The sequence below is a fragment of the Pieris napi genome, chromosome 18 (assembly GCF_905475465.1).
Source record: "Pieris napi chromosome 18, ilPieNapi1.2, whole genome shotgun sequence".
Lineage (NCBI taxonomy): Eukaryota > Metazoa > Arthropoda > Insecta > Lepidoptera > Pieridae > Pieris > Pieris napi.
The window spans coordinates 2,572,420-2,628,068 of record NC_062251.1 but is presented as its reverse complement, the minus strand read 5'-3'; the positions used below and the strand labels follow the sequence as shown (position 1 = coordinate 2,628,068).

Here is a 55,649-nt window from a genome sequence, read left to right as displayed (position 1 = left end):
CTGTCTTCTCCTCCTAATGAAATTATTAATTCGCGTTCTTCATGTTCATATAATCTGTCATTATGCCAAAACTTATCTCTTAAGCGATCAACATGGTTGCATTCTTTTTTCCAATCTTCCGGGGTTATACTTTGGATCGCTGCCTTTGTTAACCTTTCTATATCTTTTTCTGATTGGTCAATATTTTTGTCTGCCACCTTTTGTTTCATCAAATTCCAAACATACTCAATAGGGTTGAGATCACAGTGGTAGGCCCTTCTCCCATTACGATACTTGTAGGGTACGATACTCGAGTATAATACTAGTTGGATACATGTTCGCTACGCGACGCTCGCATATTATGCTACTGAAAAATTACTAAATTCATCATTTGTGCAAACTTGTTTTTTGTAGACGGACGTTATGTCGAGCGACTCCAGTGACGAAGAAGCTCTTGCAGTTTTTCTGTTTTATAGAAATAGAAGACGTCAACGCAAGAGTAGAAAATACTGGATTCATCCATATATTGAAAGAAACATAAATTGTAGAGTTTTTGTAGCCGCACAAGAACTACAACATGATGATAAGAAATTTTTATCTTTCTACCGAATGTCTAAAGAGACCTACTTGCATCTTGTTACATTATTAAAACCAGCTATACATCAACGAAATACTAAATTTAGAGAATGTGTCAGTGCGGAAGAAAGGATTCTGATAACCCTAAGGTAAATAATACTTAATTGTGACATATGTAGGTAATTAAATGTTTATTAAATTTTAATATGTAAGTACTTTATAATTATTACTTATTCTTCATCTTCCTGTGATAATAACATAGGTATTGATTCATAATAAAGACTGGCAGTATTTGATTGTACTACATTCAGACTTTCGTTTATGGTAATTGGCGTACTTATTACCTCGGCAGAACTCATCGGTGAAGGAGTAGAATAAAGTGTGATGGGACTATTCATATTTTCACTACTTTGGTCCATTATATCGTCTATCAATGCAAGCACTCTTCTCTTAAACAGTCTTCTTTGACTATCAGTCATTTTGTTCACGTCCGATAGTAAACTCAGTAAGAACATTTTGTTTGAATTTTCAGTACTGTCACAGTTTTCTAGAATTTTAGATTGTTTAAATTTAAAATAAGCTGAAATGTCTTGCTCGGCTTGAGTTTCTTCCAGCTTCTTCCGTTTTTTTTTATTATTTGTTGATGGTGGTGGTGGTGGTAATTGCTGTTGCGAGATTGGTTGAGTGCTTGTACTAGTAGAAGGAAGAGATGATTGCTGTTGCGAGATTGGTTGAGTGCTTGTACTAGTAGAAGGAAGAGATGATTGCTGTTGCGAGATTGGTTGAGTGTTTGTACTAGTAGAAGGAAGAGATGATTGCTGTTGCGAGATTGGTTGAGTGCTTGTAGGTACATTTTCTGTGAACTGTGTTTGTTCACGTAGTTCAATATCAGGTGTCTGTGGTTCTATCGTCTCTTTCAAATTTCCTGATGGTTTTCCTGCTGTTTTTATGAAGGGTACAGTAAATTGCATATAGTCTGCTAAGTAGTATGGTTTTTTTTGTGCAGTACCTGCTCCACTTTTGGCCGGTTTCAAGTGGCGAACAAAAACACTACGTAGATTTTTCCACTTTTCTTTAGCTTCTGATCCTGAAAATAACCTTAATATTAATTGTTTTTCAGATATTTGGGGTCAGGTTGTACGTTTGTAAGCCTAGGATTGTATTTTGCAAGAGGAGATAATACAATTTGCAAGGTCATAGCTGAAATGACAGTTATAATATGGGAGATATTAAATGGAGACTATATGCCATTACCAGATGTGCAACATTGGAAAGACATTGCTGCTCGTTTTGATCGCCTCTGGAATTTACCCAACTGCTTAGGGGCATGTGATGGTAAACACATCAGAATAGAAAAATTACCTGATTCAGGATCAAGTAATTTTAATTACAAATCCTACCATTCGATAGTATTAATGGCATGTTGTGATTCCGATGGATTATTAACTGTTATCGAGACTGGCTATGCGGGTAGGAACAGCGACGGTGGAATTTTCAGTGCTTCCAGGATCAAACGTTGGATAGAACATGGACGTCTTAATATTCCTTTACCTTCCAAACTTCCTAATGATCAATCTAACTATGAATTTCCATACTATTTTATTGGGGATGAGGCATTTCCCCTTCTATCTTACTTGATGAGACCATATCCCCAAAGAACCTTGAATGACTTGAGAAGGGTATTTAACTACAGACTAAGCCGAGGGAGGAATACAATTGAATGTGCTTTTGGGATGATGGCTGAAAAATTTCAAGTATTAAGTACTGCTATAAGATGTCATACAATAGAAAAAGTATCAAATATAATAAAAGCAGTGTGTATTTTACACAACTATGTTCGAAAACGTGAGGGTATTCTATATAGTCCAAGGGAGTTTATACAAAACAGATCGGTCACTATTCCCGTTACAACGACAATACAACCTCATAATATAGAAATAACGGCAAATATGTCACCACATAATCAACGAAACTATTTAGCAAACTACTTTATATCTGAGCAAGGTTCATTGCCTTGGCAATACCAATCCTGTTTGCAGAATACAATGTAACATTGATAATAATAAACTATGTATGTGTACAAAAAAAACCAACCTGTTATTTGAAATTTGTTCCCAATTTCTGCCCAAGTCTTGTCTATTATATTTTTTCGCATGTATTCAGGTAGTTTGTAGTTATATAAACAAGCATGTTTTTCAATTTCTTGTACAAACTTAATATTTGTTTCTTGCTCCGCCGCCATCTTGTCGAAACGCGCGAGACGCGACGCACAAGCGACCAACACGGCGGGTATCGCGAGACTAGTCGCGAACGCGAAGAATACCAGTATCGTAATGTGAGCGTGTCCATATAAATGTATGTGAGATACTTCGCGGCGACTAGTCTCCGAGACTAGAGTCGCGCGGGCGTATCGTAATGGGAGAAGGGCCGTAGGGTGGCAGACGTAATACCTCATGTCCATGAGCTCTAAATATTTCATCGATGAAATATACCTTCTCAGGTTTATTTCTTTGAATCAACATATACAGTTCTCTTTTAGTCATTTTGTCATCAAATTCGATGTTGTGTTCTTGCAGCCATGTTTGCATTTCGTTTTTACGTGCACTGAAATTTGGCGGCTTATTTGCCTGCTTACTGTGATAGGGCGCGTTGTCCATGACAATTATTCCGTTGGGTGGAAGGTTCGGTATCAATTTCTCTTTAATCCATTTGGTAAAATTGGACGCATCCATTTCGTCATGGTAATCACCGGTTGTTGATTTACACTTATATAGGAGCTCGGCTCCTTGTATGAAACCGTTCTCATTACCTGCGTGTACCACAATCCAGCGCTGACCAGGAGAGTGATTTATTCGGACACTGGAATCACTACTATTTTGCCAACATTTTGAGACAGTATAGTGTGAATGTATCCAGGTTTCGTCGATAAATGTAACTGGTTTTTTTTCGGCACCACGTTCGTCATTTTCTTTCAGTCGCCTTAAATATTTTGCTCTCCAGGCTGCTATTTCAGGTCTTTGCACCAAAAAATCGCGTTTTCGTTTACATTTTTTAAAGCTGTACCCCAAATCATTTATTAGTATGTTTCTTAGGGCGTCTTTTTGGCCGGGAAAGTTGAGCTCCCGTTTTGCTATTGTAAGAATCTTTTTTAAAGTAGGTATTTCTTTTCTTGTTGTATAAAAACTTTCAACCAAAGAGCGTATCGCGCATAAATCAAAATTATCTAGATCTATTTTCTTTTTGTATTTTTTACGCTTTTTCCCTGGTGTCGAGAGCTTGATAGTGTCCGTGGCAACTGAAGCTGAAGTACTAGGTTGTGGATGCTCACCATCTTCGAAGGACGTCATGTCTTCCTGAACATTCGCTGCTCGCGCTGTTTCTGTTTGTATTTTTTTTGCTTCACGTTTTATTGTCATTATTGTCGTTTTAGATAAACCAGTTGCAGCACAAGCCCTTTTTGTTGCTTGTTCAACCGGCACAGTGAAAGAGCCGTGTTTTTTTTCATTTTCAAAGAATTGGATTACTTTGAGCACTAAATTCCGCTCTGCACTATGTATAGTCCTACCCATCTTACATACAGCACTAAATAGGTAGTTTATGTAATATTTCACCAAACAGAGAAACAATAAACACTAAAATGCGATTACGAAAGCAAGAATAATACACGTGCGTCGGCGATTGCGTTGGCAACGGTACTGGATAGGCGAAAACGGGGCGGGGTGCGGGGAAGCGCCAGGGGAAGCGCATTCCAGCGAGGTTCGCAGATATTTCCGACGGCTTGTAATGCTGTCTATCTAGTTCCGTAAGAGCTTATATACATAGTAATAATAATAAATAATTAAAACTTTATTTATGACAAAAGGGTTTGTGACAGAATTCATATATCGCTAGTCCCCACAGTAGGGAGGCCCTGTAAATAGGCTTTGATGAACATGATTCTTGAGAATGAATAATTTCGTAGATAGTCCTTTTTGGTCTTCATCTGATGACGTAGTTTTTGCTCGCATATGTGCCACCTGTTGATCTTTCTGTCTCTATGTACACAAATTCTAAAATTTGTTGCTACGTATAGATAGGACGGAATAATTACCTGAGAATGTATATTAGGTACAGGACACAATCGATAAAGTTGGAATATTGAAGGTAAAGTAGGGAAAGCTAAGGACAACCACTATTTTTCTGTCTATATAATAACAGTTTTTCAACGGCTGCCAAAATTAACTTCTTTCCGATAGTATGCGGTTTTCCGGATTTTGCAAACCATCATTTCTTTGTGACGTCAAAGCGAACATTCTGTCCAGTGTAGGTCTCTTCTGAAATTTATCTTTGAGTGTTTGAAAGTATTTCAAATCTTTCTCTGTTTTATCAGGGTGGCATCTTCTCAGATGATCTTGCAGTTTAGATGGTTTCATAGCGTCATTGCCCATAACTTTGTTGCATAAAAGGCACATAGGCGATTGTTTGTCCGGCAATGATGGAATTGTCTACATTTCTTTTTAGATTCGGACATGGCATCAGTCATCTGTAAGCAAAATTAAATTATTTAAATAAGACAGAAAATCCAGCAGCTGTATATTAAAAATATTTTTTGATTTTTCCGAAAACATTCCATAATTCGAACATCTTCTTGCAACAATTACCCTGACTACCCTTATCTATTGATTAAAAATTTGGATTAATTGGCTCAAAAATTATTTCTAGATATCCACAGTCTATTTTGGCTTAACTATATTCCACAGGCATGGAAAACACAGTGTTCCAATACTAAAACCAGACAGCATAAGAACTTGCTAGCTCATATAGACCAATTTCCTTATCGTCGTGTCTTGGTAAATTTTTGAAACGATGTTCAAAGTCCGTCTTGACTAGTACGTCGCTTATCACATGAAGATTCCTATAAAACTTTTAAATACGTTTTTAAAGCAAGGCTATTGTATAAAGTGCGTTTAGCTTGAATGGTGGTCTATAATTTATCGTGAACTTCTATATATGTAACAATGGTACTTAATAAATTCTGGATAGGCTCATAAAATATAGTGGGCCATCTGATCCTTGACTTAATTGCGACAAATCCGTACAAAGGGTAGACTCATCTGAGGGCTGAGAAGCTTTTTATGCTATGCATCTTATGCCATTCCAATTTTGAGGGGCCCCGTTTGTTGAAAGGGTTCTGGCGGTGCCAGTTATTTTATTAATTATTCCTTTAATTAATGCTAAATTCGTAACATCGTTACCCGGATTTGGCTTGGCATAAGTGACTACTAAAGTGTCACTACTAAAGTGTAAATTTTAAAAAACTAGTTAAATTACATGCACTTCCATCGAAGTTAGGTACAAATTTTAACGCTCTTAAAATCTTATCCAGTAATGCATCTTGTGCAATTGTAATGTGCTCTAGAGAAGCTTCGATTTCCATTTTATCTTCTAAAGTATCTCCTAATCCATAGTCCAATGTGAGGTATCCGACCAAAACTGTTGGTCTCTGTTGTCTATTTCCTTTTATATCGGTGTTGCGTCAGAGGGGTACAGGTATTGGTTATGCGGGGCAAAGGGAGTGCAATGGATATGTAACAAACGCATAATTTTTTTTGAATATTGCTTGATCAACAACCGCCGCGTATTCAAAGCACTAATTCACAGTCTCCAACGCATTTAAAGCTTGCTTCATTGGAAATTCCAAATTGGAATGATCTTTATTTCTGTTTCCGCAATCTGTGCCTCGTCTTCACTGTCATTTCCAGCAATACAGGTGTTCACACAATTCTTAACGATATCGTGGTCGGTTTGTTCTCCAGCGGTAGTTACGTCGTCGTCAATTTGAACGAAGTCTTCGAAGCTCCACCGTCCAGCAGTCGTCATACCAGATTAAATAGATTACAAAGTAAAATTAATAATCTTCCAAAACCAATATTTGTAAGTGGTGACTTTAATGCTCACCATATGGCATTTGGTTGTTTATCTAGTAATAGTCGAGGTCACAGCTTATTTAATATTATTGATGACTTAGATTTATGCATTTTAAATAATGGTGGCTATTGATGTTACCTTCATCAGTGCTAGTATTGCATCTATGTACGTGACAATATAAATATCCTTTTTTACAATCTAATCGTAAAACACCACCTGGTATGGATGACTAGTGACTACCCTTATCTATTCATTAATGATTTGGATGAATCGGCTCAAAAATTATTTTCAGATATCCACATTCTATTTTGGCTTAACAAATATATTCCACAGGCATGGAAAATACAGTGTTCCAATACTCAAACCAAAAAAAACTTGCTAGTTCTTATCGACCAATCTTTAAAGACATATCGTGGCAAATTTTTTGAAACGATGTTCAAAGTCCGTCTTGACTGGTACGTTGAAGCTAATCACATCATTTCCAATGTCCAATATGGCTTTATTATTCATGGCTAGACTGAAGTCATTTTGGAGGAAATCAATTAGTGGACGAGCATCTTCCCGGGAAAAATTGACGTTGAAGTCTCCACTTAAAATTATCGGTAATTTATCTTCTCCTATACTAAGATATTCTCCTCCAGCTTTTGTATATGGCCATAATATTCTTTTCAGGAAATGTATGATGTCGTCCAATTTTTGATTTGGAGTAATGTAAATTACCATTAAAACAATTTTATTGCTATCTTCCATTTTGCATTCAGCTACACAAAACTCACAAACTGATGTCACTGTTGAATTTGTCAATTCCGTCTGTCTAACAGTCATATCAATATTTGGAGTAATAATAATATTGCTACTGTCGTGCATATTCTGATCTGGCAACTACTCCAGCTCGAACGTTCGATCGCTTATATTGTACTATGCAATTGAAATTTGGTATACTAATCGACTCTTCAATGGCTAACCAGGTCTCATATAAAAGTAAAACATTTGATTGTTGCATTATTTGATCAAGGAGATCAGTGGAATGCACCCGGAGACTGACAGTTAAATGTATATATTATTAACCCGCTCTTTTGATTAATAAATTCTAACAGATCATTGCTGATAGTTTGTAAGCGATTAAGAGTCTACGGAATTCTTCTTGAAGACTATTTATAGCAATGTATGCTCTCCGGCCATGATAGAAAGTTATATCATTGTTTTTTGTTGTAATGTATAAACCTTGGACGCTAGTCACCCGTGTCAATGCAACATACACTAATGATAGTTGATGAATTTTATCATATTCATAAACAATTTCAGGGTACGTACTACCCTGAGATTTGTGAATCGTAGTTGCGCAAGCGCAAACTAAAGGTAGATGCGATTGTTTAACATTTATCGTTTTGTTATTATTAAGTGGAATAGTTGCAGATCTTCCTATCGGTACAGCAGTTGGACTAATTTGATGAGAAGCTACATGTTCAGCGACTTTTTTCTTTGCCCTGTCCATGCAAAACTTTAAAAAAATATAATTCATATTATACACATCCTTCCTGGAAGGACAGTTTATATATTAGTCAGATCAAAATCCGTTCTGTAGTTTAGAAAAATTAATTGCACATGCTACATACCTGGATAGCAACGTTGTTTTATTGGGAAGTTATTATTACCCTATAATAACAAAAATATCCTTTTTTACTTTAACCCTTTACATGGTCAGAATTTACAATCAGTTTACAATCTAAACGTGATACACCAACTGGTATGGATGACTAGTGACTACCCTTATCTATTGATTAATGATTTGGATGAATCGGCTCAAAAAATATTTCTAGATATCCACAATCTATTTTGGCTTAACAACTATATTCCACAGGCATGGAAAATACAGTGTTCCAATACTCAAACCAGACAAAGCATAAGAACTTGCTAGTTCTTATCGACCAATCTTTAAAGTCCTATCGTGGCAAAATATTTGAAACGATGTTCAAAGTCCGTCTTGACTGGTACGTTGAAGTTAATCACATCATTCCCAATGTCCAGTATGGCTTTAGATGAGGGCGAAGCTGTGCTGACAGTTTCATCTCTTTAATTTCTGATCTGAAACATGGGAAGGAAAATAATTTACATATTGTTTGTATATTCCTTGATGTTCAAGGTGCCTTTTACAGTATAGATCCTGGTATGACAACTCTGCAAATAGATACTTCTTGAATGAAAGGACAGTGTATGTAAAACACAATAATGCATTAGTATATTAATAGTTGGTAGCATTGTGCCTTTCGAGGCAGATTTTGGACCATGTAACTATAACTAAATAAGTACATCCGCATAAGAAAAAACATAATTTTAAAGTATCTACCTACTCGTACTTTAATAGTTACTCTTTTAGAAACTTATATATTAAGCTTAGTAGTCTCTATTTCTATTTCCATAGCAACTTCTTTTGATGGTACGGTTAGTAATCGCTCATCTGTCATGTATCTATCGTCAAGCTGAAAGATGTTATTAATTTGTTAACAAAACTCCAGATTTTCACATAGACAAAAGACAAACATAGTGGTAAAATTTAACAGAACAAATTGCGGCCTTATAGATAGATAATAGTCTGTATTTGCACACCATAAACATACAAAATCATAAAAACAAAACAAAGGCCTTGTCATTTAAACCGATTCCTTCCATACAAATAAAAATATTTGTTGTACAGATGGATGGTTAAATTCTAAGCCACTTAGAGTAGCCACTAGATTGAATGTATGGAATGGAAGATGGAGTTGAGGGAATGGAATATTGATTGCTCGGATTAATTATTACTGAATGTCTACGAAGATTTCCTTCTTCACCTTCAATGAGTATTTCGTTGATGAACTTTTCTGCCAGTCGTCTTTGTTCTGCAGACATCCTATCCAGTTTAAAGGCCCAGTTTCTTTTTGACTTTGTTGTTTTCGCGCTTGAAACTCGTACGTAGAATATTAATTTTTTTCTTCACTTCTTCCTCCGTAATGTTCCGGCGACACATCTTCAGTAAATTTGTCATTTTTTTTATTGCTGTGCATCTCTTGTTCTTGTCCATATAATCTTTTGATTTTATTTTCGCACGCTCGAACATGCGCCTCGCCAGTTCGCCGATGAAGTCGTTTTAGGTCTCATTGAATGGTGGAATTTCTCACGTATCGCGGCACGTCGACGATGCGTCGCAGGGTGGTGCTCTGCACGGCGCGCAGCCGACGCCGATGCGTCTCGGCCGCGAGAGCATACCACGCGGGCGCCGCGTACGTGAGATGAGGTCGTATATATGTCTTGTAAAGCGCCAGTTTGCGCCTTACGGGTAGTGACGACTGCAGCACAGGGCGCAGTCTGGCGGCGACCGCCTTTGCGCGGCCTGCGGCTGCAGCGATGTGCGGGCGCATCGTGAGGCCTCGGTCCAGTGTGACGCCCAAATAGGTCGCTTGGGGTCGCCACTGGACCTCGACCCCTTGTAGGTTGAGAGGTGCCCCCAGCTGAAGACAATGGCCTGGATCTTGGCGGCATTGGCGGTCAAGCGCCGCTCTGCCAGCCAGGCGGGAAGGATGTCCAGCGACCTCTGCAACTTGATGGCTGCGTGGCGCGCGTTCAAGGAAGAGGCGATGTAGGCGGTGTCGACCGCAAACAGCGACACCGCACACCCCGCCGCAACTGGAACGTCATTAGTGTAGATTAGATAGAGCATTGGGGATAGGCAGCTGCCCTGAGGGACTCCCGCGGCGATCGGCCGGCACCTAGATTTCACGCCCTCGACGGAGACGTGGAAACGCCGGTCGAGAAGGAAGGAGCTAATATCGCCACCACGCGCCGCGGGATGTCGGAGTCGAAGAGCCTGTGCACCAGTCCCGCCAGACCCGGTCGAAGGCTTTCTCCACGTCGAGAAATACTGCAGCCGCCACCTCTTTCTTGTTTTGGGCGACAGCGATGTCGTGCAGTACTCTCGACAGCTGGAGGGTGGTGGAGTGTTCGCTACGGAATCCAAACTGCTCGGGCCTAGGAGTAAAGTGCCGCCTAAAAGCCGGCAGCAGCAATGATTGCGTGGCCAGCAAATTGGACGATAGCTCGCCGAATCCATGACGTTTTTGCCCTTCTTGGGCAACATGATAACTTTTGCCTCCTTTCAGGCTTCGGGGAAGTGTGCGGTCCGGAGAATCGCATTAAAAAGACGCATGAGCGTCACCACTACGTTTTCAAACAGAATTGACCATCTTTTACATGAAAACAATTTTCTGCAAAAATTAAATTTTATTATTTGTCGAATGGGGAGCGGCGCGTGCGCAGGTAAAATTCTTGCGTAGCCTATCGGATCGCAGCGACAGGCGGCCATTAGTGCAAGTGGGCGGAGTTACCTCGCGGCCCACAAAGATCACCCCATATGACGTAGCGGTGGCGTGATCCGATGCTGCGTTTGAACTTGGTATCTTACTCGCCACAAACAAATAAATAAAATTACATTAACTAGAAATAGAATTAAAAAAGTACGAAAGTATTAGCATTGCGGTAAAGCGAATACAATACTCGGACAAAGTGAATAATCATTTTCAATAACTCTGAAAACGAGAGTAACATAAAGAAACTTTTTTTTAAATAAACTGAAAAAAACAACTTGAACTTATATAATTAAAAAATTAAGATTGGCGATTATCACAAAAACACTCTTCCGTGCCATTGAATGCGGAACATTCTTCGTGACACCATTGTTGACAAATGCCACATCGAATCCAATTTTCAATAGGATTATCATCTTCAGTGTAAATTTCTCCGCAAAAAAGCATGAAATATCCTTAAATTCTTTTATTTTCTTTGGCTGTTTTGCTTTTTTCCTATTCTTGTCAGTTTTAGTTTTCTTAGGAACAGTCTTAACAAGAACTTTTGTTGATTTATCATCCAGTCTTTTATAAAACTTTATTTTTCTCAAATTTCTGCTTTGGCTCTTCCTTGATCGGCGTACTCGTTAATATTTCAGATTTATATAGTTTCTGTTTACAAATGGTCATTGGTTTGAAATGATTTGGTATAGATCTGAAAACCCAAGGACTACAGTGGGAGGTTCAGGATCTGGTGATAAGTCACGACTTGTATTTCGTTGAGTATTTTCTTCAGTCACTGGCAGCTTTGTGTCAATTTTGAGCATTTGTAGCTACATCCGGCTCAACAGCGGAGATTATTTGTGAACATCCCTGTTGTTCGGGGTTGGGATAAATTATTAAGATAATTAAAGGGATAATTATTTATTTAATTAGCAATGGACTAAACTAGTGGGGTGAGATGAGATAAAGAGTCGCGCCCGGTACGAGTTCTGAATGCCGACTAACTTAAGTGAATATAATAAGATATAATGGAAATGAACACACAAGCAAATCATTGTCATTTACATTGCAAATACCTGTACGGTTGTAAATCGTACACCTGTTCTGGTTCAGGTGTACACCTGAGTAGCGAGGTTGGATGTACCATAATCTTTTCAGGTGTTTTAAAAGAGTCTGTAATTGGCGCAACTAGGGCTTAAAGCTGAGAAGGGGTAGCTCTGTTTGGAGATGGAATTATTTCTACTAGAGGATCCACTGGATTTGGTGGAACAAATTCTTGAAAAAGTGAAGGCGAAGGGGTTGAAGAAGTTTCTGCCAAATTTCCTGGAATATCAATCCTTTCTGGTGAGTTTGTGCTTTCTGTGCCAATATTCATGTTAGATGTGCCTTCAATCACAGCGGCTGGTTCGTAATCTTCGTCACCAAAAGCATATTTATTCACTGGCCAAATACCAGGTTTTTCAAAACCATGAACGGCATTTATAGCTACTGCACAATTCAGAAAAGCCAATGACAGCAGTCTGGCCTGCTAATCAAAACATCGTTTTGATTTATAATGCGTCCAGGGTAAGATTTTTGGAAAGCATTTACCTCCCTTTCAAAATATGTTTTCAATGGGCCGGAAACGGCTACATCCATGGGCTGCATCTTATGAGTATTTTGTTAAAAAACTTAAATAAATACATTGAAATAAATAACTAACCTTAACATATAATAACTAAAATATATTATTAAAAGGAGTCCCTTTAGGCAAGGTTCCGAAGTTACTGGCAGCGTTCCCCCTTTGAATAGCTAGACTAATTCTTTGTCCGAGGTAGCTGCCAGATCTTCGGTCTCCTGTGATGTTGACTAACCTTTTTGATATTTCTTTAAAAAGCCTTTAAGCGCTAGGACCCCACGGACCAAGGGTCTCGACACCGAATGGGACAAAATCATATTCTAAGCCTAGACCCCTGTATTTGCATGCTTTAGCTTTTTCAGCCGCTTCACAAGCCGCACCAGCTCTGTTATTGGTTCCATGTAGATGGGAAGGGGCCAGCGTGTCTGAACAGGTTGCATCCCATACCAGTACCTCGAAAAGTCAATCTTTTTTCACTAAAACAAAATCTCCACTCTGCGGGCGGCTCCTGCCCGGCCTTCCCCTATATCTACGAGGAGAGGTCCAAAAGTTCGTGGAATGAAAGGGTTTTAGTAAAAATGAAACAGTAAATTTATTTTTCCTTTTCAATATAATCACCCTTAAGCTGAATACATTTATTAGATCTATGAATTAATTTTTCTAAACCATCGTAAAAATATTTTTTATCTTTTCCCTCAAAATGAGCCAAAATTGCCTCCTTTACCTCATTGTCGTCGGAAAATTTCCTTCCCCTTAAGTCTTTTTTTAAAATGGGGAACAAATAAAAATCACTTGGGGCCAGATCTGGACTATAGGGTGGGTGGACTAGTGATTCGAAGCCATGCGTGTGTAGAGCAGCCATTGCAACTTTGCTCTTGTGAACCGGCGCGTTGTCTTGCAAGAGCAACACACACTTGGTCAATTTTCCCCGACGTTTTTCTTTGATGGCATCCTTTAATTTTTCTAGTATTGTTGCGTAGTTTTCTCCGGTTATGGTCCTGCCCTTTTCTTTATAATCAATCAGTATTATCCCCTCACAATCCCAAAAAACAGTAGCCATCAACTTTCCAGCCGACTCCGACACTTTGAATTTCTTTGGCGGTGGTGTCCCCTTTTTATGCCATTGCATGGACTCTTGTTTGGACTCAGGCTCGAAGTGATGAACCCATGTTTCATCGCCGGTAACAATTCGCTCCAAAATCGATCCAGGATCGTCGCTACACTACTCCAAAAAATGTTTTGACGCTTCGACGCGCTGCTGTTTTTGAAGCGGCGTGAGCATTCTCGGTACCCATCTTGCACTGACTTCCGTCATACCCAGGTGGTCATGTAGGATTCGCAAAATTGTGGTATCTGATACTCCAACTAATGCAGATAACTGTTTTTTCTTCAAACGGGTGTCCTCCAGTACAATTTTTTCCACTTTTTCGACGATGTCTGATGTGGTGGCCTCAACTGGCCTTCCTGAGCGGGGGTCGTCTTCAATCGACTCCCGACCATGTTTAAAAAGACCATGCCATTTGTAAATCATTGATTTACTAGGGCACTGTTCCCCGTAAACAGTTTCCATTTCATTCAAAATGGTCTGAGCGTTCTTTCCTTGCTTGGTAAGGAATTTAATGACAGCACGGTGTTCAATTTTCTCCATAGTTTCAGTTTTCTTCCGGATTGACGTGTTTAGCAGGCGAGTGTTCGTAAACGAATGACGCAATAGGGCTGAAACTCCATTTATATACTAATTATGAGTCCCCAATTAGTATGACACTAAGCGAGCGCCCCTATCCCCACTCCATCCCCTCCATTCCACGAACTTTTGGACCTCCCCTCGTAACTTAGGCATTTTTTTAACGGTAGTCAATCATCTTTTCAGCTCCATGTTTAAAGGTTTGGTTGGAGCCAGACCTTGTTTTAGATCCATCTGTGTACATACGTAGCTCATTCAGGGTCGACCGATCATGTTCCTCTTTTCTTAATTGTATGTGATATTTCCTGTTAAATATTAGTTGGTAAGTGATTCTATCACAGGGCGCAGCTATAAGAGGTTGATACTCTATCGCCCTGTTAAGAATCGCTGTGTGTGCACTACAGTGATTTTTCCCCCATAGATCCAGAACCATAAGCCTGAGAGCAGCTAGGATTGCCTCCTGCTGTATGTGTAGGTCTAGAGGTAAGATTTGCAGTCCATTGCTGCAGTTGGTGTTGTTCTCATGCAACCGCTAGCAGCGGACAAGGCAAGCCTTTGGAAGCGTCCAGGTTTTGTAATTGCCGTTTAAAAGAAAAGCGTGGTGATGGTGATGACTGAATAGGTGAACCAGAAGCTTTACGTTTCAGTTGAAACTTTTTTGCCTTTTCTTTCAATAGATTAGCATCCTCTAAAATATTCCCATAACATAGAAGTCTCATCCCAAGTAAAACAATCGACATCTTTATCGCCAAATCTGTAGCACGTCAAATTGTAAACTGGCAGCTAACGGACATAAAATAATGGTCCAGCAGCACCTTTAGGTGTGTGGACAACAGCTTGAAGGTCGAAGTTGAAGGTCAAAACATTTTTATTATTATTTGCTGCTGCTTTGTCAGCGTCTCTACGCAGAAAGACATCATCACGTCTTTTGAGATGTTTGGAATTATTGGCATCTTCTGAGATTGTTGCATTACTTTTTATATCTTTGAAGGCTATACATTTTTATAATTATTTGCTGTTGCTTTGTCAGCTCTCTCTCTCTCTCTCTCTCTACGCAGAAAGGCATCATCACGTCTCTTGAGATGTTTGGAATTATTGGCATCTTCTGAGATTGTTGCATTACTTTTTAATCTTTGAAGGCTACACATTTTTATAATTATTTGCTGTTGCTTTGTCAGCTCTCTCTCTCTCTACACGCAGAAAAGCATCATCACGTCTCTTGAGATGGCATTATTGGCATCTTCTGAGATTGTTGCATTACTTTTTATATCTTTGAAGGCTACACATTTTTGGAACAAATCTTTTTTAGGCACATGAAACCTCAGTTTATATGATCTTAAAACTTTTCGATATGTTTCCATACCAGCTGGAATAGTAAATTATTTTCATATCCTTGTGATTGTTGTACTTTTAACAATAAGTCGTCAAGGTCTTCCGAAGGCTGTGAAGAATCTGCGTATGTGGTAAATCTGCTCGACCAGAACTATTGTTTAGAAAAGAACTTGTATAGTAGCCTCTGTCGAAATTTGTACTTGCGCTGCCGCTGTTTGAACCAACTGTATTGGCGCTGCAGCTGTATAAATTCATTTCAGCTTGGAATATAATATTATGAATTTGGTTTTGTACTGTCTAAATAGTAAATGGATCATGTAAATTGCGCAATCTACAAGCAATTTACTCCCTTTGTGCGTTGAATTTTATACAAGTTGCACAAACGTCGGTACGCGGAGTTTCAAATGAAAGGTTATATTTTGTATTGAATACATGCCTGAAATAAGACTTCACTTTCAGGTCATCATCAACTTTCAAATTATATTCTTTGTGTAACTTCAATTTCAATTTCAAAGCCTTTATTTCAACTAGTACAAGTTTACAAAAATATATGTCGAAGATTCAACGCGATTAATAATTACAAAGTTGGTATCACTACCGTCGCCCGACATTATTACTTTATATTTAAACAGTCAGTGCGCACGTCCGGCGCAGGCGCCGATCGGAAGGCAACTCAAGCTCTTCACGACCGATTCTACGCACTACTGACAGCTTGACTTTGACAATTGACACATTGACACTTTACAACCTGTAAGATGTCTATGATATTGCGTGGTGTTGCCATTGCGTGGTTTTGCCATTGCAATCAAACAAATTACACCGTGTTTTATTATAACCTAATCTCTGACATATACATATATGTTTATAAACACACATCGTTGCACATCTGTCCTCTTGTACAGCTTGCCATTGCGGCACAAAGGCCTCCTCCAGCTGTTTCCAGTGATTCCTATACCTGGCGAGTCTTTGCCACAGTTATTGTTGAAATATTGTTTGTCGAATAAACATTCGACTTCGTTGCTTTGGCTCATTAGGTTTTGGTAGGTTGGGTTTTAGCTAGTTCGATTGTTTGAATGTGAGTTTTTGAGATTTCTCTCGGGGGTTAGCTGGAGGGTTGCGGTCGTGTTTCCCCACGGACACCGCTGTCCGGCTTGGGGAAAGGTATTTTTGTTGGTTGTTTGTATATTTTTTTTATTTTTTGCACAAATTAGTTTATTTCACACCACTCCACTATTTCACTTTTGTGTTGTTCTTTGTTTATATGTTAAGCACTGGACAATTCCTGAACTTAAGGGTATTCTTTCGATTTTGGATATTACTAATGCTTTTGCAATGTTTCTGGTCGAAATAACATTTACATCTTTTTTATCTTGTGATATTTTACCACTTTTTGTACTTTTGAAACGATATTAATACTTGTATGATTTTAAAATACAAAGAATTTGGGACACGATACGAGTTGTTTCACGGTCTACCCGCAATTATGTAACTTATTTATTGATAATTCTGACGGCAAATACAACCTTTTAGTGTTTCCTCTACAGTAATGTGGTTCTTGGTAACGTGATGATAAAATTCATAATAGCTTCTCTTTTTGCCGCATATTTCGATCACCTCCTTTTCAGCTAATAGCTTTCCAATTTTATAATGGTCTTGCATTACAGATTGAACTAGGTACTTTGTGATTTGTAATACTGTTAAAAAATATCGTTGACACACTCACGTTTTTTTAGCATTTTGCTATAAATGTATAATATTCTTTGAAAATGTTTATTTGCATATTTTGATGTATTAGGACGGCGACGCGATACCTTGCAAGGTGTGCAATGTTTTAAAATATACGCATCCTGTTTTTGCTTGTCTTGTCATCATGTCCAAAACTCACGCTTTCATGTCCAAAAACTCCTCTCCAATAGTTCTCAATTCCACCAGCTCGGCCTGTATCGCACTCACGCTATCCACTCATGCTGGTAAAGCCTCCATTTGCGACGACAAACGCTTCGGCTCGACAACGATGGCTTTTTCTTATGGCAATTGCCGCGCGTGTTGGGCGGTCAGAGGGAAACTAATATAGGTGTAGTTTTTGTCATTGAGATTGGTTCTATTGGTATTGCTGGTACAGGGTTCGGTGATTAAAGCGAGGTCGGGTTACTGATTACAACTATAAACATGAAATTTGACTTTAATTGCAAAGCATTAAATTTCGGTAGTTTAGGTCGTAATAAGACGGAAAAAAATATATGGCATGAAAAACTTTGCTTTTGTGCTTAGAAGACTGATTGAACGAAATTTTTAAAAATCTCGGATTTTAATTTTTGATTGAAAATAAAACTATTGAAATAAAAATGTTTATTATTTTTATTAAGTTTTACTATCAAATTAGCTTACAGAAAAGTGGAAAATAACTTAAAAGTGCACACTTTTACTTTTTCTTTTATGTTCAAAGCTACTTTCTCTCAATAAACCCCAAATATAGTCGCCCATCATGTTTTCATTGTATTGGCCTTGATAGCGTTGTTCAAAATTCATGATGTCCTGATGGAAACGTTCTCCTTGCTCTTCGGAATAGGCTTCCATATTGTTTTTAAATTTATCCAAATGAGCATGCAGCATATGTACTTTTAATGACATCCTGCAGCCCATGGCCTTAAAATTTGTAAGCATATCCTCAACCAACTTTTCGTAGTTTTCAGCTTTATTATTTCCTAAAAATCCAGAAACGACTGCTTTAAAACTGTTCCAACTTGCTTTTTGAGTACGATTCAGCAACGTTGGAAATTTTTCATCGGCGAAAATCTGTCTTATTTGCGGACCAACAAAAACCCCAGCTTTAACCTTTGCTTCCGATAACTTCGGAATTTTTTTTTTAAGTATCCAAAAGCTTCTGAAGTTTCATCGAGTTTTTTAACAAATTGTTTCATCAACCCTAACTTAATGTGCAAAGGCGGCATTAACACTTTTTCCGCTTCAACAATCGGCTCAAATTTGACGTTCTGTTTTCCGACACACAATTCTGTTCTTACAGGCCATGACCGTTGAATATAGTGTTTAGAATCCGCTCTGCTATCCCACAAGCACAAATAACACGGATACTTTGTATATCCACCCTGTAGCCCCATTAAAAATCCCACCATTTTAAAATCTCCAATCAGCTCCCAGTTATACTCACGATACTTTACAGATTCAAGCAAAATTTTGACACTTTCATAATTTTCTTTAAGATACTGAGTGAGCAATTGGAAGAGACGGAAATTTATTTTCGTTGTGCAATAGAAATGCTTTTAAACGTTTTGTAGAGCTGTCAATGAATAAACGCCATTAGCCGCGTACTGACTGAGCGAGCAGCCTCGCGAAGCAGCCTCGGACGTTTGCTTCGCAACGTTTGCCGCGCGAGGCAGCCTCGGTCTGTAAGTTTTCTAATCCGAGGCTGCCTCGCGCGGCAAGTCCGAGCCATCGTGAGCATCGACGCTCAGTTTAACTTGAAGTCGAATAGAGACCGCGCGTGCCCGTATAGTTTGCCCGAGACCACCATGAGGCCGCACATTCGGAAAGCTGTCGCTACCACTGCCTTTTTAATAATTCTAAGCCTTGCAAAAAAAAGAAAACAGAAAACTAAACGTTTTTGGATTAAACTCTTATACAAAAATAGATTGTCCTCTATTTGTGTAATCAGGACATTGCGCATCCCAAAGTCGTCTATATTCACCATATAGTCGTATTAATTTAAGACACTGTTCTTTATCCATGACGCACAACTAACACGCAACGAATAAGCGAGGCAAAACACTACCGTCTTGAGTGAGCGCGGCAAACGTACTGAGGCGCCTTTGAACATCGACAAAAACCGACAACGTTCGGCTCGGGCCGCGGCACGCTCGGGCGAGGCAGCGCGTGCGTTTGCCTCGGGCGAGGCACGTCTTGACCGACCGAGGATTTGCCTCGCGAGGCAGCCTCGCGAGGCTGCTCGCTCAGTCAGTACGCGGCTATTCGCTAGGGACACAGGGTATGCCAATTCCTTCAAACATACCTTTAATGTCATTACAAAAACAAAGTCCATCTTCCTTCGTGAACAACGTTGCAAACATTTCATGCCTAGTCCGCTGATCCGTGATCTTAACATCATCAAGCAAATTTCACTGTTTTAACCGAGAGCCTAGAAGCTCTGCTTTATTTTTTGGCAAATTTAAATCTCTAATTAGATCGTTAAAATCTTCTGAAGTAATGAGATAGTGTTTTGGTTGTTCAGGTGTAGGCAAAAACTCCTTATCGGAATTACTTTTATAAGAACTAAAAGATGAGCTACTTTTCTGCGATAATTTTTTTGGTGGCTCAGGTACTGGTCGTGTCAGGTCGTGAGCAATTGGAGCAGAAGAAGATTCGAGGTCAGGATATTCAATAGGTTTTGCATTTTTACCTCTACGTCTTTTACTCGGATTCACCATACAAAAGTAGCAGTCAGTATTATGGTCTTTTGGTTCTCGCCAAATCCTTGTTATTGCAAATTTCATAGACCTTTTCTCACCTCGATACCAACCTAAAAATATAAAATTAAAAATGAATATGTCTATTATTTTGGATTCATCGCTTAATTAAATAAAAATTGCTTACCTTCCAAACACCTTTTACAATAACTACAAGCAACATGTGGAGCCCATGGCTTATCTTGATTCCGTACAGGACAGTCAAAATATGCTTCATAGGCTTCACAGAGAACGTGAGATGTCTTTAGTTCATATTTCACGTCTCGAACTTTAATAAATTGACCACATATAAAACAAAATGCATCAGCATCGTATTTGCACTTTCGTGACGACATTTTAAGTTATTCTGGGCTTGTAAATAACACCTGATGGTTGTATCACAACCATAACAAGACAGGTTGTAACACTATATCACTCGGGTGCCATCTAGCGGGGCACAGTGTAAACGTTAATAGAGCACTCTCACCGCGCGGTCTTTTTAAAAAAATTAAAATCAATTAAAATTTATGAAAAAATTGAAAAATTAGTATTATTATTATAACTATCACAAAAGCAAACTTTATACCGAAAAAAGGTATTTTCTTTTCGTTTTTGTGCATAACTAACTGGAAAATAATAGTATAAACTTTCGGACAAAGAATGAAATTTTTTTTGTAGAGTCGTGATTATTAATGTATAGGTTCAGTTCGTGTAGCGCGTTCCTGCTTCGTTCGAGGTTGATTTGTATGGAATTAATGGTGGAGTGTGTAGATGCGTTGTATGAGGTTTTGGGTTGGTGATTAGAATGATTACTGTGATCCATAATCGACTCTCATTCGGGTACGCGGTCGGTCATGAAACGTTTCCTCGTACAGAGGTCAGATGTTGAGCTGTGAGTTCTAATTTAGTGTTTGAGGTACATCAAATGAAAACCGAAATAGAATTCACTATCTTTATTGTCCTCTGACTTACATGGCGGTTATAGGGCGACTGATTGATCCACGTGCAAGTGGAATTATGAAATAATGATACGTTGACAATATTAAGGCCCATTTACATGATGCCATTTTCTTGCCTGTAGCATACAATTATGTCGACGCAATAAATGAGTTGCATGGTCTAAACAAAACGTAACATTCTTGATCAATGGGAAAAGTTTCCTTTCAAAACTATTATTGATGTAAACAGCACGTACAATAATTTATTACGCAATTATCTTTTCATTTGCAAACATGAGTGCAGTGAGTGAGGGTGTGTTGATCGTTGCTGCTCTTCTGAGGCAAGAAATATTGAGAAAACCTCGTAAAAAAAGGTGTTGGATCAAAAAATGGATAGAAAGAAGAGAGGTTCTCGGAGCATCTAACAATCTTTGTTTAGAGTTACAAACAGAAAATGAAGATGACTTTAAGGAGATGTTTCGTGTGAACAGAACCCAATTTTATTATTTATTTGATAAAGTTCGTTCTTCTATACAAAAGCAAAATACAACAATGCGTAATGCTATTCCTGCTCGAACTAAATTAGAAATAACTTTAAAATATTTGGCCACTGGAGATTCATTAGGTACACTGTCACAATTATTCAGAGTACCTAAGTGTACTATAAGTACTTTCTTGCTTGAAGTACTTGAAGCTATTTACTCAGCATTAGAAGATTTTATAAAGGTACGTACAAAAGGAAACTGTTTTTAGAATATAATCATGTATTTTCATCATAGCAAAGTAATAAGGCAAAAAGTAGTCAAAATACAAAATATTACACGTTCCACCACATGTCGTCACTGCCTTGTTTCGAATATGGTGATTCTGGAATTGGAGTAGATTTTTGTTGGTCATTTTCTTTAAGATCTCGCAGTTTATATTTGGATAATATTGCTTGTATTTCATCTTGTGCATGTATGCTATTTTTGGTGTTTATTGTGCGCAATGAAGACGCCACATATTTTCCAAAAATGTCCAAATCGTCGTCCTTTTTTTCCAGTCTCGCTCGTTTCTCAATATTATCCAGTTTAGTTAAGGCTGACTCTATGTAGCCAGATGTTTTTTTAGTTCTTTTCTTGGGCATTGGAGATGGAGATAGATCGTCAGGGCCTTCTAAAGTTGAATTTATTACGTTTTCTTTTTTTTCATTACTCTCAATATATTCAAAAACTATGTTTTCTGATGCGAGGGAAGTATCTTTCTGAAAACATAAATTTATTTCATTATTTTTCAGGTACCAAGTTCTGAAGAGGACTGGAATAAAATAAGAAGAGGTTTTTTTATGAGATGGAATTTTCCCAATTGCTTTGGTGCCATTGATGGGAAGCATATTAATGTAAAATGTCCCCCAGGCACAGGGTCAGACTTTTTTAATTATAAAAGTACATTTAGTATTGTGTTACTAGCTTGTGTTGATCACGATTATTGTTTCACATACATTGATGTGGGGGCAAAGGGTAGAAACTCTGATGGTGGAATATTTAGTAATTGTACTTTAAAGAAGGCTATTGAAGAGAATACCATACATGTGCCAAGTGATTCAGTACTTGTCGGAGATGAAGCGTTTCCCTTAAAACCTTATTTGATGAAACCGTATCCTCGCCGTAACGATTTAACAAGAGAACAAAAAATTTATAACTACAGATTGTGTAGATGCAGGAGAATCGTTGAAAATGCTTTCGGAGTTTTATCATCCCGATTTCGAATTTTCGAAAAGCCTATCACTATAAGTATAGATAAAGTAGACGTCATAGTGAAAACATCGTGCGCTTTACACAACTGGCTGAGAAAAACTTAACCTGCATCTTACACGCCACCAGGTTTTTTAGATGAAGAATGTCCGGCGAGTGGTCTTCGTCTTTTTACTTGGAGACAAAATGCTTCAGGTGGAGCTTTCGAAAATATAACTTCACAGAACAATAGAAATAGTACAAGAGAAGCTATAAGAATCCGTGATAATTATTGTTATTACTTTAATAATGATGGTGCTGTAACTTGGCAAGACCATGCTATTTTTTAATAATACAAAATTACTTCTTTTATTGTAACGTAAACGGCTACGAGATTTGCGCGCAAAACCACAGGATAAATCTACTATACATATTAATAACTTCAGAAAATTAAAATAAATACATACTCACCATATTTGATGTTGTTTCTCTTTGTTCAGAAGTCTTCCTTAAAAAGGAATCCATTAAGTCATACCAAGATAGTTTGGTTGTATAAACAGTAGCAGTAGCCACGCCAGTACCCATTGAATCTTGTATTTTTTTTCTTTCCCCATGATACTGCGTCCTTAAATTTTTTATTTTGTTTGTTATTTCCTTCGGGCCGAAACCGTCAACTTCAAATTCTTGTGAAAATGCTGCTAGTGCAGCATTACGTGCGTCGCGGTTCTTATAATTTACATTTTCGGTATCCCATAAACACTCATGATTGCGATAAATCTCAATGAACTTTATTATATCAGCAGAACTGAATTTAAACACCTTTTTACTCATATTCATACCTCTGTGTTGGATGGTTCTAATCTTTTAAGAAGACTGAGCTCTGGTGGTGAGAGTCTATTTTAAAAAACAACAATTTATGTTTATAAAGAGCCAAAGATGTTACACTATCTGCGTCTAGAATAGAAGTATGTACTAAAAACAAAAAACAGAAACTATCTTTTTATATAAAATTCAAACAGGTATTCTTTATATTCTAAACTAAAACTTTTTCTTTACATGTGACAAGTGTTACCTGCCTTTATTACATTAATATTTACATATTCAAACTCCAACACTCTTCTAAAATATTTAAGACTTGAATGAAAAATTTGTCAATGCAAATACGTGCAATACTTGCACGAAAGCGCCATTAAATGGTATACGCACGTACAAGCCTGTGTTTAGACAAGTCAAAACTTGAAAGCAATAATCTCCTTAAAATAGTTGCATTGGTGTAAACAAAAGGCATGTGCAATTATTTCCTTGTCAATACTTGAATACAATAATTGCATTCAAGTTTTCAAGTGTAAACAGTTGCATACAATTCTTGAACGGCAATTATTGCGCTTCATTTATTGCATTCAATTATTGCTCTGGTATGTACAAGAAAATGGCATCATGTAAATGGGCCTTTATAAATGGAATTACGAAATTTCTATATATAAACACAAAAAATAATTTAATTGACTACTGATAATTTTAAATACGAACTATGACAAAATGTAAATGCTATAACTATATACGTAGTATAAATGAATTCCATATTTTTCTTTTAAATCTAAATACAAATTGGTTTTGCAATTAGCTGAACAATCGCTGAATTTGCAATTCCCTACTTACTATGTTGCTTACAAATCAAAACATAAACCTAACGGGTTGCTTAACACTTCTACCACTACGCGTAATTTTTAAAGGTTCATTAACCTGCTTTTGCTGATCTAAGTTTCCGCTAACCTGGTTGCTATTAAACTCATCTAGTATGTACGCTGGCTTTACACGGTCTATTGAAACATAAGAAATTTTATCATTTATTGCGATCTTAAAAATCTTTTTATCTTTTTTGTCTGTTTTCTTATTGTAGATGCTGCAGTTGTAGCAGCAGAGTTTAGTCTTGTCGTTTTTGACGGGACAGTCGCGGTATTGGTGATCGGAAGCGGAGCAGAAGGAGTCGTTTGATTTGCAGTGCTTACGTGTGTGCCCGTATTTGAGGCACTTGAAGCACTGTAGTAAAGGCGTGTATTCCTCAACGTGTACGCGTAAATGGTCAACATTTAATTGATGCAAGTTAACAATGATGCGCGAGAGAAAAGGCTCGCATGTGAATATGGCGTAATATAAATTTTTATTTTTTTGTTGTTTGAATTTGAATATGATGTCATTGTTGGAGGAGTTCTGTGTCTATGGAGTTATCCACGCCCTTGAGTATAATCATAGGTTTAAGTTTTTTGCTAATTTCAGCCTGGATGGAGGGGTGTGAAGAGCCAATCTTTGGTATTGTGGCCTCTAGTAAGTGTTCCTGTTTGTCAAAGACGACTCGGGTTTTGTTGTTGGTGACGGGGTGGACTTCAGCAGGAGTAAAATTTGTGTCCCGAAAGGAGACTCCTCTCCACGAGGCGATGGTTTCCGCTGTTGTGGCGCCTTCCTTTTTAGATGTTACGATAATTGAGGGTTTGGAGTAGACTGGTTTTTTGTTGGTGGAGAGGGTGCGCTGCTTGAGCGTAGGTGGTTGAGCGATGGTTCGTGATTATCGAACTTTTGAAGTTGATCAGCTCGGCTTTGACCGCTTCGATGATCTCAGTTTTTAATGCAGAACTTTCGTTACTGCTGGATGATGTAATTGTCTTGTTAGTTAGTTTTGGTAGGAGCGCCGCTGCCCCTTTGATTATCTCGGAAGCGTTAGATATACAAGTCGTCGGAAATATCTGCGAACCTGGCTTAATGACGTCATACAAACTGGAGAGATAGCAAAAAAATTGAAGATGTAAAAATAAAAAATATTTTATTTGTGTACTTATTTTTATTGATACTCGTACCTACTTGAAATTTACAAATACTTATTATTTACATTATTTAAAATTCAAATTATTTACAAATTTACAAATAATACAAAGAAAAAGTAGAGAGGAAGAGAAAGTGGCGAAACTATTCTAGAAAAGCCTCGACACCAGACATGGTAGCGCTGTCGTTTTCGTCATCTTCTATATTATCACTCAAAATGTTGTCTTCGGTTTCGCTGTCACTGTCTTCTCCTCCTAATGAAATTATTAATTCGCGTTCTTCATGTTCATATAATCTGTCATTATGCCAAAACTTATATCTTAAGCGATCAACATGGTTGCATTCTTTTTTCCAATCTTCCGGGGTTATACTTTGGATCGCTGCCTTTGTTAACCTTTCTATATCTTTTTCTGATTGGTCAATATTTTTGTCTGCCACCCTTTGTTTCATCAAATTCCAAACATACTCAATAGGGTTGAGATCACAGTGGTAGGGTGGCAGACGTAATACCTCATGTCCATGAGCTCTAAATATTTCATCGATGAAATATACCTTCTCAGGTTTATTTCTTTGAATCAACATATACAGTTCTCTTTTAGTCATTTTGTCATCAAATTCGATGTTGTGTTCTTGCAGCCATGTTTGCATTTCGTTTTTACGTGCACTGAAATTTGGCGGCTTATTTGCCTGCTTACTGTGATAGGGCGCGTTGTCCATGACAATTATTCCGTTGGGTGGAAGGTTCGGTATCAATTTCTCTTTAATCCATTTGGTAAAATTGGACGCATCCATTTCGTCATGGTAATCACCGGTTGTTGATTTACACTTATATAGGAGCTCGGCTCCTTGTATGAAACCGTTCTCATTACCTGCGTGTACCACAATCCAGCGCTGACCAGGAGAGTGATTTATTCGGACACTGGAATCACTACTATTTTGCCAACATTTTGAGACAGTATAGTGTGAATGTATCCAGGTTTCGTCGATAAATGTAACTGGTTTTTTTTCGGCACCACGTTCGTCATTTTCTTTCAGTCGCCTTAAATATTTTGCTCTCCAGGCTGCTATTTCAGGTCTTTGCACCAAAAAATCGCGTTTTCGTTTACATTTTTTAAACCTGTACCCCAAATCATTTATTAGTATGTTTCTTAGGGCGTCTTTTTGGCCGGGAAAGTTGAGCTCCCGTTTTGCTATTGTAAGAATCTTTTTTAAAGTAGGTATTTCTTTTCTTGTGGTATAAAAACTTTCAACCAAAGACCGTATCGCGCATAAATCAAAATTATCTAGATCTATTTTCTTTTTGTATTTTTTACGCTTTTTCCCTGGTGTCGAGAGCTTGATAGTGTCCGTGGCAACTGAAGCTGAAGTACTAGGTTGTGGATGCTCACCATCTTCGAAGGACGTCATGTCTTCCTGAACATTCGCTGCTCGCGCTGTTTCTGTTTGTATTTTTTTTGCTTCACGTTTTATTGTCATTATTGTCGTTTTAGATAAACCAGTTGCAGCACAAGCCCTTTTTGTTGCTTGTTCAACCGGCACAGTGAACCGTGTTTTTTTTCATTTTCAAAGAATTGGATTACTTTGAGCACTAAATTCCGCTCTGCACTATGTATAGTCCTACCCATCTTACATACAGCACTAAATAGGTAGTTTATGTAATATTTCACCAAACAGAGAAACAATAAACACTAAAATGCGATTACGAAAGCAAGAATAATACACGTGCGTCGGCGATTGCGTTGGCAACGGTACTGGATAGGCAGTGTTGCCAGATCCAAATTTAATTTTCCGGGAGGTATATCTATAAAAATCCGGGAGTCTTATGGTAAAATTACAAAAATAATCGGGAGAGTTTTAATACATATTTTTATTAAGTTTCTGTAAAATTTGGTCTTTAATTTCGAAATTGAAGCAATTAGAATTTTTCAAAATGTTTTTTGTATGCAGGACTCCCGATATTACCGGGGTAGAGAGTTGGTTCCGTAACTTTGTTTTCGTTAAATTTATTTGCGAAAACAGCCTTTCCACAGATGCACTTGAGTGTGGCAAGCACATAAAACTCAAAACTGTCAAAGTTAAATTTGGAAACATTTTTCTGCCATCACCCAAATGCATCTGGGCTATCTTTTTCCAGAAAGCTCCTACTTCTAAATTTTCATCTTCAGTATTTAACTTCGTATTCCGAAGAAGCCGCCATTCGGTGTCAATCTGTTGAATAACATTTGAAGGTGCTATATTTGGGAACCTTCCCAATATGTCAGCGATGGATAGTATTTTGCCACTACAAACTATTTTTGGATCCATAAATTCTATTTTTTTCAAAATTTCCATATCGTCTTCAAATGGAAATCGCTGTAATAGTTGTTTAATTGCCTCAATGTAAAACTCTAAACAGCGGAACTTGAATTTTTTTATTTCTTCGGGACTGATTGTTAATGTTGGTGAAGATAATGTCGCCCCTACTTCAGCGCCTAAATACCAATCTTTTATATCCATGTACTTTCTGGGATTTTTATAGTCGATATTTTTGTGATCATTTCTTGAAATGTATTCTTCTTTCACATAACATCCCAAAATTGTGTAGATTACGGTCATCACCCTGTTGTAAATTATGTGTACATTTGTATTTTCTGATTGCATGGTTCTGTTTAGTTCGTTGAATATTCCTAAGGCATACGCCATAAATTGCAGATATAGCTTGTTCACTGGATTTTCTATCATTCTCAATATGTTTTCTGCAGCTTTAATACGGTCGCTGAAAATAGCGTCCCTAAAGTACAACTTTAAGGCTTCGTATTGTTCTAGCAACCTCTTTACTACTGCCTCTAAAGAGAGCCATCTTGTTTGAGAAGGTTGCAGCAATTTGTGTGGTTTTAATTCCAAAAATTCTTGGAATTCTTTCAACAAGCCGGTACGTTTTGGGCTACCATTCAAATAGTTATACACATCCCGTGCTAGATCTTCGGGTTCTCGAGGCAATTTTAAGCAAGCGTTTGACGCTACAAGATGTACAGAATGGCATACACATTTCATAACGAAAAGGTGTGGTATGTCTTGTTTGAACTTCGTTGCAAGAGAATTGTTCTTTCCCATCATTACGTTGGCACCATCTGCGGCCAGCCCTATCATATTTTTTTTATAAGGAATCCCCAATTCTGTCATTTTTTTTGTAATTACTTCATGCAATTTTTCGGCGTTACCTTCAAGAATTTCAAATAATTCAAAAAAAAAATCTTCCACCTGAAAAAGAATAGGGTTTAAAAAGTATACAAAAGTAACATATTTGAAATGTAAACTTTACATTATAAACAATAATATTTACCTTCAGATTATTTCGAGCAATCCTCACAATTACTGCCAAATGCTTTTTTGTACTTTTATCAGTACTTTCATCAGCTGTTAATGAAAATTTATTTGTCTGCATGGCTTCAACCATGATGTCAACGTCACTTCTTCCCAACACCTCCGAAATAATTTTTGTTGTTTTAGTACGTCCACAGGTAATCCTTTTTGCAACTTCAGAATCTGGGCATACTGCTCTTATTAAATCTGGGAAATGTTCCATCACATTGATCGGAATATTATGTTCAACTATGAATGCGGCGATTCTAATTTCTGATTGTTTTACTAGTTTTTCTAACGATGTAGATTTTTTTGTAAACATCTGGTCTAGACTCTGTTGACCTCGAATTTTCAGCTTATTGCTTTCGTGTTTTTTTGTCTCTTTATGTCTTTTAATATCATTTTTACCCCCTCTCGTTATATTTATATCGCAAGAGCACACTTTACAATAAGCGAAATCTGGACCTGAAAAGTATATTTTTTAATATAGCCTAAATATCGCAACAAAAATGCGTTAATTTCTCAAGACAAAAACTCCCGTACTTTAAGCATACTTTTTTAACCTGGCAACTTTTAATTGGCCGCCGTCAAGAAGCTAGCCGCCGCGTCATCGACTATGACATTGACGTTAAGCAGCGTGCGTGAGCGTTTTGCATCGTCTATGTTTGCATCCAATCCAATACACTACACGCACACACACAATTTTACATGTGTATGCACACAAATCCAGGAGTTTTCCTGATAACCGGATAATAACGAATGAATGGGTTTTTTGTATTCAAGTTTTTATCGGCGAGTAACTAAAAAAGGCTTTTATTATTTATCGCTTACCTTTATTACTTTTTGATAACCATCCCTCAAACAGATCATCTTTTTCCCAATCCGGCTTATAGCTGACACTGTACTTCTTTTTCTTTGGAGGTGTATTTTGCACCTCTTTATCACTCTCAGAACTAGACATTCTAAATTCTGATAAATTTTTACAGCTTTAAAACTTGTTTATAACACTTTAAAACGATATTTAGTCCGAGATAACAAAAACAAAGCGATTGCAAAATGCAAGCAAACAAAACTTTGCTCACTTCACTTCACAGACGCAATCTAATCTAATGCTGTTGATTTAAAATACCTTACTAATACTATTACTAAACTGAACTATGTCTCCGAATTTGGTCGTTTAATAATTAGAGAAACCGGTTTGTCTATGTTCTCTGAATTCCAAAGGTTTGCCGTTTTATATTCAACTTTATTCCATTCCATCAAGGCATACTTTACGCTACATACTTTACAAACTCATTACTTTTGTGATTCGTTCGGTGGTTCGGTGATTTGTTTCACGCAGTAGAGGCAGTGTTTTTAGTAACTTGAGTTGAATCTGTGGAACAGTAAATTAAAATCGGGAGGTTTAATTAAGGATCCGGGATATCGGGAGACATTTAGTAAAATCGGGAGAACTCCCGGAAAATCGGGAGACCTGGCAGCAGTGTGGATAGGCGAAAACGGGGCGGGGTGCGGGGAAGCGCCAGGGGAAGCGCATTCCAGCGAGGTTCGCAGATATTTCCGACGGCTTGTAAGTCGTTTGTTGGCAGCTGTTACGCTTTTGCCTTCATTTATGGCGGCGCAGATGGTATTTGCTAACTAGATTAACGTTTGTTGAAAGTTGGTAATGTCCTTAGTTTTTGTTAGATCGGTTACCCTTATGATCGTTTCACACAGAATGAACCAAAATTTGATCAGAATTTGGCTTCGATGCACCGTTTGGCCTCTAGAGCGCCGACAAACTTAACTGGTAATAGCGTCAGTGACCCTTTTTCGGGAGAAAATTCATGGAAATATGAAAAAGTAGTCGGAAAATTGTGTAATTTGGCTGGTAGAATCTTCTTGCTGCGCTTCTAGCTGTTCTGTTTAATGATGAGATGGTATGTAAAGGATCTTGTTGAAGTTATGAGGTGGCAAAGTAATAAAAGGTTTATAAATTACTGCAAATAGCTCTGTTCTCCGGTGTGGTCAGTTTTTCGGGGCTGTCCGATATGAGATGCTCTTCGAACGGCCGTTCGAATGGTGTATGGCACTACTGGTTGAAAAGTTGGCCACCACGTGGTCGCAACGTGTTTTAACTTAAAATGTGAAAAAAATATAGAAAACCTACTTTTAAAAATTAACACAAGTTTTTTGCACAGATGTACACTATAATATGTCACTCACTAAAATGAAACGAAAACACAATGTCATCGATCTTAAATTCGCACCGCTCGCGAAAAACCGAAGAAAACTATCTTAAAATGAGGTTATATTGAAGTTTTGTATGAGAATTTTCCGAATTTTTCACTGATCGCCGCGAGAGTTCTGTCGTTGGAATCGTGGCACTGAGCTGGTGAAGATGATATAGCACTTAGCGAAATTCGCGAAAAATCCCATTTTTAGGAATTTTAAAATGCGGAGCGGACCGTTTTCCGACCGTTTGGGGAAGGCGCGCGACTTCTCTCGGAGTGTTTGCACCATCCTCTTCTACTGAGAACTCACCATTATCTTCTAAAAAAAAATCTTATATCACTTTGGGAAACAGTACCTCAAAAGTGAGCTCTTTATTTCTTCCCAAAGAGTATAAAAATGTTCGTTAAAACATTGTTAAGTTACATTCTAGTTCAATCATTTTTAATAGAGAAGGGACATACATTATTTACGTATTTTAGAACTAATAATAATTACTAAGTTACATGTTTTTATAAGAATGGAAGACATTAATTTTTTAGAGTTTTCTAGAAATTTGTTACTTTCTATTTTGTACTAATTACATTAATTATTGTACTAATAGGTAAGTATAATGTTTGTCCTCAACACCTTTACTAAAACATGGACACCGTCTTATATCTTTGTACGGTGAACGTTTTCCTTTTGAATTTGCTGCATTTCTGTTTTATTAGGAACTGATAGTTGGCTAATTCTTGCTAGGAGTAGTTTGCGGCAAACGCACCGACAGAGTCGATGGTGGATCTGTATGACTTTATGTTTGAGTTGCTGTAGAGTGTCATTCCAAAAGGGAGGTTTGCTGGGTGCTCCACGACACCTGGGTAGGACCTTTTCTCATGCTCCCTGAATCGCAGCGGTGACTTCCTCGACGAGTGTGTCGAGTTGGCGAGGGTCAAGTTGGTCGATGCTATCAATAGGTGGTACTTGGTCCTTGATCAGGTGGGTGAATTCCTCCATGATGTCATCCCATCGGATGTGTGATGTATTATAACTGAATGTGGAGAGTTTTTTGGTGTGGTGCCTTCCTTTTTATTTTATTTTATTGAGGGTTTGGAGTAGACTGGTTTTTTGTTGGTGGAGGGATGGAGGGGGTGCGCTGATTGAGCGTAGGTGGTTGGGCGATGGTTCGTGATTATCGAACTTTTGAAGTTGATCAGCTCGGCTTTGACGGCTTCGATGATCTCAGTTTTTAATGCAGAACTTTCGTTACTGCTGGATGATGTAATTGTCTTGTTAGTTAGTTTTGGTAGGAGCGCCGCTGCCCCTTTGATTATCTCGGAAGCGTTAGATATGAGTCGTTTGTTGGCAGCTGTTACGCTTTTGCCTTAAGTTATGGCGGCGCAGATGGTATTTGTTAACTAGATTAACGTTTGTTGAAAGTTGGTAATGTCCTTAGTTTTTGTTAGATCGGTTACCCTTATGATCGTTTCACACAGAATGAACCAAAATTTGATCAGAATTTGGCTCCGATGCACCGTTTGGCCTCTAGAGCGCCGACAAACTTAACTGGTAATGGCGTCAGTGACCCTTTTTCGGGAGAAAATTCATGGAAATATGAAAAAGTTGTCGGAAAATTGTGTAATTTGGCTGGTAGAATCTTCTTGCTGCGCTTCTACCTGTTCTGTTTAATGATGAGATGGTATGTAAAGGATCTTGTTGAGAAGTTATGAGGTGGCAAAGTAATAAAAGGTTTATAAATTACTGCAAATAGCTCTGTTCTCCGGTGTGGTCAGTTTTTCGGGGCTGTCCGATATGAGATGCTCTTCGAACGGCCGTTCGAATGGTGTATGGCACTACTGGTTGAAAAGTTGGCCACCACGTGGTCGCAACGTGTTTTAACTTAAAATGTGAAAAAAATATAGAAAACCTACTTTTAAAAATCCACACAAGTTTTTTGCACAGATGTACACTATAATATGTCACTCACTAAAATGAAACGAAAACACAATGTCATCGATCTTAAATTCGCACCGCACGCGAAAAACCGAAGAAAACTATCCTAAAATGAGGTTATATTGAAGTTTTGTATGAGAATTTTCCGAATTTTTCACTAATCGCCGCGAGAGTTCTGTCGTTGGAATCGTGGCCTTGAGCTGGTGAAGATAGTATAGCACTTAGCGAAATTCGCGAAAAATCCCATTTTTAGGAATTTTAAAATGCGGAGCGGACCGTTTTCCGTTTTCCGACCGTTAGGGGAAGGCGCGCGACTTCTCTCGGAGTGTTTGCACCATCCTCTTCTACTGAGAACTCACCATTATCTTCTAAAAAAATTCTTATATCACTTTGGGAAACAGTACCTCAAAAGTGAGCTCTTTATTTCTTCCCAAAGAGAATAAAAAATGTTCGATAAAACATTGTTAAGTTACATTCTAGTTCAATCATTTTTAATAGAGAAGGGACATACATTATTTACGTATTTTATAACTAATAATAATTACTAAGTTACATGTTTTTATAAGAATGGAAGACATTAAATAAAGTAATTTCGTTCAAAAACCTTTCCACTTCATTCGATGATAATATTTTCGACTTTTTAGTTGTAAAACCGTCTGATTGTCGTTTTAAGAAAGCATTTAGTTTTGGGTATTCACTTATATCCACGTTGTTTATTTTCAGACTACTAAAACCTCGACCATAACGTAGAAGGTTTTAATTTTCCTGAGAGTTCGGAGAAGTATGCCAACATAACATTTTCTGAAAAACTATTAGATTTTTTCTCCTCTCTCCACGCAATAAATTCGTCGTAGATATGTAGCGACGTTTTGCGTCTTCCGGTAAAATGTTCTCCGAAGCATTTTGTGCAACTATACTGAGATCCGGTGGTGTTAATTCAAATACAATATCGTCGAAATTACTCATTTTGTTCAACAAACAACTAAACTCGCAAAGAATATTTTTGGAAAATAGCGCCATTCGTAAAAGAATATAAGCAGATTTTTTTTTCTTCACCCATTCTGGGTAGGCAAAGGAAACTATGCCAATACAAATATATCTACCTCATAAAATGACATTTAAGAGATGAAATGAAATGAAACCTAACCTAACTCATTCAATCAAATCATTCAATCTGATACTGAAACAAATTAGTAGCTTCTTTTAAGAAATATTTGCATGAATCATGAAAACTTCTATGTTTTTTTAGTAAAAACTTCGTGGTTGGTTTTTTCTTTTTTATAGACATTATTTTGAAAGTTGAAAAAGACTTAGCTTGAGTATCTTAAGGTGGGAACTACATTACACAGCGAGCATTCGTGCAGTCAGTACGTCGTGTTACGGGGAACCCAGCGAGCAACGAGCCGCTCGTTGCTCGTTACTTTTGGTCCAATTAAATTCACGAGTTGTTCAAAATCGATCGTACAAATTTATTATACTGTCCAGTAATCATTTGGTTTTTTAAAATTGCTATCAATGACAAACCACCACATACGCCTCTGTTTTTAAATAAGTTTGACGTCCAGTAACGTTTTTTCTTCTTCTTAATTTGGATGAAACAATAATTAAGTAGAATCAAAGATACCAACGCGTCCGCACTCCTCGCTGTCCGGCCATCTCGTGAACACTGCGAAAGCGGAGCACAGAGTTTGACGAGCATGTTACGCCGATTTTAAAACACAGCGTGACATACTCGATGCGAATGCTACATTACACCTCGTAACTTTGGTCAGTTCCCACCTTAATAGCTCACATCCCGAACGCTATACGTCCCTGTAATACGCCACTTTTTGAACTGTATTAAAAATATTTTCCATATATTTTAGGATTAAATTTCATAGTTTAAAACAACATCATACCAACTAAAAATTTAATTAACGATAGTGTTTTCTACAAAACTATCTTTCTTCATGTATGGCTGGTCTGATATACCAATTTAAGTGCAGTCTATACATCCCAATACACCAGGCACACAAAATTTTTGGCAGAATCTAAAATATTATTTTGTTAATATTCAAAGTTATGAATAATGTATTATTTGTAGTATGAATATAGAGTTACTTTAATTTGATTATTTCAAGAAAAGGAGGTGTTTTGCATATTGTTAAAAGTTGTTTAATTTCAATGTATTCTTTGTTCTAATTGTATTTCTTTCTGCAAAATTTTGAGGGAAACGGAAATATTTCATTCTTAATTGTGGAGAATCGATGCAAGCTGTGACCTCATTTATGACTCTGGACACAGTTTGCTGAGTAAGTAAGTGCGCACTAATGTCTCCAATTGGTCTTTGGTAAGAGGATCTTATATATGTTACCTTTTGCTCAGGCGACAAATCTGTAGACTTTTTTGGTTAACTTAGAAGGGGTCCTAATTCATCACACAAAGCTTGAGCTAACTCCTTTGAAAGTCGATACCGTTTTATAAATTCTGAATCATCTAGATCTAAAAAAGGATCACTTTGTCGTCATCCTTTCTCGGAGTTGTTTTTTTTTGTATTTCCTCATTTTCCAGTTCAATAAACTCAAAAAAAAGAGTGATATCTGTCATCTAAGAAATGATAATAGAAATTAATATTTTTATGAGTATTCCCTTTTTCTTCTTAAAATTTAAGATCCGGGCTCTTGTCTCTGGATTGATCGCCACTCAGTGCGGTTTTGCGTCAGTGTCTTGACCTCCTGGTATGTCAAGACCTCAGCTTTTTCCTTGATCTGGTGTATGTAAACTATTCTCGGTGTTCCTCGTCCTCTCCTGCCTTCTTTCTTCCCCACCAAGATGGTCTTAAAGAAGTTGTCGTGTCGCACCAGGTGTCCAATCATCTTCCCTCTCCGGTTTACTATGGTACTCAGCCGATTTCGTTTTTCTCCGACCATACGCAGCACCTCTTCATTGGTCTTCTTTTCAGTCCAGATTATCTTCATCATTCTCCTCCAAAACCACATTTCAAATGCTTCAAGTTTTTGTCTTTCTTATTGACTAAGGCTGACTTGTATAAGCAAATCATGTTAAAATTCTTATTTTGCCCGGCACACGAATCTGACCATTTAACCAGGTTGTCTTTTTTTGGTAACTATTATGGTTTTTTTTTTTTCGTCTGGAAATGCGTTACGCATACCCTCCCGCGGAAGGGTTATGTGGGACTCGCTGTTGTGCATACCCACTAAAACCCCACGGCGCCACCAGCAATCGCCCGGGGCAGAACACGGTAACAGCGTAGCCTTGTCCGCATCCAGCCACGTGATCAATCGTTAATATTACGGTCCTCTACGGCCACGAATGATGTGGAATGGACCTTGGCACAGCAAGGGCCTTTCACATCGGCCAATTCATCCTGTTATAGGTGCGAGAGAGGCGAGCACCATATAATAAGTTTCTAGGCTAGGCAATTAGTATTTTTACGCGCAATCAGTGTATTGCCGAGTGCAATTGAGTCCCTCATTAATTATTTTTAAATCCTTGAAGGTCAACGAATGTTCTATCCGATCCCCTAGCTCTTAACAATATGAATGGAACACTTGGAACTCACATGAAAACCTAACCAAGCAACACTTGACATTGTCACGCCGAGTTACTCAGTCACTATAACTATATATTAAAGAGGGTTACATACTTCATAATAATAAATCTATCACACAGTGATCAGTACGAGCAATTGATTACTAAACACATTATTGTAAGCATAGCGTTTGGTCTTTAATATTTACAATGCAGTCTAACCAACCACACAGTATCTTCCCATCACCTTCGAAGTTTACTGGAAAATAAAAAGAAATATCTTATAAGCGACTGATATGAAAACACTTGCAAACCATTTAAAAACGTTTGAATTTCCGTCAAATCTTTGCAACTATTGTGCGATTTTGTATTCACTATTTACACCTTAGTTGGACGCACTGACATAAGTATGTAATGGGTGTCCCAACTAGAACGCAATTTTTAAATTTTAAAGAAAACACAGATATTAAAAAAAACGTGAAACTTTATTATATCGTAAGACAGAATGAGGTTATGTATGGAACAAGATATCGTGCAGATGGCCGCCACGGCTGCTGGCACACACGCGATCTTTTAATGAAATTTTCAATGACCTTTTTGCATAAATGCTGCGGTATTTCATTAATGCAGCGTCCAATTTCCTCTTTTAAGGCTTGAGTCGTCGTCGGCTTATTCGCGTAAACCATCGACTTCAAAAAAATCTAAAGGTGTTAAATCGCACAACCTAGGCGGCCAATTCTGGTCTCCAAAACGCGAAATAACACGACCGGGAAATGACTGATGCAGCAATTGAATTGTTTCTCTGGCTCTATGACATGTGGCAGCCGAGCTGGCTGACACGCCGTCTTGTTGAAACGACATGCCCTCCACATTCATTTTTTAATTCTAGGCAAGAAAAAACTGGTTATCATTTCACGATACCGAATACCATTGACTGTTTGCGCTTGACCTGCCTCATTTTCATAAAAAAAGGTCGTAGTCATGTATACACGTCTTTAATAAAAAAAAAATCTAATTGTTAATCTAAACCGTTCCCGAATCCACTTGAACACACACAAACATTTAAAAAAAAATCGGTCCAGCAGGAGGAGTTTCATTAGAAACAGAAAAAAAAAAGATTTTTTTACTAAAGTCCTAGTGTAGTCCTGGTAAAAAAATCTTACAGTTTTAAATTATCCTTATAGTTGACAGGTTTTCGCACCCGCCTTGGCCTTCGGTACATCTTCGGTAGATCATCACTACATTCGCTGACAGTATCTGAACTATTATTCCGCTCAACAGTGCGGCTGTCGTGGTCGCCTGGCCCACGATTTCTGAAGTACTTGCATTAATTGTGTCCCCAACCTTAGAAATAAGCTCCTTGAGATTTTCATCTGGTAGTTTTTCGATGCCCACTATTTCTCTGGAATTTAGAGAAGCCTGCTCAAATTCATGTATCTTCTGTTCAAGCGCAACGTTGCACTTCTCTGAATAAACACACTTATTGTTAATATTTACAACTGTCTTGTCCAATCTACTAATCTTTTCCCGTGATTGCTGGTTTTCCGCAATAAATGTATCGTACTTATCTGATAACAAGCTCAGACTTTGCGTTATTTCATCAAGATGTGTTTTTAATTGCGGTATTGCACCTACTTTTTTCTGGATGTCCTTAAGTAGTTTTTCTTTAATTAAAGAGGCCAACTCTTTAGTTTCCACAAAAGTGATAATTCCATGTTTCTAAAATATTTATCTAAGTTTCAAAATGTTTAAAAAAACAAACAAGTCGCCCTTATTTTCCAGGCTCGTACATACTCCCCCAGGCAAAAGTGCAAGATGTACAGCCTTGGCTCGTACATACTCCCCCAGGCAAAAGAGCAAAATGTACAGCCTTGGCTCGTACAAAGCATTTTGAGGGACAACACACAAACGAATATAGATATAGAGCTATGAGTTTACAAGAAATTGCAAATTTGTGGGACATCCGTCAAAAATTCATATTGTTATTCATGTTAATGGACGAAACATAGTAAAAGCTGTTAGTGATGCAGAGTTAGCCACAGCACGTTGTTTCATTCATACTATTCAATTGATTGTCATTAGCCCCGTCCACACCGAACGAGCCATCGCGATCCGATCTCGCGCGGCATGAGCGCGATCCAAATGTGCAGGCGGTGTGGACGTGCCGCGCGCCGTCTTAAACGAGACTGGGGCCCTTGGGCACACAAGAATTTGGGGCCTTTTTGGAAAGTAAAAAGCTAATTATAATAAAAAAAGAAATTACTAGTCTGGGTAATGAAAGAAGATAACGAAAAAGCGCTGCAAATTAAAAAAAAATTGTATGGTATCCCTAAAAGTTTGATATATTTTGTGGATTAAACTTACTTGATACTTATTTTATTTTATTATTATCAGCACTCAACCAGGAGGAAAGCTGTTGTTTCAGATATATTCTCTATATTTTTCAAATTTGGGAACATGATACAGTCCCGGTTTCTGGTGTAATATTATTGGATTTTTAATTTTTTCTTTAATATCATCAATTTGGTATAAAATCAAATCCTCTTTATCGGGCCACTTCCAGTTTTTGAGTGACTGATGCTTGGAATTTATCAATGCTCCCTCTTGACAAATTGAATCGATTCTGCCAACAAAGAATGCACCTTCGTATACAAATATTACAAAATTCCCCACCTGAAAGCTTTTTGTTGCCTCTTCCTCGTCTTCTTTTTCAGTTTCTGTTTCTTTGTCCCTTAATAATTCTATCCTGTGTTCTAGTTCCTCTGCTATTGTTTAACTGGTATCACTGGTGTCGCTTCTAATGACTCTGACTCGTTTCTTTATTTTATTGGTTACTTGACAGGTTTTTATTGCTTTTTTTGTTATTTTAATTTGTTTGCTTTTCTTGACTTTGCTCTCTTCGCGTACACGTTTTCGGATTTCTATTTTTCTTTTCAGCCAAAAGGATATTTCTTGTAGAGTTAGAGGATTGCTGTTGAGCTGCCGGAGATGTTTTTGTTTTTGGAGGATAGCATTCAAAAAGCTATTCAAGTGACCGAGGCAAGACCCGATTACAAGATCGGGTTGGACATTCAGACTTCTTTAATTCATGTGGTGCCTTTGAGAGTGGAGTATAAGATCTGGTGGGAGATTCTTCCATTTCTGGAAAATATTGTACTATAGAAATCGTACTACTACATCTGGTACACAAAGAATGTACAAGAACGAATACAAAAAGCCATCACCAGCAGCAACCACCACCTATCTCACCAGTTAGAAAAGGCAAGGAGTCCAGCTAAAGATTACTACAGTATTCAAGGACAAAGCCTAACCATAAGTTAAATCCATAGCACCAGCCTGGTCAGCCTTTAGAAGTTTCTAGATAGTCGCATATAGGATTAAGCTTTTTTAAATCTATTGCCCAATTTAAGACTCATCAAAATCGGTCCAGCAGGAGTTTCATTTTTAGATTATCCTTATAGGTGACAGGTTTTCGTACCCGCCTTGTCCTTGTATTGGGTAAGTCATCACTATATTCGCTGACAGTATCTGTACTATTATTCCGCTCAACAGAGCGGCTGTCTCATTCATATTAAACCTTCGACATGACTTTTACTAGCTAACCCTCGGTTTGTCTATTCCAAATTCAAAAGTGGATAAAAATACCCATATGTACTTGTACATGCCATTAAGCTGCTTCTTCGTGTTCCACAGCAGGGTTCTAGTTACCTTGGTAAGTGCTTCGTTGATGTATATTTTGTTGATGGCCGATCCACCTGTGATTTTGTCACTCGTCATTTTACGGCGCCAACCAGGTGTCACGGGAGTAATCTCCTGAGACCTAGAATTTCATCACTATAGGTGCCTAGTATTTGCGCTAGTTTTCAGAGGGTGGTCGTGGTTCTCCTGGCCCACTCGATTTCTGAAGTCCTAACATTAATTGTGTTCCCAAGTTAGTAGTTTTTCGATGCCCACTATTTCTCTGCGATTTAGAGAAGCCCATGAAGAGCCCAGAATGCTCATATTCATGGATCTTCTGTTCAAGCGCAACGTTGCACTTCTCTAAATACACTTATTGTTTATAATAGGTTGGGGAAAAAGTTTCTTCATATTTTTCAAGAAAATTCACAACATTTTTTAATATAGTTTATTTACATTTAACTAAAGTATGTAGGTACCATTTTGTTCGATAACTTTTTGCCATCTTGTAGGTAGGGATTTGATCCTTGCTATAGAAATTTTGGGGCTTCTGATCAAAATACCGCGACAATCGGCTTTGGCAGTCCTCTCGTGATGTTAACCTGATACTGCCTAAAGAATTCTGAAAAGACCGAAACAGGTGGATGCATTAACACCTCCCAGCCAAGATCTCTTAATTTTTGCTGAGTGGCTAAAGATGTGTGAGGTCTAGCGTTATCTTGATGAAAAACCACTCCCCTTCTGTTGATTAATTCCAGCCGCTTTCTCTCAACTCCTTGCTTTAATCTCATCAGTGTTTCGCAGTAGAGTTTAGAATCGATGGTAAAAAAAAAATTGAAAAAGCTTAAACCAAATTTGTGCTACTCTCACAGACACTGCACTAGATCCATAAACATCGCAAATTTTTTTCGCGGCTTCCGTTGCATTTTTACCTTTTTTTTAGTAAAATTTTAAAATGTATCGAATTTCTTCATTAGATTCACTTATCTTGACGGTACGAAAAATAAATAAAATTCACACATTATCCTAATATGAATTTGGAATTATCTTCTTTAAAATCCTTTTGTTTCACCTTTATAATAGAAGATATAGCCAGAACATCTTATCGATACCTTAATTGGCAAACCAGCTAACTCCATACAAGCAAATTTTTCAGGAGACACTTAAAATGTTATAAATTTTTTTGTAGACTAACTGTTCGGGCTGCTGCCAAAACACTTTAATGATATTTAAATAAAAGATTGCTTTGCTCTTAAAAACTAATTTAATGAGTGATCGCGGTGATGGTTGATGATACACTGATGTTATAGAAAAGCGTCGCGCGCAGGCGGCGATCTAACTATATGTACTTATGCTATTTTACAAAGTGTTCGGTTACTTTCCGAACATGCTCCCGGGCGGGAAAAAAAACAAAATGCTTAAAATTATACATAATAATGATAGAAAAAAAAATTTACTGATAAAAAAAATGAGTGTTTATGTTACACGACACTATCTTCGATTATAGAGAATGCCTTTCGCGCACTAACACTTTCACTTTCATTGTGAACCACTGATTGTATTTCACTATTATCACTGCGTTGCGCGCCCGGTGAGAGCACCAGACGTCGCCGACGCAGACATGCTCTGTATTTGTTTATTAAAATCGTTTGTTGCCTTATCGAGAGAGTTTAACCGACTACTTATAATGTTATGCTGCCTTTCCATCGATGCTTCTGTTCTTTTTAGCAAGTTAATTTCTGACTCTACTATAGACGTTTGGTTACGCCATAGATTTACCAAGTGCTGTTGATTATTTGTAATCAGTTCAATGTCCTCAGTGTATTTATCTGCAAAATGCTGATCTAGCACACCAAACAATGTGTTCGCAAGGTAGCCTACGCCGTTGATAAGACCGCGACGCTGTCTGGAGTGCTCGGTAAGATGCTGTGTCAGTAAAAGTTGATTGTTGTGTTGTAATTCTGAGTAGTCGTGATTCATTTGTAGTAAAATCATATGGCATTGTTGATTATTCTCGATGTTAGTGCATAGTTTGTTCAAGTGATTTGATAATTTTTTGTATGCTAGTTCACCTTGCCAGTACGGGGCCATATCGTGGTACACAACTAAGGTCCATTTGTCTCTGATAAGTTGCATCTTTGTTATGGGGTCGAAATACAACGATTGGCTGGCGCTCATCTCAGTAATATTATACTCCGATGTAGACGTAGACATAATGCTCATGAATGAAAGAAGCGCTATCGCCATTGATATAAAGTCGAATTTCTTCTTAACTGGTCGTGTCTTCTTTCCGGCTGATGATTGACCTTTACATGATTCATTAGTTTGCTTGCTTGATGTTTTTTTTCTGTTTTGTTCTTGCTCTTGTTCTTGTTCTTGCTTGCTTTCAGACGACGTGTCGGCGAGAGGTAATGCTGACAATTTGATGATCGGTCTCCTTAATAAACCATGATAAGTTAGTTCATGTGCTTTTGCTATCAGTAGGGTCGTGAGACGCCCTTCGTGGGGTATGATTGCTGGGTGCTTCATCTCAGGATCTATGTTTGCTTTTGATAATCTTCCGCCAACTCTAAGGATTCCTGACTTGTCCAGGTGCGGTGTCAAAGGTAATAATTTGCTTTTACTTTGCACACGTTTATGTTCGCGATAATGCTCTATATCGCTTGCGAATGCGGATCTTTGCTCATTGATAATGATCAACCGACTTGCATTTTGTAGCTCGTGCGGCGTTAAATAGATAGGTTCCTCTAGTGAATTCCTCCATACAATTTTTTGAAGATTTTGATCGGTTTCATCTATCAAGATTTTCCGAAACATTTTTTCTATGTCGGCGCTGAAGTCGACTTTATATTGTATCCATGATAAAATAAGTGATTGCAAGTCTTTCTGTAAATTCGGACCTTTGTACATTAAATCATTAAGACTGAACCCAGACGACGTCTTTTCTAACCCACTGTAAACATAGCGTAGGAATTTGCTCGCGTCGGCACGCTGCACGCCGTGGTGCGGGAGATAACATTCCGGGGAAGCCCTTTCGTTAAATATACAAGGTGTCATATGACCTAAGTCTAGATATTCCTGCATAAATTGTTTGTAACTTGTTGCCAAATTAAGATCCTTTGCTAGTTTCTTTTCGATGTTACGAAATTGTGCTATTTCTATGTGTTTAGACTCTCCTAGTTTCTCTTCAAAATTTTCTGTCATTGGTAACCTGACCTGGTACCGTCCGTCTTCGAGTCTTTTTGTTGTTTGCTTGTAAAAGTCAATACAATGTTGATCATCTGTGGACATTGAATACTCCTCCGTTATACCCTCGATCTCCCGAAATTGTTTCAGGTCTTCGAAGTTGCTGAGTACAACGTTGCAGTGAAATGATTGGGGCATGTTTCCGCAGAGAATCCAGCCAAGGCGCGTTTGTTGTGCTATTGGTTGTGATTGATGTTCGCCCTTGACTATCCCGCTTAAGATTATAGATGCGTAGACATCCGCTCCGAATAGTAGATCGATTGGTCTACTCATATTATAATTAGGGTCCGCTAATTTTATGTTATCTAAATACGGTAGAAACGGTCTATCGAAGCTGTGATTCGGCAAGCTTTTGATTAAGTTGTTTATAATTAAAACTTCGGTTTCGAATGAGTAATCATCGTTGACAGACGCGCACTTGATAGTGAGCATGCCTTTGCAATTATTTTGCTTTTGACCGACTCCATAGATAGAGCCGTTGCATTTTTGCCGTTGTAAACCTAATGATTGAGCAGCCTTTTCCGAAATTAATGATATCTGGGATCCTTGGTCAATCAGGACCCTCATTATTTGCTGTGAACCATCGATTGCCGTGATTTTGACTTCTGCGGTCGCTAAGAGAACTTCGGTTGCCTTTCCCACGGCTGCATGGGGCGTAGTTGCTGCGTTGCTATTTGGTTGAACGTGAGACTTCGAAGTACTTGCGGTTGATATGGTTGGTTTTTGCTTGCTAAAGGCGTCATGTAACAGGCTGTTATGATTTTCATTACACGTACGACATCGTTTTATTGAATAACATTTATTATTTTTATGAGAATACAAACAGTTTGCACAGAGTTGTAACTTTTGCACGGTTTTTAGTTTCAATTCGCACGGCATTTGCAAGAAATTATTGCATTGGAATATGCCGTGTGCCTGGGAACATAATGGACATATGATACCCGTAGATACGTGAAGCGCTTTCATGATGGGACGCGGAGGGAAAATTTTGTTTGATGGTTGGTGTTCAAAATGCTGTTTTCGATTATGATAATAAGTTTGTTGAGTCCCTTGATTTGTCTTTTGAGTCGAAAAGTCTTGTTTTCTACGAGACGATTCTAGGGTAGTGAATTTCAATTCTAAGAAGTCGATAAACTCTCGTAAAATAGGCAATTCCCGGGGATTTTTAACTGATTCAATGTAATCTGCATGGGTCTCTGTGTCGAGTTTTAGTGATAAGATATGAACTATGATGGGGTCCCAGGTGCTTATGTTGACACCTAGGTTCTTTATAGCATTAAGTACTTCTACTGCTGTGTCATGCATCCTCTTGATCTGGATCAATGACTGCTGCTGCATGGTTGGGAGACTGAACAGAATATTCATGTGTGATGTGAATATTAATCTTTGATTATTATACCTATTATTTAGGATTTCCCAACATGTAGTGTAGTTTTCGGAACTGATTTGTAGGTGACGAATTAAATTTTCAGCTTCACCTTTTACCTTGCTCTTAAAAAACTGCATTTTTTGTGCATTTGATAAGGACGGGTTGCGGTCGATTGTTTCTAGGAAAAGGTCCTTGAATGAGGTCCAGTGCTGGTAGTTACCCGTAAAAACTGGAATATCCATTTTGGGCGTAGAATACTCGCGATGTGCAACGGACCATAATTTGCTGTTGATTGATTTGATGTACTCGTTGTATGTTCGTTCATGCTTAGAAAATACGCTTTGATATACCTCATCCTCACCTTCTTGGTACATGTCGACCTCCCAGTGAAGAGAGTCTATAGCTAACCAGCGCTGCTGTATTGATTTTAGGGTGTATTCAAACTCCCATCTTTCGGACATGCTACTTAAATCTATGTTGCTGACGGTTCTTTCGAACGCTTTGAAGTTCGACATCTGCTTTCTAAGGAGCTCCCGAAGTTTCCCGTTGGATTTCGGGGGTTCTACTTGCTGCGCTAATTCATCTGTGACATTAGACGATGTTTGCTGTTGACTAGGCTGAGGATTATCGAGATCCATGCTGGATTAAACAGTAATATGGAAAGATCTCACTTGATATGCTGTTACTGTTGTGCTGTTGCTCGAACCCGCGTGGTGCTGTCGATGCTGTATGCTGCTGCGTAGCAAGCCTGCCTGGCTCGCCCACAGGTAATGATGCTGTTGTGTGGTTAGCCTGCCTGGCCACCTCACGAATGCTGATGCTGATGCTATCCCTGGTAGCAAGCCTGCTAGCTTGCCGAACCAGAACTGATGTATGCTGTGATGTGTGCTGTGTGTCAGCTCACCGCACTTGATGATTTAATGTAATGGTGCTAGCACTTCGTACACACGAAACTTTCACGAAAACTCGCGTTCCAGGTCCCGCCTGTACGGAGGCTCGAAGGACCAAAAATGTTCGGGCTGCTGCCAAAACACTTTAATGATATTTAAATAAAAGATTGCTTTGCTCTTAAAAACTAATTTAATGAGTGATCGCGGTGATGGTTGATGATACACTGATGTTATAGAAAAGCGTCGCGCGCAGGCGGCGATCTAACTATATGTACTTATGCTATTTTACAAAGTGTTCGGTTACTTTCCGAACACTAACTTATGAAAAAATGTAAAGTACCGTTGGTAGATATTATCGTAAACTGTTATTCTCAATACTATAAAATCCTTTATACCGTTTCATTACAATACTACAGCGTTTTTAGGAGTTATCCGTTTTTCCTTTTCAGTAAAAGTATGTATGTGGTCTAGGAGTTAGCTGATTAAAATTAAAAGAAAGTATACTTAAAAATAATCATAGAATGATAAAGAGAAGATTAAAAGGAACACAATTTTAAGCTTCATGAGCAAGGTTGTCATAATAGTTTTGGTAATCTCTTGGCATTGAGTTTTTTAATTGCTGTAAATCTAAATATTTTTTTCTAGTAATTTTCCTGTGTTCGTTGTACAAGTCAGGTAAATTATGATAAGGAATGTTGTTAATTCGGGCATTCCTACGTTGATTGAGCAATTTATACTCTTCGGTTAATTTAAGCTTATAAAACATTTTATTTATTTATTTATTTACACTTCATTGCCATAATACACATAATTATACATATAGGAAAAATTTGTCCGCGACATATTCGTAAAGAACTGATAGACGTTTCCTATGGTCTTGTAATAACTTTTGCACTAGATTGTGTCCTCTATTATTTCATTACAGAACACGCGTCAAGTTCACTTATATCGTATTTAGCCAAACGATATATTTCAATAATAGTTGAATGAAATCTTTCCACAATGGCCATCGAGCTAGGATTATTCGGAGTTCCAATGTGGAATTCTATTTTGTACAACTTTAAAAGTTCCTTTATTAATTCATTATTAAATTCCGCACCAGAGTCACTATTTATTTTTTTGGTAATCCATACATGCTAAAGTATCTTATGCTCTAACTACTTCAGGAGTACTCCGATTTGGTATACTAATAGTTTGTCCTAATTTACTAAAAGCATCGACAATAATAAATGAAAAATAATAATAAATTAGTGTACGGTTCCTGGGTCATCGAGGGTTCGAAATAATATAATATTTTTAATTTACTCTATATTAATCACTCGCGTAATACAATAGAATATGAGCGAAATAATAATTATGTTAATTGCTATATAATTGTAACGTGTAGGTACTTTACACTTTTAAAATCTACCGAGGTTAGGTTAATAACAAGTCCGTTCCGCACGAAGTCTCGAAATAAATTGAGTCAACGATCGAGCTTTCTACCGCGCAATCACCCTAGGGTGGCGCTAGGTACCCCGTTACGCCCATGGGCTTGCGGGGGGTATCATTTCCGCGCCCCGCTCAACGGCGGTCGTTGTGGCCGGACATTACTCACCACCGAGCCGATACGCTGGACATCGTTGTCCACCAGGGAGTGACGTGCCAGATGACCCAGGACGTGATCGTCGACGAGTTCCTGTCCGATCACCTCCCTGTGGCGACCCGCAAGCTGCAGTTCCACACCCAGGGCAGAGCACTCGGTGACCGCCACGTCGGGCAGCAGTCGGTGTGGCCGATGCCGCTCTCCTAAAGAGCGGGGCTGGATCGTCTTCGGCTTGCACGGCCTGAAGTATGTTGGCGATGGCCGCCAGTGCCTCCTCCAATTGGGGTCGGCGCGCGCGGGACCTGGTGCGCGCGCGCGGAGCTGGTGCTGGTGCTGGTGCTGGCGCTGGTGCTGGCGCTGGGGCTGCGGCTGCGGCAGCGGCGCGGTTGGCAACGCTCGCAGAAACCGCATGAAGTGCGGCAGCGCGGCTCGCCTCCTGCGCGGCAAGCGACGGCGCGGCGGGGCCCCGATTGCGGCCGCCTCGTCTCGTGCGGCGTCGCACCGTGACGAAGCCCTCATCGTCGAGCGTGGGAGCGGCGGCAGACGTCGGAGGGGCGACCGAAGGCGGCGCGCCCATGGGCGGATGTTGGTCTCGGCTAGGCTCGTTGCGGCGTTGGCGAGGCGGCGCCGTTCGGGCGAACGTGCCCGCGCGTCGGTTCCGCTCCTCCTCCTTGCGCACCGGGCAAGTTGAATGGCATGCGGGGTGAGGCCCCCCGCAGTTGGCGCAGGTCGCCGGCACCTCCCTCGGTCTGGTGCAGTCAGCCGCGCGATGCTCCCCCGCGCAGCGAACGCACGCCATACGCCTATGGCAATTGACCGACGAGTGCCTAAACGATTGGCATCGATGGCATTGCGCGGGCCCCTGTTTCCCGCGCCAGGCTTCGATGGTGACCCCCGTCATATATAGCAGCTCGGTTATGCTATATATGGCAGGGGTGATGTCCGGGGTGCGCCGCAAGACCGCTAGGAAAATGCAGCCGGGACGGCCCTTCCTAGCCCGAATTGGGCGTATATATTCGGGCTCATACCCGCGGTCGCGCAGCGCCTGGGCCAGCTCCTCGGGGTCGGTGGTGACTGGGATACCCCGAATCGCCACCTTAAGATCCTGCTCTGCGGGCAATGAATAAGAGAACCAGGAGACCCGGCGGTCCTCCTTCTCCAGGTCCGAAAGGTAGCGTTGTACCACCCGGTACTCATCGCCGGATTCGGGGGTAATACGGTACCCCTTCCCGTATGCCCTGGCATTAGCCGACCGCCCCAACAGCTGACTGATCCTCCCCAAATGATGTACATAATTGGGGAGGCACTCAATGACTATCGGCGGATAGTCGGATCTCTTGGGGGCCGCGGGAGCTCTAGGGGGCTGCGCCTGGACCGTCGGCGCAGTCACCATCCTTGAGTAAGTGGGTGCGACCGGTGCTGAAGCGGCGCCGTCGTCAGCGGAGGCGACGGGAGCGGCAGCGGGTCCCGGGAGTGAGGCGTCAATGATGGTAGTGTCAGTTGGTGCGGCGGGCGGAGGGGCGGCGCCAGGTGGCTGTGCCGACGGCCCTCCCATATCGAGGCGGCGACCTGGCGCCAGCCGAGGGTCGCCAGGGAAGCCTGACGCACTTTTGGTATTAATGGCAGCGCATGGGCGCTTTGCCGCGGACTCACCTTCCGAGCCGGGGTCCACGGCTGAAAAAGGGCGGCGCACAGGGGTGGCAGGGGTGCGCGCCGGCAGACGACACTCGTCTCGTACCTGCGCCAACTCCCGCTGCTCGGCGTCCGTCAGTGGAGACTCCAAAACTCCGCTGTTACGCAGCGCCTCTTCGCGTGACTTGGCGTAACGGGCCATAGCGCGCAGCATCCCCCGCGACGCGAACGAACATGCGGCCGACTGAGCCAAAAAGATCAAGTCGGACTCGAATGCCGTCCGCGGCGAAGACGCGGCACTAGGACCCGGGTCGCTGTCCAACATGTTCAGGAGTTCATCAACACTGTTACACTCTCGTACGTAAGGCTTCGGGCCTGTAAGCACAGCTCTCGCATTTTCATTGTCAATATTAAAACGCGTCGAACTTGCACTGGCACTGGGTAATGAAGTCACTAGGTCAACAGGTGTGCATTCCGATGACGTAATATTTATCGCGCGACCGGCTAATGAGGCCTCATTCATCGAAACTACGGGCGCGTCATGAATGAAAGGAGGCGGGGCGGACGGATGAATGGCGACGTCGCATTCCGATGACGTCACATATGACGCGCGATGCGGAAATGGAGGCGCGGCGGCCGAATCTCGCACGGTATTGGCTCGCTCAATGTTCATTGATAAGATGGCGGCATCGGCTGACGTCACGCACACAGCGCGCGACTCGGTGCCATGGCGCGATGTCTCTGACGCGGAGGGGGCGTGGCCTGCTGACGTCACACGCGCGGCTTGCAACTCGGTGCCGGGCCGCGATGTCTCCGACGCGGGGAGTGCGGCGGGCGGGTGGCTGACGTCATCGGTGGCGTGATGTTTAGCGGGTGACTCACCGGCCTGAAATGCAGTTTTGTTTGATGAAGGCGATTTCTTTGGTATTAATTTTTGAATCGGAAGTAGGCTTCGCCTCTGATGAGGCGTGTTTTGGTCTCGACTCGGCTGAAGCGGAGCTGGCTCCGCAAAGCTGGAGCAGCTTGGCGCAGCCTGGTGCTTGGCCGTGGCCGAGCTCGGCGCTGTTTCGCGCACCATGGGTGGCGGTCCGGGGTTGGCGGCGGCCTCGGCACCCGCAGGGGGCCTCGCTCGACCTGAACGGGAGCGTGGGCGCTGCGGGCGGGGCGGCTGCTTCTCCTCCTGACCGGCCTGGGGAATGCGCTTCATTTTAATAACACAAAAATAAAATAAAATGAAGCTAGGAGGCTGTCACGCACGACCCGAAACTATCGGTTCATAGCGCACTCCACCGCTTCTCCCGAATCCCGAAGGCTTAGGGATAGGCGGCGAGTGTACGTCTCCGAGAGTGGACTCAGTTGATTGTGACAGCACCTCCTGGCAACTATAACAAACTTTTATATATAAAAGTAGTGATAGTTAAAATAAAAATACACGGATCCGAATGCGCTCAACGGGTGACACGTTCGACAGCCGGAGGATCACCGGTGGTGTGTTTTATGATTTTAAAGTTTTGTTTTATGTAGTTTTACGTCTATTTTAACCGGACGGGTTTTCAGTTTTCCTTCTGAAACACGCGGGGGTGGTCAACAGGCTAGTGAATGCTGTATACACACTTAGCAGCGCCAGCAGTGTCTAGTTTGTATCTGTGCTGGCTAGCTTCGTCCATTCTCCGTAAGTATAACGGAAAACAGTCAGCGAGATAAGATGGAGTCTCGCCGAGCAGGCAGAGAGCGCTCAGGAGCCGGTAGGGACCATCAACCTCCTGCTGGCTCCAAAATGATGTTATGTTGCCTTCAATCTCTGCCCGTCTTACGTATTGCATAATACTCTCTCCTTCCATGAGGTCTGGGACGCGTAGATTTTCCACGTCATTTGAGAGTAATTGCGCTTGGTTGCCTGGTGACATTAGGTCGACCGGTCCCCCAGCCATTTTGGGTAAATTACGTTCCAAGTAGATGGCCAGATCATTGAGGTGATCCAGATCCCTCTTAAACGCAGCATTGTCGTAGTTAGCTGGAATGATATCGTCGGGATTGGCCAGCAAGCGGCCGTTCCAAATCGCTCCAGGAATAGGCGAGTTACGATAAAAGTCATCCCTTACAGCCCTAGGTGTATGAGGGTCTGATAATGCTTCAACAGACTTGCGCAAGTTTGATAGAACCATCGTGGTACTGTTAGGCGCATAGCGTCCTCGGACAGTTTTCTCTTTCGGTAGAACCGGCAGATAGACTTCATTTTGATGGCGAAGGACGCCGATGCAGTTAATCACCCTAAAGAATGGCTCAGGTACAATAGGTATGTGTCTAACCGTATGGATCAAGGGATTAGAGACATCTAAGTCCTTTGAGTAGCCAGACAAAGGATTCGTTTTCGTAAATAGGCCCTGTTGGCGGGACATCCTAGCTTCAGCGAGTCCCAAACCAGCACGATAAATGGACCTAACATCAACGTCAACGGCTGGAGTTAACTTCGAAGCAGTTTTGGCCAAGTAGATTGAGCCAGTTCCAATTCCCCTGGTGGATATCGGGAGTGGTATAGCTTCGCGAGCGACAACCTCGCCGATCGATGGGAGAGCGCCAGTAGCGTTGGAACACCCTAAGAACAATTGTTCACGGATGTAGATATCTCGGCTAGAATGAAATTCTTCCCCCTTCTTAGCTCTGAAGTTTCCAGATCTTTTTGTCTCGCGGCTTCTCTTTCCCTTCGGGATCGAGTCCTTAGTGGTAGAGTCACCCATTATATCTCGGTAAGCTTAAACAAAACAGTATTTTGCTTTGTCGTGGCGGAAATTCGTCGCCACTAAAAAGCCAGAGTCAACGCCGGTGTTGCCACGCTTTATATAGGTTTCTGCTACAAGATAGCGTTAGTCCGCTAACAATATATTATCTATGTTTGAAATCTACATATTCCTTAAAGAAATCCTTCACTAGACTTTATTCAGCGGCATATGTACTTCTAATATGCGTTGTTTTCTATTTGAGATATCTTTAACTGAAATTTTGTCAATGAACCAAGTGAACACTAATATTTGTCGTGGTTTACAGTCTATAGCTTCGTTTACAATAGGTATTCCCTCATGTTCCCTATTTGACACTGAATTAGCGGTAGCACCGTTGTCTGAAATTTCTACCAGTTCTATCGGTTCTATTGGTTCACTTTCTGTGTCAGAGATATCCATTCGATTTTCATTTTCTAAATCAGACAGTGACATATCGAGCTAAAGCCTAGGGTTTTTGTTCCTAACTGTCACAAAGTCGTCATTAAGTTCTTGTATTACTTGTTGAAGTTTTTCGTCATTATCGTCGACCAAAGTCGAGTCGATGTCATCGTCAAGAGCATTAATTCTTATTCTAGACAAAGCGTCCGCATTTGTATTTTGTTGTCCCTTTTTATATTTAATCGGTATTGTTGAGGCTATCATAAAATTTCCTATCTGTTCATGGTTCGAACTGGTCGGGTTCGATTACCAGTTATATGAACAAGATTGTTGAATATTATCGGTATCAGTGTAATTAACGCGTCTTGAACTGGCTGTTCTCATCGTAATATCGGTAATGGAGGTCGATGGCATGGGCGATTCTTGGTATTGCAATGCATTGTTCGTGAAATGCCGACGCTGCTGTGTCGACGACTGTTCCAAATACCGCGTTATAATTATTTCGATTATTTAATGCTCTATCACTTCTAAATTGTAAACAGTTATTATTTGAATTATTTTGATAATTGGATGTAGTCTAGTTCATTTGGACGTTATGGGTTGGAGAATTAAAATTATTGACTTGTCTCGGATGAGAATTCCTGTTTTGGAACGAATTAAAATTATTAAAATTAGGTCTAAAATTTTGATTGGACCTTGGGTTCTTACTATCGTAAACCGTTTGAAAATTTTGTTCTTCCAACACGGTTTTTAAAGCATCTTCCAGGGTGGTAACATTACGTAATCTCACTAATCTTACAAGATACGCTGGTAGATTAAATAACGATTATTGCTGAATTATTATTTATTGCATGTTTGGCCTGTCTTATTTCGGAGTTGTTAATATTTTCATTTATTTTGTAGAATAAAATGCTCCTTAAATGTTGGACATGGTGACATAAATCTAAATGACTTTCGTTGCTATCCTTTTTTAGGGGATCTAATTCCATAGCCAGACAATCTTCTGACCTTGGATCGCCAAAGTGTTGGCTTAATAATAACTTAAGGTTATCCCAAGTATCTATTTGTTCCCGTTCCCCAACTAGACTTGCGGCTTCCCCGGATAATCGACTAGTAATTACGTGAAACAGATATTCATTTTGTAAATTGCCACCTTGAAATGTCTGCACCAGACTGAGATATGGTTTTCGCTGCTTTCAAAGTGTCAGCTAATCCCTGACTGAATAGGTACTTGTCCACCGTTGCTTGAAGTTGTTCTTTTAGATCTTTTTAAGGTTATATAGAATAAATTTTCGTCGTGTGACTGAGTCTTGGTATTGGGTGTCACATAACAACTTGTTCGCATCCATAAGTAATTTTATAAGGGTCATGTTTCTTGTTTCCGCTGACAAGAGCATGGTGAGTGCCTCAGCTACACATGAAGTAGCTGCATCAGTTAATTTCTGTCTAGTTTTGATACCTTGGTCTCTTTTATAAACCGTGTCTGAGATCGCGGCCTTTACCTCCGCGTTCAAATCAGGTGCATTGATTAGGGTACAATTCCCTGGCAGTAGGTACTTATATAAAAGTTATTTTCTTGTTTCTTTAGACAACCCAGATGTAGCTATGTGTTGTAGGCGTACTGCAAGATCAGACCGTATGTCTTTACCTGGAGTATTAGACCTTGATGGATCTTCTCCCAATACCTGCAGCAGTTCGTCGTCTAATTCAGCGACAAGTGGTTGTTGTGGCTCCGATCCCGGCGGCGGCCTTGTGTTCGCTACTCTCTTGGTTATGTACACCTTCGTTCGAGGGTATATTTAGTAAAGTTATAACCCCATCGGTTACCCACATAATTGATTGATGTAGGTCGAGGTAGGTACATAACCAAACCAACGTTCTTATCTTGACGGCTCCTGTGACGGTGTATGGAGCGGCGGCAAGCCGGCCGACCTGGACCGCGTCGATGGCGACTCTCTTCCTTACCGTTGGAGACGTATGTATGTAGGAGATGTAGGTGTGTTTGTGTCTTCAGAAAAACACAATTAAACAGCCCTGACACTTCAATCAACAGTTTGTTCTCCAAATCACACTAATATGATTAACATTAAACACAAGTAAATAGATATATCAGAAAAGATATATAAAAGCGTAAGCGAAAAGGTTAATATAGCGCAGTAAACAAGCGTGCATCTGCCGTGAGAGTGCGAGACGGACTAAGGGCCGAAACACATAACGCAAACTGCTTATTTTTGCGGCGCGGCAAAGGCAAAATCGGCAGTTGCGTTGCCGCGTTGCGGCGTCGCGAAACAGGGCATTATGGTAGGGCAACCATTTTCTCGTGATTTTTGAGTGTGGATAGACGTCTCTCTGCGATGGATCGTAATAAACTTATTGCTTATTTGTTATTAAGAAGACATTATTCTATCTTAAAAATACGGCAAAGAAGATACTGGATACATCCATTAAGTAAGGGTATGAATCCAAATGGCGAGTTCTTTTCTAAAAAATACGAAGCATTAAAGATAGACGAAAAAAAATTTGTTGCCTACTTTAGAATGAGTATATCATCATTTGAAGAGCTATTAAGCGAGTTATCAAAATATATACAGAAGAAAAAAAATAAAGGAAGAAAACCAGTTACTGCTTTGGAAATGCTGGGCTTAACTTTAAGGTAAAACAAATAGGTTTCTTATTTTTTTTTATTGATGTTTATGGCACTCGGAATCAAATGTTTAGTTTTATTTGTACCCCTGGCTTTATACACCTGTGGTACTAGCGGGGTGTCGATAAAAATTTTGCATCACTAGTGTTCATGGTTTGGGGGTACCTAGTGGTACAAAGCCAGGTTCAAATGAAACAAGACAGAATCAAATTAAGCTTTTTGCATTATACAATTTTCTTACTTTAATAGGCCTTAAAAAATGTAATGATCAATTTAAGAAAAATCAAACTCCTCATCTTGTGAAACATAGGAAGTAGCTGACGTTTCGTCCAGTAAAAATGGTGAATTTATTGGACGTTGTTGGTTTGATGATGAGGTAGTCCTCTGTTCAGTAATCGAACTTCCAGGAGTAGAAGTGTGGTAGCCACTCTGAACCGTATTATCGTATCTCATAGTTGAATATCCTTGATTGTAACCCTGATGCTGATATTCTTGATTATAGCCGTGATGTGTATTTTGATGAATTGAAGGTTGAAGAATGTCGGTTAATATTTGAAGCACCCGACTTTGAAATATCAATGTTTGATTCTCATTTAACGATTGTAGAGATGGTAAAATCCCCTTGAAAAAATGCAAATGTCTATTCTCCGGTGTTTTTAATATTGCCAATAAATCTTCTTCAATATCATCCTTATCATCTGCCTTTCGTTTTCGTGGTTGACTTTTATAACGAGGCAATGCCGTTATTTCATTCTCAATATCTCCTTCCGCTACGCATAAACTGGAATCAGTTGCATTTTGTGAAACCTTTTTCAAAAACTGTAATTGTTTATTCAAGTGATATTCTTTAATTTTTGCAGCTCCAGCTCCTGATCGATTGGCATCTTTTAGTTTTTTTTGATATTTAGCAAAATTATCTTTTATGGCCTTCCACTTCTTGACTAAATCATTACCTGCAACAAAAAACTTCACAAGTGAAAAATAACTTTCATAAGTACTTTCGGTCCATCCAATTTCATATAAATGGCTGGCCGCCGAAAAAGAATAATTTTCTGCTTTTTCTTGACTTAGGCAAGTTAAAAACTG

At 39.5% G+C, this 55,649-nt stretch overlaps 4 protein-coding genes and 1 pseudogene across 5 annotated transcripts in view; 1 reads left to right on the top strand and 4 right to left on the bottom strand.

Annotated features, from left to right (window-relative positions):
* Positions 1-722: 722 nt before the first annotated feature.
* Positions 723-2,950, bottom strand: LOC125058731 (A-agglutinin anchorage subunit-like). Its single transcript, XM_047662869.1, has 2 exons — positions 2,650-2,950; positions 723-1,642 (listed from the first exon to the last, which is right to left on the bottom strand). The coding sequence occupies exons 1-2, from the start codon at positions 2,795-2,797 to the stop codon at positions 786-788; spliced, it is 1,005 nt and encodes a 334-aa protein (XP_047518825.1). The 5' UTR covers positions 2,798-2,950; the 3' UTR covers positions 723-785.
* Positions 2,951-27,663: 24,713 nt separating this feature from the next.
* On the bottom strand, positions 27,664-29,657 carry LOC125058855. Its single transcript, XM_047663000.1, has 4 exons — positions 29,519-29,657; positions 28,668-29,152; positions 27,825-28,585; positions 27,664-27,697 (listed from the first exon to the last, which is right to left on the bottom strand). Exons 1-4 carry the CDS (start codon positions 29,646-29,648, stop codon positions 27,664-27,666), a joined length of 1,410 nt encoding a protein of 469 aa, XP_047518956.1. The 5' UTR covers positions 29,649-29,657.
* Positions 29,658-52,837: 23,180 nt separating this feature from the next.
* On the bottom strand, positions 52,838-53,706 carry LOC125058854 (annotated as a pseudogene).
* A 554-nt stretch (positions 53,707-54,260) lies between these two features.
* Positions 54,261-55,649, bottom strand: part of LOC125058457 — a 3,341-nt gene continuing 1,952 nt past the window's right edge. The window contains exon 2 of the mRNA XM_047662532.1: positions 54,261-55,516. Within this exon, the coding sequence (XP_047518488.1) occupies positions 54,837-55,516 (680 nt within the window). The 3' untranslated portion in view covers positions 54,261-54,836. The remainder of the gene's footprint in view (positions 55,517-55,649) is intronic.
* Positions 54,274-55,649, top strand: part of LOC125058452 (protein ALP1-like) — a 2,469-nt gene continuing 1,093 nt past the window's right edge. For both annotated transcript variants that reach the window (XM_047662528.1, XM_047662527.1), the window contains exon 1: positions 54,274-54,572. In XM_047662528.1, coding sequence (XP_047518484.1) covers positions 54,274-54,572 — 299 coding nt within the window. The remainder of the gene's footprint in view (positions 54,573-55,649) is intronic.

Excerpts from the sequence above, each read along its gene's own strand:
- LOC125058731 (XM_047662869.1), bottom strand. The coding sequence starts at position 2,797 with ATGGCGGCGGAGCAAGAAACAAATATTAAGTTTGTACAAGAAATTGAA. Across the intron at positions 1,643-2,649 it reads GAACAAATTTCAAATAACAG|GATCAGAAGCTAAAGAAAAG; the intron begins GTTGGTTTTTTT and ends GGTTATTTTCAG.
- LOC125058855 (XM_047663000.1), bottom strand. The coding sequence starts at position 29,648 with ATGTCTAGTTCTGAGAGTGATAAAGAGGTGCAAAATACACCTCCAAAG. Across the intron at positions 29,153-29,518 it reads GTTATCAAAAAGTAATAAAG|GTCCAGATTTCGCTTATTGT; the intron begins GTAAGCGATAAA and ends TATACTTTTCAG. Across the intron at positions 28,586-28,667 it reads TTGCTCGAAATAATCTGAAG|GTGGAAGATTTTTTTTTTGA; the intron begins GTAAATATTATT and ends ATTCTTTTTCAG.